This window comes from Odontesthes bonariensis, chromosome 8, assembly GCF_027942865.1.
Source record: "Odontesthes bonariensis isolate fOdoBon6 chromosome 8, fOdoBon6.hap1, whole genome shotgun sequence".
Lineage (NCBI taxonomy): Eukaryota > Metazoa > Chordata > Actinopteri > Atheriniformes > Atherinopsidae > Odontesthes > Odontesthes bonariensis.
This window is the reverse complement of record NC_134513.1, coordinates 15,689,680-15,748,165: the sequence shown is the minus strand read 5'-3', so window position 1 is coordinate 15,748,165 and position 58,486 is coordinate 15,689,680. Positions and strand designations below refer to the sequence as shown.

At 43.3% G+C, this 58,486-nt stretch overlaps 3 protein-coding genes across 5 annotated transcripts; 1 reads left to right on the top strand and 2 right to left on the bottom strand.

Moving 5' to 3' along the window:
• The first annotated feature begins 11,714 nt into the window (after window positions 1-11,714).
• On the top strand, window positions 11,715-27,694 carry LOC142385388 (protein NLRC3-like). 3 transcript variants are annotated; one of them, XM_075471903.1, is made up of 13 exons: window positions 11,715-11,802; window positions 13,156-13,266; window positions 13,351-13,569; window positions 15,876-16,007; window positions 16,822-16,900; window positions 17,120-17,327; window positions 17,475-19,263; window positions 19,357-19,530; window positions 20,168-20,341; window positions 20,714-20,875; window positions 24,817-24,863; window positions 24,990-25,060; window positions 26,852-27,694. In XM_075471903.1, the coding sequence occupies exons 2-13, from the start codon at window positions 13,199-13,201 to the stop codon at window positions 26,987-26,989; spliced, it is 3,261 nt and encodes a 1,086-aa protein (XP_075328018.1). In that variant the 5' UTR covers window positions 11,715-11,802; window positions 13,156-13,198; the 3' UTR covers window positions 26,990-27,694. The 3 variants fall into 3 exon arrangements, with proteins under 3 accessions (XP_075328018.1, XP_075328016.1, XP_075328017.1); XM_075471901.1 differs by lacking the exon at window positions 26,852-27,694 and having other exon boundaries at window positions 24,990-26,537; XM_075471902.1 differs by lacking the exons at window positions 20,168-20,341; window positions 26,852-27,694 and having other exon boundaries at window positions 24,990-26,537.
• A 991-nt stretch (window positions 27,695-28,685) lies between these two features.
• On the bottom strand, window positions 28,686-32,309 carry LOC142385930 (C-type lectin domain family 9 member A-like). Its single transcript, XM_075472608.1, has 7 exons — window positions 32,290-32,309; window positions 32,108-32,217; window positions 29,971-30,102; window positions 29,764-29,892; window positions 29,480-29,619; window positions 29,304-29,410; window positions 28,686-28,991 (listed from the first exon to the last, which is right to left on the bottom strand). Exons 1-7 carry the CDS (start codon window positions 32,307-32,309, stop codon window positions 28,811-28,813), a joined length of 819 nt encoding a protein of 272 aa, XP_075328723.1. The 3' UTR covers window positions 28,686-28,810.
• A 16,666-nt stretch (window positions 32,310-48,975) lies between these two features.
• e2f7 (E2F transcription factor 7) lies at window positions 48,976-56,147 on the bottom strand. The gene is made up of 13 exons (XM_075472535.1): window positions 55,964-56,147; window positions 55,286-55,400; window positions 54,655-54,954; window positions 54,384-54,543; window positions 53,836-54,075; window positions 53,106-53,261; window positions 52,877-53,020; window positions 52,552-52,707; window positions 52,335-52,419; window positions 51,898-52,213; window positions 51,495-51,657; window positions 49,551-49,948; window positions 48,976-49,338 (listed from the first exon to the last, which is right to left on the bottom strand). The coding sequence occupies exons 2-13, from the start codon at window positions 55,379-55,381 to the stop codon at window positions 49,183-49,185; spliced, it is 2,370 nt and encodes a 789-aa protein (XP_075328650.1). The 5' UTR covers window positions 55,382-55,400; window positions 55,964-56,147; the 3' UTR covers window positions 48,976-49,182.
• Between the last annotated feature and the right edge of the window lie 2,339 nt (window positions 56,148-58,486).

The window sequence follows — 58,486 nt, the reverse complement described above, 5'->3', positions numbered from 1 at the left end:
TTGGTTAATTTTCTTCTAAAAAACATATTGTAAAAATATACTTGAAATTAATTTCAAAACAGATTTAATTGGAGGTGCCTCTCCTGCCATTTTCCCCTGTGTTTTTTTTATCCACAAACCACAATCCACAACTAGTTCTAGCCAAGTATGCCGCGCCAACTGACTGACTGAAGTGCCTAGTGATGAGGCGCGTGAATTGACGTTCATCATCACTGCGAACGTTGAGTCAATTGTCATGGCAACAACAAATATTTGATAACAGCCAGCCTGTCAGATGCGACTGCAAGGGGTGTGTGTGTGTGTGCGCGCGTGTGTGGATCTGTTGTAGCTCTACAGTCTGCGGCGACTGTGCTGTTCTGAAATGTCAAGTAACGCTCGTTTGGCTATCTGGGTGGCGCGGGGAAAGTGACAACCCCAGCAAGAATCAATTATGCGGGACAAGCTCTGAATTTGCGGGACGGACTATTTTGGCCTCGAACGCTGTACGCGCACGCGCTACGCGGGACGGTTGGTCACCCTACCTCAGCTCCAGATGCCTCATTATTCCATAGGCTACACTGTTATGTGTGTAACGGACCCACAATCATTAGCATTATTTGTAATCATCTTACATTATACAGGCTTCATTCTTGTTTTTAACCTTAAAGGGATAGCAAACTCATAAATATGGTTTAATTAACTGCTATATAAAGAGTGATGTCTAAGTATGGCTCATTAATTTAACTATTTGAAAGTAACATCAGCAGGCTGGAGACTGCATTTATAGTAAACACGTTAAATAGTTAAATTTCTTTCAGATGTGCAATGGTGTGCAAAATGTTCAAAATCCAAATACATAATAGAATCAAATGACATTCACATTATCTTACAGAAAAATAAAGTTGTAATCAAAATTAAATACTTAAATAATAAATACAATACTTAAATAATTTTGCCCAACGGTGGCAGCAGCCAACAGGAGGCATAAATTAACCTAGTATTAGTATTTTGTCAAAATTAATTTTTATTTTTTTCTGGTGTAATACAATTTCGTTTAAATTATTCAATGTTATTTTAATTTCATGTTTATATTTACTTTTTCATCACAACGTCTCGGTGCTCTCTGGGGCCCCCTGGTAGCGTGTGGGCCCTAAGCGACCGCGTAGTTGGCATATGCCTTGGGCCGGCTCTGGGGCCGTGTATACTCTCGCAGCAGTGTGTCGCAGTGAGCTTGTCGCAGGTATGACGCAGTTATTTTTGATTTATACCCAATTTTGAAGCGCGGTCTGCGCTATGTTAATCCCACGCCACAACACAAGAGGGACAATCGCGAACAAGCTAGGATTGTGGGTGTGGTGGGTGGCGTTTTTCTCTTCCGGTCACGGAGGTCATTTAACAACAATGGCGACTGGACGAATGCGCACTTTGATTGAGATGCAGCTGATCGATCTAGAAATAGAAGAAATATTGCTACTTCTGGAGCTGGCAGAGAGGCGAAAGAATCGTCACGGTTAGCACGGTTAGCGTCACCATTAGCCGGTTAGCAAACCGGAAATACGCATAGTGTAGAGCGGATGTAGAGTTGACCAATCAGAGGCCTCCTTTCTCTCCTCCCTGCGACGATATCTGCAGCACTGTCTGCGGTCAGTTACAATTTTGGGGAGGTGCACCAGAGTGTCTGCGGAAGGGGGGGGGCATGTCTGCGTTAACTGCGACACACACGCAGACGACCTGGTTTCCGACCATAAACTCTGCTTAAGTGGTGGGCTACTGGAGCTGGAGCCCATTGAAAACACTGTGTTTTGTCTGCCACTTTTTTGCCCAAATTGCCTCAGTTTTGTGCCGTTTTTGGATGTTGCAATCGGTCTAACCGAGAGAAGGGAAAGGGTTACTATCGAGTACCTAAGGTAATCGCCCATAGAGGTGAGAAATGGAAAAAACTCGCAGAACAACGCCGCAAAAAGTGGATAGCTAACCTATGTTTACAGACTGGAGGAGATGAATCTGCAAATGCTCGTGTCTGCGGTGACCACTTCGTCAAAGGTATGTGCGAAATCTAACTGTTTTGTAGTAGTGCAGTAAAGTATTATGTTGTTAAATGCCAATCAACAGTAGTGTAATACGGGCTACGTTTGGGCTTTGTTTTGAAGGCTGCCCCAGCGCGTTGTTGGCTACTGAGTCAGTGGACTGGGCTCCGACGGTCAAGCTGGGTTACCAAAACACAAAGCTAAAGTCACCGTCATCTGTGAGACGAGACGAGAGAATGAAGCAAAAAGAAAGACCTACAAAACCGGTTGGAATGTGCAGAAGGTATTTTGGATCTCCAACGGATACTCGAGGCACAAACTTCAGACTGGGACCACACAGCCGAATCGGACGAGCAAGATGGCTATCCCGAGTCAGAGGGGACAACAAAGGATGGAGGTAGACTAAACCTTTGTACTTCCATGATGGCGTAAAATAGTGTTATTGTGATGCAAATGTGGTCGTCAAAATGTTCACGTTACGAAGTCCATGTACTGGTATTATGTGTTACACTGTCAGGCTAACTTTGTAGTTTAATGTGCCTTACGTGCTTGCAGTGCTCGTTTTAAGTTGTAAACACTGTGTGGGAACCCTGTAGGCCTATATCAGAGAAGATGACTTGCATGTTGTGTCAAAAACATAACTTGTGACATTCACAGTTATTGAGTATGATATTTATTGTCACATTCTGCTATATTGTAGGCTATGCAGATGCTGGATGCCAGACGGATCTGACCATGGATGACCTAGAGAAGATGGAGGAGGTGCTCAGAGAAAACATAGTGGAGTTGGGGGATCTTCGTAGCAAGGCACTGGACAGCAAATTCACCCAGCACTCGTTTGAAAACAATGAAGAGAAGACTAGGTTCGACACAGGGCTCCCCAATTTCTTGGTGTTGATGCAGATTTTTCTGGCTGTGTGAACCTGACATCACCTGCGGCCCCTTGTCTGTCTTGTCCAAATTTGAACAGTTTATACTCGCTTTGCTCAGGCTGAGACTTAACCTCTCATTGAAGGATTTAGCTTTCAGGTTCAACATCTCCTTTTCCACAGCTTCAAGAGTTTGGCACAAACTAATAGACATTCTTCATGACAATCTAGAATTTCAACTTGAATGGCCTGAGCGACACGTACTCCGTGACACAATGCCAATGGCTTTGCCAAACTTAACAAGAAGTGTTCAAAATTGGGGGCACCACATTGGCTTAAGACCTACTTGGCTTAAGGTCCTGCTGGTGACTTTGTCAGTTTCTGTCCCAGAATTTCTGGAAGTATTCCTGCTCTGAAGAAATGCTCCACTTTAGGAACCACAGCATCCCAAAATGCAATGTCTGGAACAATTCTCTCCACAAACATGTCGTACAGAGTCCACACAACGAAATAGCAGTAATCTGCTTCAGATATGTGGAGCTGTGCCTGGACCTGGTAGAAGTATTCATGATTTCAGTCTAGCATGACTTTTCCCCCCATCTGTGGTCAGGCAGAAGCCCTTCTGTCCAGCATTTAGTCGCAGGTTGGCCTCATCCCGCTGAGAGTATGAGCACTAAAAAAAAAAAAAATGACGGAACACATTATAAACTACAACATGTTCTGCCTTTTGGCACAGTGAAGTCAAGTTAGTTTTGTATTACTGAATTATTTAGTCCTGACTTCATCAGACAAGACAATATTACCTTAATCTCACAGATACCATTTCCATGGCAGTCACAGACGACAATCACCCGTCAGGTGAGGACCCCATGTACGGCCACTTGGGTTCATCCACAGACCAGTGTGATGCGAAGAAGCCTTCATGCTCCTGGCCCATCATCTTCTCATATGCTCTCCTGGCTCGCCTTTCGTGCTTGTTTCCATAACTGTGAATAGTACATATAGAAAACATTTAAAGGAAATTCTTTCTTAGAAACTTATTAAATGTACTGTATATAACAGTCAAGTGATTTATTCTTCAATTTTTCGCCTCTATGGTCACTCATACGCTTATCTGTACTACTGCATAGCCCTTGCCATTACCATTCTGAAACTGCTGATGACCCTGTAAATACCTTGTAGCAGCCGCAGTGAACCTATGTACCTCAGGGTAGCATATGGCCTTGATTAAGGTCTTTGCTGGTTTCTCAGGGTTGGTCTGGAGCGCACGTTTCAGGTTGGAGGCAGTTATGCGTCCAGCTCGTTGCCTAAACCAAGTCTTGCTTTTACTCTGACCTCGAGTTGCTCTCTCTACAGCCTCGACCTGGGAGGCGGTGAGTTCGTCGAGGTTGAAGACCTGGCAAAGCTGCTCAAGTTCTTTGGGTTGAAGCTGTAGGGTCAACGGTGTTCTGTACTCCAGAACGCTTTTAGGAAGCTCAGTGGATCTGGGAATAAATGCCTTGTGAAAAGGGTCCCTGGCCATCAAAGCTGTACTCTTTGGGAAGTTTTTGCTCAGCTCCTGAAAATAGCAATACTTCTCTGACCCTGTCACCATTCGTGAACGCCGTATTCTCTAGAGGTGTGTGCAAAATGACAATGCATCGCGATTTTCACAATATACTGCATCAATTCATGACAATGTATTGCATTGTAATGCATCATGATAGAACCTCGTCGTGACATGTGTATCCTGATGCGCATTGAATCGTGAACCCTTTGCCAATACCCACCCCTAGTTTTCTCTGTACCTGTGTGACAGATGCTCCAGCTTCATTAAAACCGTCCCGCTTCTGTTTTTTGGACCGTGAAGAGGAAAAGTCTATGCGAGCAACCGGGGCAGGGTGAATCTGAGTAAAAGGACACTAAACAATAAAATTAAACCTCCATTTCTGTCGTCCACAATACACTTGGAGCTTGTAATGCATACATGTAGAATGTAACATACAATGCATATGATACAGCACATCTGTTATAGACATAACTGTTGCAAACATGAACAAAAGTGATATATGCTATATGGTCATGAGCGTATCACATCCTTATTTACTCTACTCCACATTATATTCATTTTATATTCTAAAATGTATTCTCTGCCTGACATAATTATGATTACTGTGGTCGTCATTTTACCTTTTTTACATTTGATGGCATCAGCCACTCGCAAGGTTTTGATGTGCAGGAAACTTGCTCTTGGTCCTTTGCCATATCTTCAACAGCAAAAAGAACTGTACTTCATGGGAGCATGATTCTGACAGTCTGTGAATGGAATACAATATTGTTTTAATAAGCAAGCTAAACCAATACAAATGAGCGATAAAATAAATCTAACTTAATCTAATCTAAATCTAAAATCTAACAATCTATCTTCTGACTGGACTCCCCCAAAAGAGTCTCAAACAGCTACAGCTCATTCAGAACGCTGCCTGAGTTTTAACCAGAACAAAGAGATCAGATCACATCACCCCAGTTCTCAAGTCTTTACATCGGCTCCCGGTCAGATACAGAATAGATTTTAAAGTTCTGCTACTCGTCTACAAATCACAGAATGGTTTAGGTCCAGAATACATGAATAACATGCTAGCAGAGTATAAACCCGGCAGAGCTCTGAGATCTACTGACTCAGGTCAGATAGTGGAGCCCAGAGTTCAAACAAGACACGGTGAAGCAGCTTTTAGCTGTTATGCTGCACACAACTGGAACAAACTACCAGCAGAACTGAAATCAGCCACAACTGTAAGCACTTTTAAATCCAGGTTAAAAACATTTCTCTTTCGGTGTGCTTATGGTTGAGTTTATATCTTTCTTTTTCCCCTCTTCTTTGATTGCTTTTAACTGTGTTTTAATTTTTATTCTACTTTTTTTTCTCTTTAAATTGCTGCTTTATGTTTTCTTGTGGCAGGCTACCAAAAGTGGATCACTTGCGCTAGCTTAGCAACAGCGACCAGTGGTTTCACAAGGGCTGCATGGAATAAAAAAACAAACAAACAAAAAAAAACATCTGTACACATTTCTTACACTCTGGTTGACTCGGAAATGAGGTCCAATGTAGAAAATTCCGGAGTATCGCTTTAAATGCCTTGTCTTTATGTAAAGCACATTGAGTTGCCTGTGGTATGAAATGCGCTATATAAATAAAGATGCCTTGCCTAAACAAAACACGTTTGTCACGTCGTGAAAATGCTAAAAATGTGCTGACAGGGCACATTAGCTCCCAAGTACTTGACAACAGAATCTCTCTCTCTCTCTCTCTCTCTCTCTCTCTCTCTCTCTCTCTCTCTGGCTAACAAAGACACAATGTCAGCATTTGGATCTCGGCATTTTATCAAAACATAAACATTTTTGATTGTTATTTGAGTGCCAACATTCACAGCTCGGCATTCAACATGTTAAGTTCTGCTTTACTGCCCAGCCCTGTACTACACACTGCATTTTCCATTGGGTTGATACTCATGGTCAAATCTTACTCAACTACAAGTAAAAGTCGCTCAAAATTTTACTCAAGTTAAAGTACTGAAGAACTTACTTTTAAAAGTACAAACTACATTTTCTAATATCAGTACATTGCTGTATTGTTTTCTGAATGCTTTTACAGAACCATGTAACTCTGAAACCACTTAAAGCTGCGGTCGGCAACTTTTTTATAGTCATATTAGCTTGAACTGTCATGGGATTCTGGAAGTAGAATATTAAATAGGCTGTTTAGGAAAAATAAGGAAATCTGTAGCTCCCTCTGAAGCCTGTAATCATGCTTGCAAAAACCGAGCGCTCCCGGCTGTTTTTAACCAATCAAGTTAGGGTGGAGGAATCCTACCTGTCAATCACAGCTTGTGCACACGCTGCTGAGCATGAGTCTGCCCCAGCTTGTGTGCGCTCACACTGGTGTGAACTCACGTGCACAACCTCGTCCACAGCAGGGGAGGGGTTTGGGGGGCGATTCGGAGCTTGTTAGAGGTTGGGGGAGGGACCTGAAAGTTGTATCAGTTCGAATTTTCCGACTTTAGACTCGGAATTTTGAAAACCTGCCGACTGCAGCTTTAATGATGAACTGCACCACTCTGCTACAAAATAACAACAACACAGCAACTATGAGCTAACAGTGCAATAGTACTTTTACTCAAAAAACATTTTTTCATTCATTCGTCTTAAAGTATTGGTGAAATAAAGACACAGGTCCAGGTTAAAAAAAAAACACGAACTTCTCCTTTAAGAAACATACTTATTTTATTCTGTTAATTTTGTTGTTTTATATTGAAGTGAATTGCTGGATAATAATTCGTTTTCCAGGTGTTCATGTCACTCAAAAATATCCATCCATCCATCCATCCATCCATTATCTTCCGCTGGTCCGGGGATCGGGTCGCGGGGGCAGCAGCTTAAGCAAAGAGACCCAGACGTCCCTGTTCCTCCAGCTCTTCTGGGGGGACCCCGAGGCGTTCCCAGGCCAGCCGAGAAACATAGTCTCTCCAACGTGTCCTGGGTCTTCCCCGGGGCCTCTTCCCAGTGGGACGGGCCCGGAACACCTCACCGGGGAGGCGTCCAGGAGGCATCCTACCCAGATGCCCGAGCCACCTCATCTGACTCCTCTCGATGCGGAGGAGCAGCGGTTCTACTCCGAGCCCCTCCCGGATGACCGAGCTTCTCACCCTATCTCTAAGGGAGAGCCCAGACACCCTGCGGAGGAAACTCATTTCGGCCGCTTGTATTCGCGATCTCGTTCTTTCGGTCACTACCCACAGCTCGTGACCATAGGTGAGGGTAGGAACATAGATTGACCGGTAAATCGAGAGCTTCGCCTTCTGGCTCAGCTCCTTCTTCACCACGACGGGCCGGTGCAGAGCCCGCATCACTGCAGACGCCGCACCGATCCGTCTGTCAATCTCCTGTTCCATTCGTCCCTCACTCGTGAACAAGACCCCGAGATACTTGAACTCCTCCACTTGGGGAAGGATCTCATTCCCGAGCCGGAGAGAGCATTCCACCCTTTTCCGGCCGAAGACCATGGTCTCAGACTTGGAGGCGCTGATGGTCATCCCCGCCGCTTAAAACTCGGATGCGAACCGCTCCAGTGAGAGCTGGAGGTCACGGCCCGACGACGCCAACAGAACCGCATCGTCCGCAAAAAGCAGAGACCTGATTCTGAGGTCGCCAAACCAGACCCCCTCAACGCCCTGGCTGCGCCTAGAAATTCTGTCCATAAAAATTATGAACAGAATCGGTGACAAAGGGCAGCCCTGACGGAGTCCAACCCTCACAGGAAACATGTCCGACTTACTGCCGGCAATGCGGACCAAACTCTGACACCGGTCATACAGAGACCGGACAGCCCATATCAAGGAGTCCGGCACTCCATACTCCCGGAGCACCCCCCACAAGAGTCCCCGAGGGACACGGTCGAACGCCTTCTCCAAGTCCACAAAACACATGTAGACCGGTTGGGCGAACTCCCATGCTCCCTCCAGGATCCTGCGGAGGGTATAGAGCTGGTCCACTGTTCCACGGCCAGGACGAAAACCACACTGCACCTCCTGAATCCGAGATTCGACTATCCGGCGGATCCTCCTCTCCAGTACCCCCGAAAAGACCTTCCCAGGGAGGCTGAGGAGTGTGATCCCCCTATAGTTGGAACACACCCTCCGGTCCCCCTTTTTAAAGAGGGGGACCACCACCCCGATCTGCCAGTCCAGAGGCACTGCCCCCGATGTCCACGCGATGCTGCAGAGGCGTGTCAACCAAGACAGCCCCACAACATCCAGAGCTTTGAGGAACTCAGGACGGACCTCATCCACCTCCGGGGCCTTGCCACCGAGGAGTTTTTTGACCACCTCGGCAACCTCAGCCCCAGAAATGGGAGGCCCCACGTCCGAGCTCCCCAACTCTGCTTTCTCATCGGAAGGCGTGTCGGTAGGATTGAGGAGGCCCTCGAAGTATTCCCCCCACCGACTCACGACGTCCCTAGTTGAAGTCAGCAGAGCCCCGCCCTCACCATACACGGTGTTGACGGTGCATCGCTTCCCCCCTCTGAGCCGCCGGATGGTGGACCAGAATCTCCTCGAGGCCGTCCGGAAGTCGTTCTCCATGGCCTCCCCGAATTCCTCCCAAGCCCGAGTTTTTGCCTCAGCAACCGCCGAGGCTGCGTTCCGCTTGGCCTGTAGATGGATATCAAAAATATCCATCTAATTCAAATTAGGTTCGAGTCAAATAGTTAAAAAATAGTTTCACTCACAAAAAAAGGGGCTAAAAAATTCAAAAGGCTAGGAAGGGTGAAGGCAATCGGTTTCGGCCGGCCCTTCTAATGAGGTGTCCCTTATTTATTTTTCAGGGAGTTGGCAACCCTAATTGGGATAATGCACCATAAACAACACAGAAAACAAACTTACCCTGGCAAACACCAAAACACAATCATTCTGTAGACGTTTTACTCTGAGTTTGCTGATCCATCCGCTGTGGTAATAGTTGTATGCTTCCAAACTTTTGTGGGCCTTCATCTGTTGCTTGGTGTAGTAAGACGTCTGGAGAACCACGTAGCTTGTTATGTCCACAGCTTCTATATTCAGCAAATCGTTCCGGTCTTGCGAAAATTCAGACATTTTCATTAAGTATGGGTCATGTCCAATATATTTCCCTACTAACCCCAAATACCTTTCCCTATATGCTGGCTCCAAACCACTACAATATTCACTCATCTCCATATTCTCTATGTTGTTGCTATGCTGTAGTCAAGTGTCCAGCCCACCAACTTAAATTTGCGCGCTCCCGTGATGACGTAACTGAAACCCAGCTATTACTTCACATTTATATAATAGCAATAATAAACCTTTATTATGTAAAAGAAAACTGAGAAAACAAGAAAACTGTTGGTCCAACTGAAAATTCAATTAAGTTGCTTTATTTTGGGGCTTTGGTAGGGCGGGTCATTTTGACCCATAGGACAAGGGGAATAAACTGTCAAAATGTTTGAGTCAATGAGCTGGAAATTCATTCTCTTTCAGCTCATAAACACTGTGGAGTATTAAGTATCTATATTTTAAAAGAGAAGAAACAAACCACAAAACCTTGGAAGAGGTCATTCTGACAGTTGGGACAGCTGATGATGGACAGATGCAGCAGGGTGAACAGAGGAGACTGTTCTCCACAGTTTGACTTTATTCTCAGATGTTCTACTTTATTCTTGACATTTTAGTGTAATTATTGAAGTTAAAAGCAATTTTAAAGTAAATTTAGGGTTGATATGGACTGTATAACCTAATCAATACCTGCTGAAGTGTCATTAATAGATTTGGTGAATACTTTTGATCGACAAGAATCAAATCAGAAACTATAAAACTTGCCCCATGTATGGATAATTAATGTCTTCAAGACAGAAGTAGGGGCTTGATCGACAAGGCTCCTTTTTTTAGTGGCATGTATATTTGACTGTCGTCAGCATAACAATGAAAGGAGATCCCATGCTTTCTGTGTATTGAACCCAAAGGAAGCAAATAAAGAGAAAAAAGCAGGGGACCGAGGATTGAGCCCTGTGGAACCCCATAAAGTAGAGGAGCAGTGGAAGATTCAGAACAGGCTAAGTTTACAGACATGGTTCTATCTGACAAATAAGACCTAAACCATTTTAATGCGGTACCACTAAAACCAAGTTGGGTCTGTAAACGAGATAGTAAAAATGGCAGCTCTTCAGTCAGAACTGTGGCTTTAGTGACACCAGGCACCATAGTCAAATGTATTCCAGGGGCCAGAGTGGGCACCGTAGAATCCTATTTAAAACTGAGAAATGTAGGTACAGTAAGATTGTTATTCATGTGGGGTTAATGACACCCGGTTATGCCAATCAGAGGTGAGTAAAATGAAGATTGCATCAGTGGGTAACTTTCCCAAAGAAAAAAAAAAACATCTATTAAATGTGGTTTGCTGAATATCACATCTCTCCTTTCCAAGTCTCTGTTAGTGAATGAGTTGATCTGTGATCATCATATTGATATATTTCGTCTTACAGAAACCTGGCTGCAGCAGGAGGATCATGTTAGCATTAATGAATGAACTCCCTCTGACTGTTTAAATGTTCACGTTCCTCGAACCACAGGCAGAGGAAGAGGAGTGGCAGCTATCTTCAGATCCGGGTCACTAATCAGTCATGGACCCAAGATTAGTTTGAGCTCTTTTGAATCTCTGATTCTCAGTTTTTCCCAAAGTGCAAATCATTAAAACCTCTTGTGTTTGTTGTTGTGTATCGTCCACCTGGCCTAGAGTGAACAGTTAACAGTGTTCCCTCATAACTCTCTAAGTCTTATCTGACCATTTTTTGATAAGCTTTGAGTTCACTATCCAGCTTCTGAGAAGAAATGTACATAGAGAAGGTGACTGATTGACTCTTTGAACACACAAAGAAGAAGACAAACTGAAAGAATGAACATTCATGAACATTCATGACTCAAAGACAAAAATCTGATCTAATTATATATATATAATATTTCACAGCCTGTTCTTTTCTATTGAAGTTGAATCTGAAGGTTTTCTTCTTTTAACCAAAATATATGTGCCTCTACGTAAAAAGAGGTTCTGTGTACTTTAGCAGCCTCTGAAGGAGAGTCAGAAATCATCAGTCATACCTGAACACACCTGTTTTAACACACAGACAGCAGAGAAATGTCCCGGGGCAGAGTGGAATTTAGAAGCTGGATCCAATAATACATTCAGATAGAAGAAATGTTTTCAGATCAGTTTGTTGTTAAGGAACATGGAGGTGTGTTTTAACATGAACTCAACCGGGTGGACTGGTCCTTCCTGTCCTGCCTCCGTCACAGTTGGAGCTCTGACTGGTTCCAGAAAGCAGCTCACCTGTGTCTCGGTCTGTGGAGCGGAGAGTCTTATTCTTCTTCAACTCTGAACAAAGTGTAAGTTCAAACTTTCCTGTTTGTTTCTGCTCTGTAATGTTGGAGAACATGTTCACTTCTTATTTCAGAACAAACTTTGATCAGTTTGTGTTTGAAGACAAATCTACATGATGATCAGCTTATTGATTAAATGTGATAGAGAAAGGTTGAATGGGGCATTAATCCTTGTTCTGTGATGTGATATGTAGCCCAAAAAAAATTGGTTTGGTCTGTGATGGCTCAGAACCTCCCTAAAAGGCTCTCTGAAACAGCTATGTTACTATGCTGGGTGTAGAATGCGTCGTTTGCCCTTATTGGCATCGTTTCAGAGCTTATCTGGCAACCTCATTATGAAATGCAGGTAGGTGTTGGCGCTATTCGGTTGCCATTGCTTGATTGGCTGCCCTTGCTCTCACTGAAAACAGAGCTATAGAGTAATACACTGACTGAAAAGAAAGCTCATCAGAATCAGAATTTGTTTTATTGCCATTGTTAGTGAACAGTGTTCACTAACTAGGAATTTGCTGCGGCGTAAGGTGCAAACATGTATCATAGGATACAATAATAAAAAATAAAGAATAAAAATATATGAATATAAAATGTACAAGGTGTGTACAACAATACACAGTATCCAATATACAGAGAAACAACAGTGCAGCTTCATTAGTGCAATTTTAATGATGGTAAAGTGACTGGGGCAGGTTATGAGGTGATTATGAAGTGTTCATAAGTCCAACTGCAAGGGGGAAAAAACTGTTTTTGTGACGGGAGGTTCTGGTGACATCACTTTTTCACAAAAACGGATTGGCACTTTTTCTGGGGGATATTCAAAAAAGGGGAGTACTTGAAACAGAGGTTCTGACACTTGCTGGCACTTCGTGTGTACTCCCCACAGCGGGGAGACTCAGAACTAACACCAAAAACGTGAAAAAGACGATTTTGATTCTCTATCCCCTTTAACTAGTGTGGTGGAAATTTTAGTAAGGCACAGAGTCAGTTATTTTCTACTGAGGAGATAATAGGCTTTTGATAATATCTTCAAAGACAGAACAGTACAAGGTACAGAGATGCTCTGACCACTGAGACAAAAACCATTCGGTTATAATGCACATTGTTGCGTCATCGCTCCTTGGTTATCGTTGAGCGTTCTTATCTATTATCTTATCTTACCAACCTTTCCTCCCTAACCAGAGTTGAGGTTACCCAGACAGCTGTAAATACCAGCTTCAGCCCCCTAAAGTTCAGCTTCATCATTTTAACGAGGGGCAGAGAATCAGAGCCAATCAGAGGAGGAGCAGCTGATCTTTTTACAGCCCAAATGATGGAGAGGAGCATTTGAGTTGTGCAGATGAATGATCTGTGTTTCCTCTGCAGATGAAGGTAGAAAATGTGTGTGAGCTGATGTGAGTTCAGCAGCATGGATCAGTGTGAGGACACTAAAACCACTCTGTGTGGGGAACATGAGAGCCAGAGCAAAGCTCAGAGGTGAGGTGACCATCTCTAACTGTCCACGACTCTTCTCCATGTCCGAGCTCAGCACTCACATCACCAAACCACCTTTATTCACAGGAACCAGCCTGAACCAGAACCAGAACCAGAACCTGAACCAGAACCAGAACCTGAACCTGAACCTGAACCAGAACTTGAACATGAACCAGAACCTGAACCAGAACCTGAACCAGAACCTGAACCAGAACCTGAACCAGAACCCAGCTGTGTGTCCTTTAAGAGCGACCTGTCAAAAGAATTCTTCATTAATTTCCAGCCTGATGTTCCATCAGCCCAACAGTGAGTGAACATTTAACCCTTCACGTCTCACCGTCTCCGTTTGCTTCAGCAGATTTATAAATATATCAACTGAATAAATGTCCACAGCTCATGGAAATAACAGATGTTCTGTAAGGTTCTGAACAACAGCTGGGCTCTGTAAGCAGGATCACAAAGCCAGAAATAAGAAATACAACATGTGCTGCAACAAAACAGGTTAGATGATGGAGCGTTGGGTTTAATGACGTCAGTTTAAAACCAGCTTCTGAACAAAATGACCAAATCAGCCCAATCATGCAGCTCATTGATCTGTTATTAATTATCTCCTAATAAATCTGCTCAAGTCATCTGGTGAAAAGATCTCATTTAAAGCAATACAATGTAACTTCTCAAAAAGCCCACTCTGGAGCTCCCCCTACAGGCTTGGAGGTAATGTACGGTTACACTGTCGTAAATACAACACCCTTTCACTTTCACGTTTCACGTTTGTTGACGAACCGGCGAGGAGTCAGAAGGTGCAAGCTATGTCGACCGAGAAGGTAAGAGTAATCAAATGTACCTGGGAGCGTGAGAGGGGTCTATTTGTTTTTGCGGTAGGTGTGCCAGAAAGCAAGTGGAAGTACTTCCGCTCAGCTCCCGGGCCGGTCCAGCAAAGTTACATAGCGCAGTTTTTCCAACTTAGACCCCCGAAGGGCATAGGAGACAGGCCAATCGTAATATTAAAACTCATTCTAGCCGCACAATTTTTTTTCAAGCTGTTATTTTAAGGTAGAAATGTTACATAGTATTGCTTTAATAATCTGACTCTTTATATTCCAGAAAAATCAAATCTTCCAGAGTCAGTGTTTTCCAGTGCGGTGCAGCTGTGGTTTGTCTCTTTAAGAGCAGAATGAATTTGATCACACAAACATTAAAGACTGAGTCAGAGAACGACACTGAAAGCTCAGAGCTGAAGTCTTCCTGTTTTCTCTCAGGTGAAATTACATCCAGCTTCCAGTTTCACACACCTGCTGACGTCTGCCTGCAGTGTGGCAGAGCTGCCACAAGGGGAGCTCTAACATTATTGTTCATGCTATATGTTACAGAGCAGTTAGTCTCCCCCCGAAGTCCATAAGTACAGAGTCTTTCAGCTGGGCTTTAGTTGGTCTGGCTGGTACCCTAGATGGAGAATCACATCTGCATTTCATTCCACACAACAGACTGGAGACAGGGAGGTGGAGGAGGATGAGGCTTCAGGTTCATGTGGCACTTTGGGTACTAGGGGCTCTCTAAAGGCTCATTTAGACCAACAGCACCCAGAACTTAGAGCCAGTTAACATTTGGCATCAATGGAGTATGAAGAATCTCAGTTTTCCAACAGGACGTCACATGTGCAGCCACTTCTATACAGCAGGAAGCTGTGCAGGAAGCAGCTGAGGGTCGGTGGTGATTGGGCTGAATCCGAGGGTTAAACGCCTCAGAGTGTGTGTGTTTATCAGCATTGAGCTCTGTAAGATCACAGAGCTGCCACAAGGGGGAGCTGTAACATTGTTCCACAGCAGCCACACTGACTCTCTGACAGGCCGTCTCACTGCAGACTCAGGCTATGTACACACGTAGCCGGGTATTTTTAAAACCGAATGTTTCCCCCCCTCCGTTTATAAAATAATTTGTATCTACATTACCTCGTTTTCGAAAAAAACACCTTCCACACATAACCGAACATCTGCGTTTTCACCTGTCTTGACAACCCAAATGCATTTGCTGTTTTGCGCAATCTGCCCTAGTCAGCTAAATAATAAAGTGTGCATGCAACTTTTTTGAGCACACTGACAGGTGATCGCATGACAGTGGACTGCCCCTCGATATGAGGACGTAATAATTCCGACAGCGAGAGGACTGAGGACCGGGACATGAGAAATTGTCACGTCATTCCTCTGGGAGTACGACTTGGGCGTGTAAAATCAAGGCAGTAAACAGCGCCTGCACAATAATAACCACCACAGTTCTCAAGGCATCCATGCTTCTTCAGTAAACAAAGGTCGCCCTTTAGACTTTAAAGCAGATTTGTTGTTGTTTTGGCGCATATTGTGACGTTCGAAAACGCAAAACTCCGGTTATCTCTGTCTACACGCAGCTGCATAAACGGAGTTTTCAAAAATCTTCACTTTGCCCGGAGTTTTTAAAAACATTCGTTTACGATGCGTTTTTATGCGTTTTCATGTGGATGACAGGTCCAAACGTAGAAAAATATATTCGTTTTAGCAGATACCCGGCTACGTGTGGATGGGGCCTCAAACACTATCACTGATACTTTAGTTTGAAGAAAACAAGTGTTTTTCTGTCAGGATCCATCAGAGACCCGGACCTGGACCTGGACCTGGACCTGGACCTGGACCCAGCTGTGTGTCCATGACGAGCGACCGGTCGATGTATCGTCCTATTGAATTCAAATCAGACCAACATCCATCCCCTCAGAGGTGAGCTGAGTGTAAATGTTGTAACAGAGTAAAATGCAGCAGAGTCAGTTTGAACAGTTTTTACTTCAACATGTGTTTAATGTGAGCTCAGCTCTGTTTCACATCCACTTCTATGTTCATATGTGAAGCGATGTTTTCCACCAGCACAGCAGTCAGAGAGGAAAGAATGATGTTGGAGGTGTTTCTGAGTGTCTGCAGGACAGCAGCTGGTCCAGCAGGGGGCGCCTTTGTGCTTTGGCTCAAACACAGTGTAGGCAGGAGCTTCCACTCAGGGGGCCGGTGCTGCTGGATGGAGGACAGACGGATTTATTTAGAATTAAAAACCTGAACGTCTGAACCACATGGAGCTGATGGAGGTGTGATGTGTTCCAGGTTCAGCAGAGGAACAGTCAGCAGGGTGCTGGTTAGCTGCTTAAAGCTTTGAGAAGTTCAGATTAGTGAGCAACAGAACAAAAGTTTGTCCTGAGAGGCTGAAATGAAACTTGGTCAACAGACAGGAACTCTGCTTCTTCCAGTTAACTGAACACAGCTTTGGAAGCTACAATGAAAGTTTGTCTCCCGTCTTTGGGAAATAATCATCAGATGATGTTGAACAGTCATCGTCTGAGGCCTTCACACTGGGAGCTGCCCAGTACAACCAGTCTGATCCCAGCACACACTGGCTCTGGCTGCCTTGCTCAGTAATGCTTTCCCACTACAGGGAGTCCTCTGATCCACTGCTCACATCCACACATCCCTTCATGGACCTTCAGCTTGTGTTGGTCTCTGTGTGGACAGACACAATGTGAGCTCATTCTTCATGATTCCTCCACAGAGTGGACCAGCAGAGCTCAGAGGGTCCCAGTGGTCCGTCTGCCCAGCAGCATCAAACACAGCTGGACTCCATATTTATGGTCTGTACATTACACTACATTACATTTCGGTCATTTTGCAGACGCTTTTATCCAAAGCGATAAAAGCGTACATGTACATGTACTGTACATGTACAACAACTACTTTTCCATCTATTCTGTTCACAGTCACCTCCATGCTGCACTTTGTAAACTAGTGGATTGTCAGTGTGTCCAACATGGATCTGATGTTTGGCTCATTCATACAGTATTCTGTTCCAGCTGCTGGAGGACAACATGCTCACTTTTGTGAAGGAGGAGCTGAAGAAGATACAGAAGGTTCTGAGTCCAGATTACCCAGAATGCTTAGAGAGTCAGAGGGAGGGTGAGGATGAAGAGCAGAGGAGCAGCAGAGAGGCGTTAGTGAAGATCACAGTTCACTTCCTGAGGAGAATGAAGCAGGAGGAGCTGGCTGACCGTCTGCAGAGCAGTAAGAGGATTCCTCTAAAGATTTAACCTGCTGGATAAATGACACATTTACTGATGTCTCAGCACACAGAGCAGCAGATCTTCAGATACTCATTCTTTACGGGGTTGAAATGTCTATTTACTCATATTATTTCTTGTCTTCATTCAGAACTTTGTGGACGTAAACTTAAATCTGCTCTGAAGAAGAAGTTCCAGTGTGTGTTTGAGGGGATTCCTAAAGTAGGAAAGCCAACCCTTCTGAATCAGATCTACACAGAGCTCTACATCACAGAGGGAGGGACCGGAGAGGTCAATGATGAACATGAGGTCAGACAGATTGAAACAGCATCCAGGAAAGCAGGCAGAGCAGAAACATCCATCAGACAAGAAGACATCTTTAAAGTCCCACCTGGAAGAGATGAACCAGTCAGAACAGTGATGACAAAGGGAGTGGCTGGCATTGGGAAAACAGTCTTAACACAGAAGTTCACTCTGGACTGGGCTGAAGGCAAAGCCAACCAGGACATCCAGTTCATGTTTCCGTTCACTTTCAGAGAGCTGAATGTGCTGAGAGAGAGAAAGTTCAGCTTGGTGGAACTTGTTCATCACTTCTTTACTGAAACCAGAGAAGCAGGAATCTGCAGCTTTGAACAGTTCCAGGTTGTGTTCATCTTTGACGGTCTGGATGAGTGTCGACTTCCTCTGGACTTCCACAGCAAGGAGCCCCTGACTGATGCTACAGAGCCCACCTCAGTGGATGTGCTGCTGACAAACCTCATCAGGGGGAACCTGCTTCCCTCTGCTCGCCTCTGGATAACCACACGACCTGCAGCAGCCAATCAGATCCCTTCTGGCTGTGTTGGCATGGTGACAGAGGTCAGAGGGTTCACTGACCCACAGAAGGAGGAGTACTTCAGGAAGAGATGCAGAGATGAGGATCAGGCCAGCAGGATCATCTCCCACATCCAGACATCACGAAGCCTCCACATCATGTGCCACATCCCGGTCTTCTGCTGGATCACTGCTACAGTTCTGGAGGATGTGTTGGAAACCAGAGAGAGAAGAAAACTTCCCAAGACCCTGACTGAGATGTACATCCACCTCCTGGTGGTTCAGGCCAAAGTGAAGAAGCTCAAGTATGATGGAGGAGCTGAGACAGATCCACACTGGAGTCCAGAGAGCAGGAAGATGATTGAGTCTCTGGGAAAACTGGCTTTTGAGCAGCTGCAGAAAGGAAACCTGATCTTTTATGAATCAGACCTGACAGAGTGTGGCATCGATATCTCAGCAGCCTCAGTGTACTCAGGAGTGTTCACACAGATCTTTAAAGAGGAGAGAGGGCTGTACCAGGAGAAGGTGTTCTGCTTCATCCATCTGAGTGTTCAGGAGTTTCTGGCTGCTCTTCATGTCCATCTGACCTTCATCAACTCTGGAGTCAACCTGATGGTGGAACAACAAACAACCTCTGTGTGGTCAAACATATTTAACAAACCTAATCTAAAACATCTCCATCAGATTTCTGTGGACAGGGCCTTACAGAGTCCAAATGGACACCTGGACCTGTTCCTCCGCTTCCTCCTGGGTCTTTCCCTGCAGACCAATCAGAGGCTCCTACGAGGCCTGCAGACACAGACAGGAAGTAGCTCACAGACCAATCAGGAAACAGTCGATTACATCAAGAAGAAGATCAGTGAGAATCTGTCTGCAGAGAGAAGCATCAATCTGTTCCACTGTCTGAATGAACTGAATGATCGTTCTCTAGTGGAGGAGATCCAACAGGCCCTGAGTTCAGGACGTCTCTCCACAGATAATCTGTCTCCTGCTCAGTGGTCAGCTCTGGTCTTCATCTTACTGTCATCAGGAAAACCTCTGGATGAGTTTGACCTGAAGAAATACTCTGCTTCAGAGGAGGCTCTTCTGAGGCTGCTGCCAGTGGTCAAAGTCTCCAACAAAGCTCTGTGAGTACAGATATAGAGGGATGTGTATGAATATATTGCTGCTGTTTTTATAGGAGAGAAAGTCACAGATTAATCTCATTATTCCCTCCTCAGACTGAGTGGCTGTAACCTCTCAGAGAGAAGCTGTGCAGCTCTGTCCTCAGCTCTCAGCTCCCAGTCCTCCAGCCTGACAGAACTGGACCTGAGTAACAACAACCTGCAGGATTCAGGAGTGAAGCAGCTGTCTGATGGACTGAAGAGTCCAAACTGTAACCTGGAAGCTCTCAGGTGAGGACTCATTAACCTTTTAAACTGAGAGTTGATATAATTCTGTCTTAAATTAATGATAAAACAGCTGCCAGGTGCCTTGATCAATGAAGTAGATTAATCTGTTCTGGTTTTCTGGCTTAACTAACCTGAACAATCGATATCATGCAGTAAAACAACGTTGGATGTGTAATGTAATGTGGATTATATGATGGTGTATATCTCCACTCAGTGTTTCTTCTCACCTTCATCACACACAGTGGAGCCATATAATCTGGGAGTGCAGCAGATGAGACTCAATTAAAAACAAGATCAGCAAAACAGTCGTAGAGACTCTGGGTTGAAATTAAACAAGTGCACACCAGTGGTGTGAGATAATTACATTATCACAAAGATGATGAAGTGCTGATAGACAACAGATTTTGAGACTTTGTCACTGAGAATCTGCAGTTCCAAGGTTCAAATGCTTCGCCATATGTTGACTCCTTGTTTCAGTCACCGTGTTTTTGAGCATTTAAGAACCACTACATGGATAACAAGGTTATAAACCTGATATCAGGAGGTGATATAAGTGGTCTTTCAGTCTTTATGCAGCATTAGAGCCGTTTCATTTGGATCACAGCTGTTCTTTGTCCTTTTTCTGTTATTCCCTCCTCAGACTGAGTGTCTGTAACCTCTCAGAGGGAAGCTGTGCAGCTCTGTCCTCAGCTCTCAGCTCCCAGTCCTCCAGGCTGACAGAACTGGACCTGAGTAACAACGACCTGCAGGATTCAGGAGTGAAGCAGCTTTCTGATGGACTGAAGAGTCTAAACTGTAACCTGGAAGCTCTCAGGTGAGGATTCTCTGCTGCTTCAGCTTAATACAGTCTCTGTGATGCAATAACATCTGTTACATTTAAATGTAAATAATCACATCAACTGAATAAAATGGTTTGTTGTTGAAACTCATTAAATTTAATGAAGCTACATTATCAACAGTTCCTCATTTAAATTGATTTAACATGTAAGAAACTTGGTGCATGGTTGTTTGTCTCTGATGGACTGGCGACCTGCTGGCCTCTCGACCAATGACAGCTGGGATAGGCTCCAGCCCCCCACGATCCTTAGTTGGATTAAGCGGGGTTAGAAAATGGATGGATGGATGTGAGAAACTCAGATTAATAAAATGAAACAGACACCAGTTGTGTTGCTCTGTGTGTCTGCAGCCTGTCAGGCTGTCTGATCACAGAGGAAGGCTGTGCTTCTCTGGCTGAAGCTGTGACCTCCAACCCCTCCCATCTGAGAGAGCTGGACCTGAGCTACAACCACCCAGGAGACTCAGGAGGGAAGCTGCTGAGGGCTGCACTGAAGGATCCACACAAACTCAGGTATGGAGAGGCCGACTGCAGCTTCACAATGTCTGACAGAGGAGGAAGAGCAGGGGACATGTTCTCTGTCCTGCACTCAGCCCTGTGCTTCTGCTTCCTGCTGAGTGTTACATGAACAATCACACATGTAGGAGCCCTTTTCCTTTGCTCAGCAGAAACACTGGTTGGACAGAAACACCAGATATTTGAGGTCTCCAAGGAGAACATCTGCAGGAACAACAGTGAGAAGTGTCTGTTGGTCAGAGTTGATTCAGTTTGGACAAGTGTCTGCATGTGAAAGAAACAGTCTGTCATTTAAACATCCTTTTGGTCTCTGACTCTGATTCATTTGCAGAGATGGGTCCAGGACATGTTAGCCTAGCTTAGCACAAAGGTTTATAAAACTGTGTGCACATGTTCAGGTGAAGTTCCCTTTATAAATCACAGTCCACGTGGAAATGTGCACATGTGGATTAGAGTTGTGTCCCTCCCTCCATACGCCCAGGTTTAACCATAAATGGTGGATGCAGAGCACATCATGCTCAACATCATGTTGATGCTCAGCTCCTGCTGATTGGAGGCTCCTGATCACAGCAACAGACCCAGAAAGTGAATTTAGATGAGACAGACATCAAGGTCCATAGGCAGAAGGAAACAATTTGAACACTTGTTCCATCCGAATTCTTTCATCCATGTTGTTATTCATTGGTGCCAAATGCTCTGAGCAACATCACACACAAGTGTCAATGCAGCATTTATCGTTTTCGTTCAATCACCTGCAAACACCTGATCAAAATGAAGGTGAGAGTCAGTGGAACCCCTCACCCTGATATGATTTGAAATGAGGGATTTGACAGGAAAGCACAAGTTGTTTCCTTCTTCAGGCTCCTGAGGTTTTGCTCGCTGCGTTCTGATATGGACTCATCATGAGTCAGGATGACTGTGAGAGCTGTCACTGGGTTTCTGTCCAGACTTTGTCCGTTTACAGTCGGTATGACACACCAGGGACTGGACAATGCAGAGTGTGTGTGTTGTGATGATGATGGTGTCATCAGTTAGCCCGGTTAACGTGGTTGATGTGAAAAGGACTCGGTATATTCACAGCTAATATTGAGGAAAGATCCTGCATTTCAGCAGCTGCAGCTCCACGTCTGACCACCAGTGTCAGTCCAACGTCTCCTCTGCAGTCAGGGCTTTCAAAGTTGGATGATGAGATGGCGCTGACTCAGTAATGAGATGAATGCAATCCATGATTTAAGTTTGCTTCTGCCTTTTACAGCTGAAAGTTTACTATGGAACAGTTCTGGTCCTTTAAATAACAGCTGCTCTGAATATTTGTTCTATGAGAGACTCTCAGGTCTATTTTCCACCACCTCACCATCTGTCTCCTAAACGCTCATACACATGGCTCAGAGTTTGTGTACAGGTGTGCACATTTTCCCGTGTTTTTACAGATTAATAAATGAGTCACTTTGTGCCTCCTGTGAGTTGATAATCACGGGGATCTTCCCCTGGACCGGCTCTCTGACAGCTCCAACACATTCAGAGAACAGTGTGTGGAACTGGATGTGTTTCAGCTCAGAGATAAAGCCACCAGAGCAAACTTCAACAATCCTCTGAGCTCCACATGACATCAGACTGACTGACGGAGCACACAGATGCCCTGCCTCTGGAGTTTGTGGTGTTAGTGATCACTGCTCCATCACCTGGGTCAGAGACACTAACATCACTCAGTCTCTAATAATCAGCACAGGAAATGAGAAGCATTTGACGTATCTTGTTGCTTTTCGGGTCCTGTGTAGTGTAGCAGTCCAAGTGTTGGATTAAGAGGCCTTCAACCTCTGAAGATACCAGCATTCCTGTGGGGGATGTATCTGGATAAAAACCAGATCTTCATTTTTTCCACAAAGGAGAGAGAGACAGAAAACTGCCTAATTTACAACAACCTTCGGCCCTTTGAAAGCTTTTGGGAGTGGAATTAGCAACAGACACTTGCCATAAATTGGAATAAGCTCAAATGAACAAAGAACCCTTCTTTTGGAAAAGTGGGAGACTTACCTATCTTATCTGGACCAATAAATCGAAGTTGACACTCTAACCCCATTTCCCCAGATAAGGGACCAGATGGCTGAAAAGACTTTACTAAGACTCACTCTTAGTCGAATCTTAAAACTGTATTAAATGTGTTTGATAACCTTATTCAAGTTCTTTCAGGTTTCCAGCTTGATCACAAGACGCCTATAGAGACAATTTGTACGATCCTGGCTTAAATATTGACAAAGAAATACTCTTGGTCATACTAGACATTAAAAAGCCTGATAGCTTCTCTGCAGCTAAAGCTATGTCGACGTCACTCCAAGGCGCCGGGAGCTTCAAAGTAAGATGAGGGTTGATCTACTACTGTAGACAACAAAGCAAGGCTGCTCAATTTCTCCATTGATAAAATAATTTCACAACTCCACAACATAAAAATTCATAAAAAAACATGTAGAATATAGCATATACTTTGTTGTCTACAGTAGTAGATCAACCCTCATCTTACTTTGAAGCTCCCGGCGCCTTGGAGTGACGTCGACATAGCTTTAGCTGCAGAGAAGCTATCAGGCTTGTGTTGATAATAATAAACTCCTGGACTATTTTCAAACTTCCAAATGCATCGCTTTGTGAGTACAGACCATATTTGTACTACTGTAGAAGTTTGGTGTCATGGCATGTGATTTTAGTGTGGTAATTTTGGAGATACGGACCTGGATCCATTAACCCTTGTACGAAGCTATTCGGGATAACTCAGTAACTCAGCTGATGTTCAGCCAATATCGAAAAAACTGCGGGTGGGCTACTTGGCTGGATATCACCGTTCAAATGACCCCAGGTTGAATTTACTCCGGAGTATCGCTTTAAAGTGGGTTAGATGGATGTCTTGAGGCTCTCACTACTAGAATGACAAATGAATCCAAGATGTCAGTCTTTAGCTTCAAATAGTAAGCCAACCTAAACTATTTGAATAAATCCAGTATCTCTCCATTCCCCATATTTTATTTTCCATTCACTAAGTGTTTATATAATCACCCATATTCAATGCATCTCCTGTTTGTTTAAGGTTTATGTCTTTGGTCATATCATTTTAATAAATAGTTCATATATCTATATATATGTTATAATCACAGATTGTGTCGTATGCTTTCTTTACGTAATGTTTTTCCAACCAAACGAGGACTTTCACGAAAGTAGCGAGATATGAGACTGATTATTAATTGATTATTAATTGAAACATTAATTTAACATACCAGGATCGTAAGATTTTGTGTTTTTCCTTCATTCGAAGGTGGTGCCCTACATTCGAGGTTTAAGGTTTATTGAGACTGTGAGAACGTCTGATAAATCCTTATATTTGATACATAAATGCCCAATATCGCTACAGTAGGTAACCTGCTGCTGTGGCTCATCATAGTCAGTCTGCCGTGCTTCCACATGTCAGCTTTCCAACAGGAAAATATGAAAGGATTAGCCATCTTTGCAGTTTTACTCTGAACATTTGTGCTGCTGATCAGTCTCTGATGAAGGATGTGGAACTCTGACTGAATGAAGCAGAGAACAACCTGGAGGACACAAGCTAACCATGTTTTCTAGCTGAGATAGCTCTGTAGCATGAATTAAAAGCAGCTATATTGATACACTCACCACTGTTGTGCTGTTAGCTTTAACAACAGCTCTAATAATCCAAGAAGAGAGGTTGCAGCTCTGGCTCAGATCAGGAGGATATGCCTGAAAGAAGCAGTTTGTTCGTGTCAGTGTTGATCAGACAGCTTTCATCCTAGTTTCCAGATGCTCCATTCCAGTGGATGTGTCCAGATGTTGGACTGTTCCTTTCTCAGTGTAGAACAGTGTGTGTGAGAGCCATGTAATGTCCATGTTTGATGCTGAAAGAGACGGTGCTGCTCTGACCCCCCTCCTCCTTTCAGGGTGGAGCCTGCTGGAGAACGATGGCTGACACCAGGTCTGAGGAAGTGTGAGTGTGTTCTTCATCTGATTCACAACATCCAACCATCTTCACACTGTCACATCACTCATTGATCAAAGTGAACAGATGATAGATCAATAACTGCAGTTGAACTGTGTTTGTTCTCTCCATCAGATTCCTGCCAACTCACAATCGACACAAACACAGTGAACAGAAAACTGAAACTGTCTTACTACAACACGAAGGTGAGACTTGTGGAGGAGGTTCAGTCATATCCTGATCATCCAGACAGATTTGATGCCCTGTGTCAGCTGCTGTGTAGAAACGTTCTGACTGGTCGCTGTTACTGGGAGGTCGAGTGGGGAGGAGATGTTGATATATCATTGAGTTACAGAGGAATCAGGAAAGGACGCAGAGAACGTGTGTTTGGATTGAATGATCAGTCCTGGAGTCTGATCTGCACTGATGAAGGTTACTCTGTCTGTCACAATAAGAGAGAAACATCCATCTCCTCCCACTTCTTCTTCTATAACAGAGCAGCAGTGTATGTGGACCGTCCTGCTGGCACTCTGTCCTTCTACAGAGTCTCCTCTGACACTCTGATCCACCTCCACACCTTCAGCACCACATTCACTGAAGAACCTCTGCATCCTGGATTTGGGTTCTGGTCATGTGGTTCCTCAGTGTCTCTGTGCTGAGTATAAAGAGTGTCCTCCTGTCAGAGAATCCCTGTTGAACAGATAGTTCAGTCTGTTCATGTCAGTCTCTTTCACTCAGAAACACCTTTTCAGATTCATGGATTCAGTCAGTTTCTGTTTGAAACTCTTCTAAATGATTCCTTGGAAACTTCTTCCTCTTCCGGTCCTTTAAAGATGGAAGCTGCCATTCTTCCAGGATGTTGTTTTTCCTGTATGTTTCCAGTCAAAGCTTCACACTGAGTATCAGCATGTTGTTTTTCTCTGCAGCTCACTTCAACTGACCATTCAGTTGATGTCAGCTGCAGTTAGTTTGCTGCACATGTGACAAACTGTGACATCAGAGAGGAATCACTGAGCTGCCATCAGCCCAGATGGATTTCAACCTGCTGACAGATCTTCACTGATTCTGCTCCAATAAGCAGAAGTCTGGTGAGCAGCCGGGGTTCATCCTGATGTTTCTTCACTTTCACTTCCTGTTAGATGATGAACGGACACCTGGACTGGAGCTAGTTTCTGACAGAATGTTGCTGAATGTTGCTGTTGAACGCTCACAGAGAGGACTGAAATTATCCTTTAAAAACAACATTTGCATGAGCATGAGGGACTGCCCACAGAGTTTAAAGGAGGCGCTGCCACATTCCTCACTATGGATCACCTCTTCCTCCCGGCTGGAGGGGGAGAGGAGAAGAGCCCAGCGGCATCCTTTCTTTAACTCATAGCAGCTTTTTGTGCCCCAGCAGCCACCGTCCTGTTTCTACAGACTTTAACAGTCCACAACATCTGCTTTGGAGTGAAAGTTCCTGATGTTCAACATCAGAATCCTGCCAGTGTTTCACTGTTAGTCGGTTTGGCTCATTCTGTCTTTATTTGGACTTTCTGACATTTTCACATGGTGAATTATTGAATGAATTATTGATTTTTCATCTCAGAAATGGGATTTTTTTGCCTCATTATTCACCACAATGTTAATTTTTTTATGTTTTCATCTGATTATTTTATTCATTAAAGTTCAAAGTTTGTGAAATTTTGTCTCTGATCTTTTCTCTCATTTTTACTCTTTATCTCAGTCGTGTATTTGACTTTTTATTGAAAAATATTGAGTATTTATCTCAATATATTTAGGTATTACATTTTTATTTTAGAATATTTGAAATTTTTTACTTTTATTATAAAAATCTGAGTTTTTAAGGCAACAGTAAGAATGAATATCTAATGTTGGACAAACAGGACATCAGCAGGTCGACTGATGTTTCTGTAAAATCACTGATACGTTCACTAACTCAACTATATCATCATTCACACATGAATTCAGGCTTTTACACAATGCATTTTTCCCAGAAAACATCCTGGTGGAACCTGGACTGCTTGTGTGGAGTCCCGCCAGGTCCACGAGTCCAGCCTGGAAGGAACCAAAGGATGGACTCGTTTTTCAGCATCACGCTGAGACAGGATGCTCCTGATGTTCTCTATTTCTAGATAAAATTGAACAGCTGTGCAGGTAACTGGTCAGGAACCACTCTGTCTTCACCCTGCAGTGCCTGTGTCAGCCTGCAGGGGCAGTAAACTCAGCTGTTTACACACTTCACCCTCAGAAATTAATTGAGGCCATGTGACTCAGCATGGACAGAAGCCACATGTGGAAGTTCAAGAGGATAAATCAGCTGCGTGTCCTTCAGGTTGTTGTCCACCATCATCTTCAGGACCTGGAAGAGCTCTCCGTTGGTGTAGGAGCCATTTGAATAGTTTATGTTTATCATTTATTGTCTTTAAATATTATCATTTACAAATTCCATTTTTTTACATTCAGAACTTCATTTGTTTCTCTACATCTAATATAATTCCTGTTTTGAGTATGTATGAGTGTGAATGAATGAGTACGACCTCTACAGGCAAAGGGGGAAATATGCCGACAGGTATATAGGTGTGCCATCCGGATGCCAATAGGAGGGTTCGGTGATGCGCACACCATCAAAGACCGTGGCAAAGAGAGGAAGAATGAATGGACATTGGAATCCAGAACATTAGAAACTTGCAAAGCCACTTGAACCCTTGAAGTGTGTAATTTATATTATTTCTGTTAATAAACCACAATCAACTTTATTTTCGACTCCTCGACTGTTTAACACGAGTCAGTGATCATCACACCGAACCCCAGGAATTGTCAAACAAACAAAGGTCAATGGGACACCAAAATGACACCAAGGTTTGGACATTACAGTTAGATATGTAGCCATCTTTGTCCATGTCGTAGATCCTGAAGGCGACTGAGCTCAAAGACAAACGCACAGGTGAGATAAAAGTAGTGATTCTGCAACAGCATCCAACGATATGTATCAGTGTTATTATCTTGATTAATATTTTAAATCATATAGATCTGTGAACAGATGCTTCCATTAGGTAACATTATTGGACAGCGTGGCATAAATGTCCATTATTATGCTGATGATACTCAGCTGTACTTATCTATGAAACCAGGTGAAACCAATGAGCTCGTCAGACTACAAGCATGTGTTAAAGACATAAAGAACTGGATGACTCAAAACTTTTTGCTTATGAATTCAGATGAAGTTGTTGCCTTTGGAACTATATATATAAATAACTTCTCTTTTATGTTTGTGCTTCGATGAGATTTTTCTTGAATGTCAAAGTTCATAACCTGATTAACTTTTTTTCTAATCAGCATTTTATGAATTGGACCAACATGGATTTAAATTCATTTGACTTTGTTGGATTGTAACTCAGTTCTAAGTTTATATTTTGACTTCTTTAAAGATGATATTTGTTCTCATTTGGTGCTTTTCATAAAAGAAATGTAACTAAACTGAGATCCAGATGATCATATCTTCCAAATGCTGAAACTTTTTAGTCTCCTTCCACAGTTCATGACAAACAGCTCCTGGTGAGCTGCTTTGTTTCAGTTAATAAATCTAATAAAACATGTTTTTATCCTACCTTTTCCCACCTTTTAGAGCTCTCCAAACATTTTGATTTCATTGGCCAACCTCCAAATTCCAACCAACACCAAATGCAGCATGTGGGCTGAGGTGAATCAGCAGAGAGGTGTATGAGCAGAGGGTCACACAACACAGAAACTGACCCGGAGGCTAGAAAATGTCTTTATTTAAGATGCTTTTGACAAACACGGTGAGCACAGCAAAATCATCATATACTGCTTCACAAAGTATTCCATTTAATGCTCATCGTGATAAATATGCATCATTGTCCTGACGGTCAAAATCCCACATAATAGAGTGAGTAAAACCTACTTTTGTCTCAAATAAAGTTTATTAAAAATGACTAGTTTACCAGCGCAGGAGGAGCAGCTTTTTTGTCACAGACCCACTGCAGATGCTGAGCACAGAACTCACTACTCCATGACCGAACATTTAGCTGAAGGATCCCAGCTTGAAAGCTGTTAAAAGCTGCACATCTCTGAGTCCTGAAGGGGTTCCTCAGTGGGTGCCCACGCTGCCAGAAGCTGCACGAAAAGTCAGGCCAGTTCCAGGAAGGGAGGCAAGAGAGAAAGTTTAAGTTTAAAGACGCCACGTTAAGACACTTGTTAGATCAAAGTTTAAATCATGATCTGAATCTGTTTCACTGCTTTTATTGGCTGACGTGTCACAAATGACCTAATAAACCAGTTTTAGTTCCACATTCACCAACTGAAGAGTGAAATCACATGAAAAAGTCTTGAAGAGGCCCTTTTAAGCTGTAATCATGCTGAACTGGTGTGTGTTTTGTGGATAAATGACCTTTAAATTGTCATGTGACTTGGTCCTTAAACACCTACGTGGTCTGTGGTGATCTTCCGTCCGTCCACATCCACTTATCTGTGCCAGATGTTCGACTTAATCCAATCCAAAACTTTGAATTAGCTCCAAGCTTGTTGAGAAACCCCTGAGAAGAAGAAATAACTTCATGACTTTACATTCAAACTCACACAGTGCTACTGTAAAACTCACAGACCATTTCCTCCCAGCTGTCGATGATCACCAGGTCTGCTCCCTCTCTGGAGCACCGCCCTCTGCTGGTGCTCCAGATATTTGCTGTAGAGGAGAGGAGGTAACAGCTGCAGCCAAACTTCATCCATCCTTCAGGGCAGGTTGCTGAGGAAACACACGACTTCCATCACTGCATCTCGGAAGCTTTCATAACCAAATTATTTAAAGATAAAGTCCCTTGCTTTTCTCAAACAGTTCAGTTTAATAAATATGTGATCAGCAGTTCATCTATCTGAGGCAGATCCTCACCGGTCCTCTTTAACCTGCTCTCTAACCGGTCCCTCTCATCAGTCAGGTTCTGGTTTCTGATGAGGAGCTGGTTCCTCTCTGCCGTGTGATTGGCCAGATCTCTGGACAGCTGATTGAAGTCTCTGTCATCTGAGCGACAGGAAACAAGATCAGGAACGTTGCTGCAGAGGTCGCTCTTCTTCTTCTTCTCCTCTGAGTGATACTCACACAGCACAGCCACTGGTATGACTGAGGTCAGCAGGAGGAAACACAGCAGCCCCAAACAAACTGTGGCCACTTTAAAATGTGACCAGGTTTCAGTTTCCTCCTCAGCCACACAGTCTGTTCCCACGGCTTTGTCTCCAGCTGCTGTCAAGGAGGTTTCATGAGTTTATAGAAGAGATTATCACAAGAAGTACGATCGGGAAGAAGTAAACGACATTTATTACCCAAGAAAATGTTTTTTCACTGGTTTAATTCAAAGCTCTGACTTCACACATATTGAATATTTATGAGATTGTAGAAAGAAAACGTCAAAATGTACAGAAACATAAAGTGGTGTGAAAAAGAAAGTTCAACTCTTTAATTAAAGATAATCTGGTCCTCAGATGACACTGTGTCATTATCTACTGAACGAAAACTAAGTGAACCCCTGATCCAGCAGCAGTAGCAGCAGCTTCAGCAGCAGTAAGTTGAAGTAATGGTTTCCTGTGGGACGTTATCAGTCTCTCTCGGTTGTGGAGAAATCTTGGCCCACTCTTCTTTCCAGCGTTGCTTCAGCTCATTTAGGTTTACAGCATTGGTTTCTGCACAGCTCTCTGAAGGTCCCACCACAGCATCTCAGTCAGGCTGAGGTCTGGACTTTGACTGGACCATTGCAACACCTTGATTCTTTTCTTCTTCACACATTCTGTTGTAGATCTGCTGCTGTGTTTGGGATCTTTGTCCTGTTGATGAGCCAGTTTCAGCCCAGCTTTAGCTGTCGGACAGATATCCTCACATCTGACTCTAGAACACTTTGGTATCCAGAGGAGTTCATGGTGGACTCAATGACTGCAAGGTGCCCAGGTCCTGTGGCTGCAGAACAAGCCCAGATCATCAACCCTCCACCACCGTGCTTGACAGCTGGTATGAGGTGTTTGTGCTGATATGCTGTGTTTGGTTTCCTCCAAACGTGCTGCTGTGCATTTGAGCAAACATCTCCACTTTGGTCTGGTCTGTCCAAAGGACATTGTTCCAGAAGTCTTGTGGTTTGTTCAGATGCAGCTTTGCAAACCTAAGCTGTGCTGCCATGTTCTTTTTACAGAGAAGAGGCTTTCTCCAGCAGCCCTTCCAAACAAGCCATACTTATTCAGTCTTTTTCTAACTGCGCTGTCATGAACTTTAACCTTTAACATGCTAACTGAGGCCTGTAGAGTCTGAGATCTAGCTTTTGGGTTTCTGACCTTGGGGTGACCTTGCTGAGACGTCCACTCCTGGAAAGATTGACAGCTGTCCTGAATGTTTTCCACTTGTGAATAATCTTTCTCTCTGTAGAATGATGGACTCCAGATAGTTTGGAAATGGCCTTATAACCCTTCCCAGGTTGATGGGCAGCAACAACTGCTTCTCTGAGATCATTGCTGATGTCTTTCCTCCTTGGCATCGTGTTAACACACACCTGAATGCTGCAGAGCAGCAAACTGACAGAACTTCTGCTTTTATAGAGGTGCTCACACTGACTGATGATCAGTTAATCAGAGCATTGATCAGCAGCTCCTGGCTGCTACTTACCCTCTTAGTTCCTGTGGAAGCAGGAAGGGTTCACTTAGTTTTTCACACACTGCTTCTGTGTTTTGTTTCTGTTCAGTAAATAATGACACAGTTTGATATGTAATGTGTTTTATGACACATCACTACTGATATTAAATGTCTACAGTACAGTCTCTATAATTTATGACTTCCTTCTTGTGATGTTTGGATTAATTATTCATGATAACCACTCTGTAGTTGATGTTAAAAACAAAGAAATCAGCTGCCCTGATACATTCAGCCACAGATTGTTAGGAGGTAAAGACTTCTCATGGTTCAGGTTGAAAACGGCCTCATGTGGTTTAACTTCCACATGATATGTTCATTGTTATTTTTCTACTTTCAGTTCCGCAGATCTTTTTTTTTCTCTGTTAAATTTGATCATTTCTGACAACTACAGCTGATTGTTTATCAGGCTGAGCAGTTCAAACAGTCACATGCAGAGACTAATGTTGAGACTAATGTTACATGTCCTCAGGTTAGAGGAATTTCTTCTAAACACTTTTCTGTGTCTTCTTTTGCTTGTTTTAACCTCCACCTTAATTTTATAGTAAAGAGTTAAGCATAGTTCTACCAGTCTTCTGGGGCTCCTGGTGTTTACATCTGCCTCCAGTGGGACTCAGCTGCTCCACGTTGACATAAATCTCTTCTTCTGGCTCCATCACAGCAGCTCCTTCCTTCAGTCTGCTTACAGAGATGTGTCGTCTGTGCTAATATATGTCAGTCAGAGAGTAAAGGGGCCAAAGAGTCACGCACAGGTTTCTGTTCCCTAACATCTATTCTTATCAAATTTGAAGCCACATAGTCAAGTCAAGTCAAATAAGATGTATTTGTAGCACATTTTATGCACAGAACAATTCAAAGTGCTTCACATAAAATAAAAGTGGAAGAAGCATTAAGAATACATAAAATAATATAAAGAGAAACAAATAAAATAATTAAAATGATTAAAAAAAACATCTGGATAAGTTCAAAGATAGCGTGCAGATTTCATGCATAGACACGAGAAAATAAATGTTTTTAACCTGGATTTAAAAATGTCTACATTTGGTGAAAGTTTAATCTCCACTGGCAGTTTGTTCCACTTGTTTGCAGCATAACAGCTAAATGCTGCTTCTCCATGTTTAGTCTGGACTCTGGACTGGACCAGCTGACCTGACATACAAGAGAAAAGGTTTCTTGTGCGTTGTTGTATTCTTCAGTGAGGTCAAAGTGTTGTAATTGTATTTTATTCAACATCTGCTCAGGTTGTCTCCCAGCTTGTTTTCTGTCAAGATAAACAGGATGAGGGAAGATATTTCGGGTGTTTTTAGGTTTTAGCTCACACACGTGGCCTACACTGAATTCAGAAAGCTCATCGGACGTCTGTGTCAACACTTAAATTAATAATGTTTCATGTGATGGACGACGGTGCAAAAACAGTTAATGCTATTTATTAGACTTTAACCCCCAGGCAGGAAGAATACAGATTATTTTTCTGTGTAATAACATGTAAAAACATGCTCACCTCGTGTTGTGTGATGTACTTTATTAAGTACAGTTTACAGATTTCATGTGCAGAACTTTAAAAAGACAAAGATTTTTGCAGGATGTGAGAGATGATTAGAATATACAACATGATCTACAATAAGTTTTTAACTTTTCTCTGATGAACATAAAAAAAACAAAGGTTTTAGTTCATCATCTGCTGTTCTGGCTTCATGTTTAAAGGCTTCTTATCTGACAGTTGTTTCCTCTCAGCTCCAATCTGTCTGTTTATACCTAAAAATAGATTTTTAACAACTCCACTGAAGCCTCTGACTGTGTTGAACACGGGAAGATACCTGTTGAGTCAACGAGGAGCCCGGATATAATAAAACAGTTCTGGCTAAGGGGGGATGGTGATTCAGGCCCATTTGATTCAACAGTTATGAGATAAGATTGGACTCCGGTTCTTTGTAACCTTCACACAGATGCAGAGGATCTTATCATCTTTAGCCTTTCTCTGCATGTGAAAGAGAAAACAATATGAAATATAATGTTGGCAGGAGTGATGTCACGATCCGTTGAATAAAGGACCGTCTGATAATAATCTGAATGTTTAAAACAAATGAGATATTTAAAGTTAATGTTGTAGAATCTGCACAAACATCCTCCTGAGCAAGTTTCAGTGAATGTACAGATGGAGGAAAGATGTTCAGTGCATATTAATCCTGAACAGCACTACACTGTTATAGGAAAGAAGATCTTCAGCTCCTCTGCTAACACAGAGACTCACGAGTTAATTTCCCATCAGAATATTTCACATTTAAGCTTTTTTTCTGCTTTTAAATGCAAGTTTTTCAGTTTTTAAACTGAGAATCATTGAACAACTTTTACACTAAAAATATAAAAGTAGATTAAAGTCTTTTTAAGATCATTAAAATGATTCAATCTTTTTTCATTATGAAAAGGATCAGCTGGTTTCTCAGGTGATGACTCTAAAGGTCTAGAACACATAATCCAGCATGATGTCCGTACGAGGATAAGTCCTCTGTGGCAACATCTGGACGATGTTTCCATCCCAGTCCTCATTCCAGCAGTTCCTGAACCACCAGCTCAGACATTTGGCCGCCAGGTAGATCACTCCAGCACCGAGGAGGATCTTCAAGAAGCCGCCGCCGCCGCTGCCTCCACCTCCGCTTCCATTCCTTCTGTCTTCATAAAGATCTGGAAGCAGTAAGTAAATCAAAGTTCAAGCAGAGTTAAAAACTGACCTGTTGGTGTTTCCAGCTTCACATAAAACCCACTCAGACTGTAAAAGAGGAGCAAGCTAAATGATCTCTGATGGTCCCTCTTAGCTTTAATTTACAAATGTTTAGTTTCTTAAATCTTTAGCACCTAAATATCCTTGTGCAGCACAGCAGGATGGAAGTGACCGCTCTCTTTAGACATCCTGTTCAACTACATCACAAAATCCTCAAAAACTGTACTTGAGTCTCTTCGACCTGAATCCTCAGCATGTTGCTGCGTGTGGAGATGGACGTCCACTTTCAGCAGCTTCTTCGTGTCTTTCAGGAGGGAGGAGTGGTGGTCAGTTCCATCCTGGATGTTTCCACAGTCCTTTCACTTTCTACACTCCTCTCTAATGGCTTAGAATTAACGCCCACGGTGGGCTGTATGGGTCACCGAAACCTACATGCTCTCCACCGTCTCGTGATCTACAACCGTAGATTGTGACACATTTTCCTGTGAGACTGAGCTGTGATGAACACTCCACAGAGGTTTGGTTTCATTTCAGATTAAACATGTGCAGTGAAAGATGTTCAAAGACATCTTCTCACCAACCAACAGGAGATGACCGGATCCGTTGTGTTACACCAAAACAAATCTAAATGCTTCAGATGGAAGACAAACTCCTGCAGTGGCTTTAAATCGCAGCCATGAGCTCACAGCTGCAGCTGAATAAGAACTTCCTTTTCTGTCACCATGTTTATTGTATGCAATCTGCTAATCACACAGCGCCCCCGACTGGACTCCCTCTGTAACAGGCGTAGCTCACAGTAAAATGCCCACCTGCAGCACCTGAGCCCACCTTAAAAGGCCAATTCTCAACCTCACTGTGATCTGATTGTTTTCATTAGTTAAGCTGTTTAACCTGCTTCCAGAACTTCTTTAATCTGCATATTTGAACTTTTTTGCCATTTATTCGAGTTGTAAATCCATTCTTTATTGTGTTTCTTTGTTGGGTTTTTGTACCATGAAACATTTCCAGATTTTTCATTAGTTCGTGTTGCTTTCTGCCCACACAGTTTTGGGTCTCACCTGGAAGTAAACTTTGTATTTTAAACTTTGTTTAACCTGCATCTTTCTGCATTTTGAATTTCCCCCATTGGGGGATAAATAAAGTATTTTTCTATTTCTATTCTATCTGTGTCCTATCAGCGGTTTCTTGAAGCTTCGTGCAGTTCTTGAGGCTTCATAAAACTCTCTTTATTAACCAGGGTAAATATGTAAAACAAAAATTGCCATTAAAAATGCTTTTCAGTGACTGAGGAGCTGGTTACATCTTTCCATACATGAACAGACCATGTTGGGAACTTCCCCCTTACTGGACCCTTACCTTTGCAAGGCGGCTGCCAGACCCGCTCCCACCTGGAGTCCCAGAAACTCGGCCTCACAGCTCTTGGTTTCTTGGTTTTTTTAGACCTCTTCTTTCTCTGTTCGCCGTATTGAATCACGGGTCCACTGCCGTTTGCGTTGATGTTGAAACCGTTTGGCACGTGCTGGTCACTGATGAAGGGGTCGAAGTTAAGATTCAGGTGTCGGCTGAAGGCCTCTGGGAAGAATCCAAACTGATCGTTTTGCATCATGCTGAGCATGAGCTGAACGGAGGGGTCACCAAAGTGGTACATCTCCTCTGTATCCTGAAGCGTCTGTACGTCTCCGTAGTAACCCATCTGGGTGAGAAAGGTGCTGATGTCCAGCTATGGGTTCTGCAGAGCTTGGATCAGGTCAGAGCTGATTCCATGAGTTCCGTTGCGTCTGAACATCCCTGCGGTGGCTTCATCGTGCTCTGTGACGTACACCGTCTCCACCACCCGGGTCCTCACCTGGTAGCTGATGATGATGCGGTCTTTGTTGCAGTTATCGTAGGTACCTTCAAACCCATAATTTTCCCTCACATATGAAGGCAGGTTGGCAGATTCTGGATAGGTTTCTGTGCTCAGGTTGCCAACTTCAAAGTACGCAAACTGGAGAGGGAGACAGATGAATGACTTCATGTGAGTGAGGAGGCTGGTGGGGCAGAAAAACAGGCTCACAGACGATCAAATATCAATATTAGGTAGCTGTTAAAAATGTGCATCTTCACTGTTCTTACAACTATGTTGCATTTGCAAAAGACTGGGTGAATCATATGATATCTATCTTTATGTATAATGAAATAATATATACTTTTTTGTGCTTGAGAGCATATATTTTGGTGTCTGAAGTGAGCATCAACTCAAAGACCCTGATAAAACTCAACCCGGGGTCTAAAGGGAAGTCATTAACTGAGTGGTCATGAAACTGAGAAGTCCTTTTTCAGAAAAGAGTTGATGCGCATTCGAAGGGTCCCAAACCACCTTTCTGTGTAAGTTTGAGGTGTTACTCACATGACTGATCACATGATGCTGCTTCTACGTGTTCTACACTGAAAAAGCATAAAAACATCCGGCCGATATTTGCTGACGTGAAAAAATGAATCGTACAAGCTGAGATTTTCCACGTGGTGCTTTTGTCACACTCCTCCAGAGAAACAGAACGCATCTGTAAGCTGATCTTCATGTGTGGAAGTGGCGACCTGCTGTCTCTTGCTGACCTGTCTCTTGCTTTTGTGCTTCTTCGGTCTGTACAGTATGGGCAGAAGCTCCTCGACGTTTCCAAACCAGTGGAAGCCATAGACACCCGTCTCTGGTTGACACTCTGACACCAGCTGTGTGGACACCAGTTGTCTCATGTTAGCTGTGCTGCATTTATCTGCCTGACTCATACTGTAAGTCATTAAAAATCACAACCTTACCTTCATGACATCCACAAAGGTGTCGAGTTCACATGCCACACAGTGGTTGGCAAACCAAAACAGCAGCTGGAGGCCGTGACGTGGAAAAGGATGTCCGAACCCTGAACTCATCAGCTGCTCTAGAGTGCAGAGCTGCCACTGAACCATGGTGGGCCCGACACTCACACACACTCTGGTGTTTGGCCACAAGGTGCTTAGTTAGTAACAGTCTAGTTTAATCACTGGAGACGCAAATCAAGACAAAAAAAGACTTCACACACAGAGATGAGTCAGAGAGGACGGCAGTTATGTAGCAGAGTGGAATATGAAAACACTAAAATGTAGACATGCATTACATTCCCATCATTATCACTTATTGATCAGACAACTAAAAACTCACTTTGGAATGACTTTTAACAGATCTATCTGTAAAGAACGAGTCAGTCATCCTGCAAGACAATAAAAAAGATAAAAAGCTGGATAAATGTGTTGCTCTGAAGACTTTTTATGAGAGTGCATCACCTTTTATCGGTGTCAAAGTACTGAATAATTCAGCAGGTGATCACTGTGATCTCTTCTGATTGAAAACTGATTGACTCACTGTAACAAAAATATATTCATGTATTTCTTTTTTTATCATTACATTACATTACATTACATTACATTCCGGTCATTTTGCAGACGCTTTTATCCAAAGCGACTTACAATAAGTGCGTTCAACATCGGTAGGGAAAAGAACTTCAGGTCACAAGAAATCATAAGTGCATTTCCTTCCAAAACCAAACAGCTAAGAGCAAAACTAGTGCTAGAGTAAGTGCAATAAGTCAGGTACCTAGACAGATGGGAAGACAATTTAGGAAACAATAAGTGCGTAAGGAACTAGGACGAAGCAGGTGATGTCCTAAGAGGGCGGATCAGGGTAGTGTTTCCTGAAGAGATGGGTTTTCAGCCTGCGGCGAAAGATGGGCAGCAACTCAGCTGTCCTGATATCAGTCGGGAGATCGTTCCACCATCGGGGTGCCAGAACAGAGAAAAGCCGTGACCGTGTTGATTGTGCGCAGGGACCCCTGAGTGACGGGGCAGCCAGGCGCCTGGTGGCCGCTGAGCGAAGTGGTCGGGCGGGGGTGTAGGGCTTAACCATAGCCTGGAGGTATGAAGGAGCTGTTCCTTCCACTGCCCTGTAGGCCAGCACCAGAGTCTTAAACTGGGAGCCAGTGTAGAGAGTGGAGAAGGGGAGTGGTGTGGGAGAACTTGGGGAGGTTGAACACCAGACGAGCAGCTGCTTTCTGCACCAGCTCCAAAGGTCTGATGGCAGAAGCCGGGGCGCCAGTAAGGAGGGAGTTGCAGTAGTCCAGGCGGGAGATGACAAGAGCCTGGATGAGCACCTGTGCTGCCTTGTCGGTGAGGAAGGGGCGAATCCTCTGGATGTTGTAGAGGAGGAATCGGCAGGAACGGGTCACTGATGCGATGTTTGGCGAGAACGACAGTTGGTCGTCCAGGGTCACACCCAGATTCCACGCGGTCCGGGTTGATGTCACTACGGAGTCATCCATGGTGATGGCCAGATCTCGGAACGGGCAGCCCTTCCCCGGGAGAAACACCAGCTCAGTCTTGTCCAGGTTGAGCTTAAGGTGGTGCATCGACATCCACCCCGAGATGTCTGCCAGGCACGCAGCAATGCGTGCTTCCACTTGGGTGTCAGAAGGGGGAAAAGACAGAATCAGCTGGGTGTCATCTGCATAGCTGTGGTAGGAAAAGTTATGGGAGTGGATGACAGAACCAAGAGATGATGTGTAGAGGGAGAAAAGAAGAGGACCCAAGACCGAACCTTGGGGAACCCCAGTTCAGCAGTAAGTAAGACGGTTAGGTGCCATGGTTTGGCCCATTTAAATTAACAAATTAGTCGAGTTGCATCATATTCTTGCAACAACAGTTTTTGGTCAATAATTACGAATAAGAAGTTTGAGATTATTACGTTCATAGTTCATACGCACGAAAACGTACTTCCGTTATGTGCAAGAAATGAATAGGAAAAAAACGTAAACACTAAAACACCTACGTTAAAAATGAGACTGGACTGTTATGATAAAGGCTGCTGCTGCTTTTAGTGTTTGTTTACCGTCTCTGCTGCTGGTATGTCGCAGGAATCCGCTCCTCTTCCTCATTTTCTACAACGGAACTCGATAACAACAAGAACGTCAGCGCCACCCCCGAACCTGTGCAACCGGAGGCGGCAGCAAAACCAGAGAGGCAGCCGGTGAGCAGTAGGACGTGAAGTCATGGACTGTTTGTTGCCCTATGTCGGTGTTGGCAGTCGTTAGCTTAGTGGGGGGTCGGTCGCTCGGCAACATGTGGCTCGGCCATTATCCCTTAAATAACATGTGGCTAGTTTACTTATCTTCTAAATGTTTATTTATTTACAAGTATAAGTGTTAAATTACAATAACTGTTGAAATACATGAAGTGGTTAATATATATATATATTAATTAAAGCAATACAATGTAACTTCTCAAAAAGCCCACTATGGAGCTCCCCCTACAGGCTTGGAGGTAATGTACGGTTACACTGTCGTAAATACAACACCCTTTCGCTTTCACGTTTCACGTTTGTTGACGAACCGGCGAGGAGTCAGAAGGTGCAAGCTATGTCGACCGAGAAGGTAAGAGTATTCAAATCTACCTGGGAGCGTGAGAGGGGTCTATTTGTTTTTGCGGTAGGTGTGCCAGAAAGCAAGTCGAAGTACTTCCGCTCAGCTCCCGGGCCGGTCCAGCAAAGTTACATAGCGCAGTTTTTCCAACTCAGACCCCCGAAGGGCATAGGAGACAGGCCAATCGTAATATTAAAACTCATTCTAGCCGCACAATTTTTTTCAAGCTGTTATTTTGAGGTAGAAATGTTACATAGTATTGCTTTAAGAGAATAAGGCACTTTAATTGGTTGAATATGTATAAAAATGTTTATTCATTTGTTTATTTATTGGTTGCACTTATTCATTGTTACATGGTTTGCAATAATTCATTATGTATGATATTTAACATTTTTCCCTTTGTTTTTTTTTCTATGAAAGGTTTTCACCTAAATGGCTAAATAACAATTTCATCATTTGAGTGGAATCCAGTCATCTCTGAGTTGAGGTCCAATCCTTTCAAGTCGGGGATACTGCACAGGGACTTTTAAACCAGGACTTGGCAGTGAAAACCGTGAGACCGGGAACTAGAAATCCAGGAAAGAAGTCCAGGAGCTGGGGCAGCAACAACCTGAAGCCTGGAAAAGAAACAGTCAAGTGAAGGGAAACGCCATCATTTAGAACCTGTACCTGTGACCAGCCGACAGACTGAAATTAAACATGGCTGACCAAGCTGCTGGAAAGTCAGCGGAGCAACTCAAGGGGGACAGGACGACAGCTAAAAGATGTTTCTCACGTCTGGTCAGCAGTATAAACGGACGTATAAAGACCTGTCCAAAGGAGTCAATTTGGCTTTGGATTCCACCAGCCTGATGAACGTGCCCTGGCCTGAGTCCCATCTCAAGTGCATCACCGCTCCGTAGGCATGTTCGCTTGCATCGGAGAAGGTGATTGCTGAGGGCCTGTTGGTGAAGCACGGGGGTGTCGGTGCTTTAGGATTGGAGAAATTCAAAACAACGCACAAATACAGGACTGGTGGAGAATACCCGGCTCTCGAAGCATACCTGATGCCATTACATGAGGAGCCAGTCCCCGAGACCTAGATGTGGATTCAGACAGAGCAAAATTGATTGATTTGATTTGGAGAGCAGCAAAAATGTTCATCAGACAAAATCAAGCCATGAACAGACCAAAGTGGAAGGTGGTCTCTTTAGCTGGAGTAACCCCTGTAAGAGAAAAGGTGGATGCCCTGAGAGACATTTTCCATGCGGCACAAGTGGGCACAGCATTCCCGGGCACCACTATTTGATTTACAAAGCTCAAGACTCTGGGCTGTTGCTTTGTGGACACAGAGTGCAAGCCTTCAGATTAAACCAAGTCAGCGCCCCTATTCTACGTTACGACGCCTGGGTGTCCATGCTGTTAGCCCAGGAGTCTCGTGATGGAGTGGCTGGAACCTTGCTCAGGATGAGGAGGAAGGCATGGGTCGTAAAGGGGAGGAGAATCGGCCAAAAGGTTGCCAATGGATGCATAGAAATGTCAACAAGTAACGGGGGACTTGCCGCCAAAAAGAACTGAGCCTGCTGCACCGTTCGAGTTCACACCTGTTGACCTTTTCGGACCTACCAAGTAGTAGACGACAAAAAGAAAAGAGTGACGCTGAAGGTCTGGGGAGTTGTCTTCTGCTGCATGGCCAGCAGAGCCATCCACACCAAACTAGTTAACGGAAGGTTTCCTGATTGCCTATCAAAGAATCGCAGCACTCAGAGGGAACCCAAGAAAGATCTGGTCAGATCAAGGCACCAACTTCATTGGAGCAAAGCCAGTCTTGGAGGAGCTGTACAGATTCTCAGACAGCCTCTCAGACCTGGAGGAGACCGCTGCAAGAAAATGGAACGGAGTGGATGTGGAACATTCATCCCGCTGATTCTCCACACAGGAATGCTGTAAGCATTGTAAAGACACCACTCCAGAGCCTTGGGAGGGAGTCTTCACTCAGTTACAGTGAGTTCCAAACAGCTCTTCTCCTAGCAGCCAACCTTGCAAATGAGCGCCTAATTGACGCCAGGGTACAGAGTGGGGAGGAATGCACCCAGTATGTCACACCCCATACTCTCCTACTTGGTCGAGCATCTCAGAGTGGGGATGTCGGAACTTTTGACTTTTCCAACTACCGCTTCGAGAGACTCCAAGCAATGCAGGCAGCGGTGACAAAGTTCTGGAGCCAACTCACTGGTCCGAATCTTTGTCAGAAGTAAGTGGCACACGGCACAAAGAAATGTCGCTGTAGTGTCGGGCTGCCAGGATTAGTCGACAAGTCACGATTATGTCGACTATTAAAATCGTCGACGACTAATTTAATAGTTGACCCGTCGTTCTTTTTTTTTTAAACTTTGTTTTTTCTCTCAAAACTGCTGGGGCACCTTCCACTGCCTCGTCTGCCTTTCTGTCCTTGTGGTAGCCCTACTGTAGGGGATGCCATTAACCCTTGAATAACATGTGGCTAGTTTACTTACCTTCTAAATGTTTATTTATTTACAAGTATAAGTGTTCAAATACAATAACTGTTAAAACTGTTAAAAAAATATATATATTAAGTGAGTAAGGCACTTTAATGAGTTGATTATGTATAAAGATGTTTGTTTATTTATTTATTCAGTGTTACGTGGTTTGCAATAATTCATTTTGTGCGATATTTAAAATTTTTTCCTTTGTTTGTTTTTGTCTATGAAAGGTTTTCACCTAAATGGCTAAATATACTGTTTCATCATTTGAGTGGAATTGCACAGGGCCCTTTAAACCAGGACTTGACAGCCATCGTGTAGCATCCCCTCCTCTTTTTCGACAGCAGTCTGTAAACATCTGGTTACATCTGGAGACGAGCTGCTTGGCCTTCGGAAGAGGAATGTCTGACGGGTCTTCTTTGTGTTTAGGGATGTATCAAATCTCTACCGGGAAGCCATGCCGTTGCGATGGATACAATCCATGCTTACAATACATAGTGATTTAAGTTATCTATGTTACAATCTATGTACCAACTCCAAGAATTCAACCCACATTTGGATTTAAAACATTTTCAATGTTACTATATCCCATTTGGACCACACTCATTCGTAGTAGGGCCAATAGAAATAAAAACATCGTGAAAATACAAGAAATTCACAACTACAGGCAATATTTGGAGCATCAGTACATACAGATATAAATAGATACTTAACAATTGCATATGCATAAGTAATAAAGATAAATGTTTCTATTTAGAGAGTAGAGGTACTCTCAGACCGAATTACTTTTAAATGGTTGGGAATGATGAGGAGCACGTTGTAAAGTTAGCATGCTGCTCAAATGTCCCAAACACCTCCCTGGAGGTCCTTGGATAGGTTCAGCAGGCTCCCTGTTGTTACTTGGAGTCCACTGGACACATGGGAGAGTCGGGTCTGGTTTCATCATTTCACGGTGCTGCTGCAGCCCATTGTTAGAGTCCTTGTTGTCTTTTGTCTCTTTCCTTTCTTCGCTTCATTCAGCCTCGACTTTCTCCTCTTCGACGCTTCGATTCCTCTCGCAAAGCTTTGCCGCACGAGCCGATTTTTCTTGCAGCGCCGCATGACCCCCTGCGCCTGTTGCTCTGTGGTTGTCCTCCATGCTTTTAAAATTCAAGAGTGCTTTGTGGAGTCTCTGAATTTTCTGGGAGAGACCAAGATTTTTGGTGTGAACGATCATGGCAGCAGATTGGATTTCGTGACTCTGGCTGTTGAAGGTTTTAATTTGGTTGACCTCGTTGTCAAGCTTCTCGTATTCGGCCAGCAACTCGGCCCTTTTATCACAAGCGGCAGCAATCTGACGTTTGCACGTATTAAATTCTTCAATCCAGGGTTTTTCACATTCATACTGTCCCCTGAGTTCCTGGATTTTAAATTGGAGTTTGTAGTTGTAATCCAGTATAGCCTTTCTTTCATCTTTCACGGCTGAATAATGGAGCCTCATCCTGTCTTCAAACTTAAGTTTGTCTTGCAAGTTCTGAAGCGTTTGCCCCAGATCTGTGTTGCTCAGGCGTAAAGACTGGTTCTCGCTCTCCTTTTTCTCACACTTCTCCTTCAGGTGATCTCCTTGCCTTCTGCAGTTCCTGAACCTGCCTTTGCAGTTGATTATTTTGCTGGGTCAGGGCTTTGTTCTCCATTTTTAGTTTCCTGTGTTCTTGGTCCAAAGCGGCGCGATCCTTTAGTTTTAAGTCAAGAGCCGCAATTTCTCTCTGGAGAGCAGTGTTGTTTTGGACTAAGTTGTCTTTTCCGTCCCTTTCCATCCGATATTTATCTTCCAAAGCTGTTTGAGCCTGATATTGCTGAGTTAAGTGCTTGACTCGCTTTTTTTCAAGTGCTTGTTTACGTCACTTGCAGCCTTTCTCTCGGCTTTGAGTTCTTTGTATTGCTCCTGTAGATTCTCGGTATTTTCCAGCTTAGTGTTGACTTGATCCTTTTGCTGAGCCAGGGTGCCATTCTTTTGATTGGAATCCCACCAACAATGGAGACAGGCGGATCTGTCCCACCCAAAAATGATTTTATATCTGTCAGGTTTCCGATATCTGTCCTCCTCCAATGTTAAATTCATTCCTATGCCCTTGGGTGTCTCTTTGGGGTTTGGTAAGAAATTATTGGGTCTAATATTATTATTATTGTTTGACAATATACGTCATATGTGAGCAGGGGGAAGGATGCTTTGTTCCACTCTTTGCATCACTCTATATGATAAGGAACCAATGAAAAGCTTTAACAAAAGGTTGGTCCTCCGCCTACGATCCAAACCCTTTTTGTTTAAAAAAAAAATAAATAAATGAACGTGTTCAGTTTGTATAATTATGATCTGGCCTTTGAATGATCATTCATTTCACGATGAGAGCTGTGTTATACAAATTTACCACATTACATTTGCTCAAATCTGAAGTTAGTGTGAGACTCCACTCTTTTGTATGGCGCAAGATTCAGTGGCAATGTTAAAATGTCCCTTCATTAATACATATAGACTCTTAAGTGGAATGGGTAAAGCATCCTTAACATCACCTATTGAAATAAGAAAATAGAGGAATGGCAGTAAATGCAGAGTTTACTTATGAGATAGAAAAATAAAAATGTGGTTTTCACTCAAATCAACTGTCGGTTGGCTTCAACATTACTGTGATTATACTCATTTTTAAAAAATGGTTTGTTGCATAATAAAAGTTACAATCTTTCCTTTTGTAAAATTACTTGAAACTGGGGTACCTCAAGTATTTGAGGTCGAAGTAATTTAATGTGGCCTATAGAAAGTGCATTGAGATAAGTATCTTCGAAATTACTATTGGTTCTGAGAAAACATTTGCAAATATTCACTACTTACCAAACATACTGCAAAGTGTACTGGAAGAAACCACACTGAAAACAGCAGTCGCAGGTCTTCTAAAGGCGTACTATGTGCAGTTTCCAGAAGTCCGAGACACTTTTTGCTTGTATTCTGCAATTGACAGTGCTTCTTACATGCAGTTAGTACAATCCCAATCTGGAACATGAGAGTGTGCAAATGTGTTTAAAGAATACATACATAGGCAAGTCAAAGTAAATCAAAGACTAAACAATTTAATACTTTAAAAAATTGCTCATCTGACACCTTCGAAGATAATAATGTTGCCTATCAATGAATGAATGGATCAATGACTGGCATGGTAACATACGAAAGTGCGCCATTTTACTAGCCTGGGCGAAAGCCGACTGTTGACTCCGTCCAACAGTCTGGAAAAACCCAAGAGGAATCCGTTTCCATGGAGGGTGGGACCTTACCCAGCAACTTAAATTCATTGGAGTTCCCTTAACCAATCAGTAATGTTTAGAAATGACGTTGGTTATGCGCCGAGGTTCATGCTTACTCTCGCGAGGCTCTAGCTCGCGAATCACGCTTCCCACATCCGCTTTCATTATACCGGTTCCATTTGATAAATCAAACTTTTCCCAAAGGCAGTTGGAAGGAGAGCTACGACATCCTTGCCACTAACAAAATTGACAAGGCATTCCTCTTGCTCTTGTTTTAATTGTGTAACGCTCTCCAGAGTTGAGACAACTTCATGGATAGCTTCTAGCGTTCTTCCGTCGCTATGTTTATTTCCGCTGTGGTTGAACTACAATTATATGGACTACAATGGAGATCGCAACTGTTTGCTGATTGGCAAAACACTGAGCGAACCGAGGTAGGGGGATTTGGCCAGACTATGTGCGGAGCCAAAATCTTTGGGCGGAAGTACGTAGGATGACGTCGCCAGGCTACCATTTTACTGCTGTAGTTGGTGTTTTAACTATAGCAAATTCTATTTGAGCAGTTTTGTTATAAACCAACTATTTCTAAGCCTGCATGATTTGAATGGAAATTTCCAAGTTAAAAAGTGAATAATGACAATAGATTTTACTCGATACATGTCGTAAAAAAACTTATTAATTTGCCTCGTAAAGAAACGTGGAATGAAGTTAAAATCCTCAAATGAAGCAAAAGTATTTTAGAAATTACTTTTGAAATATACTTGTGAAAAATACTAATCAAATGATATTGAGATATGTTGAGAAAGACTAGACTAAATGTGTATTCAGTATCACAAAGCTGTATATTGAAATAATGTTAAAGGACTACGTTTTATGTGAACTAGACGCGCTCTTATTTTTCAAACGAACCCACCCATCTGAAAAACTGTCAACTGCATTTTTCTTTTGAAGTAAAAAATTGAGAGATAACTGTCAACAGGCCTTTTTTCACAGGAGACATTTGACAGTAAGAACACACGGTTGTGAATAACTGAACTACATTTCGTGTCTTGGTCAAAACTGGAAGTCAGCAAGCACAATACCTGGGTCAACTGAATAGAGCCAAACTATCTCTTTTTTTCCTTTTCTGATATTTTCAATCTTTATGCTAAGCTAGGCTGAATGTCTATGCTATGCTAAATTTAGCTGTGCCCAGGCTTTTGCTTCATATCCAGAACATATGTCACAGCAGTATCTGTCTAGATTAGAAAAACTTGTTTTTTTTATCCTGAAACAAATTCAGAAATATAGTAACTAAAGTAGAGTAGAAACAAAATTATTCATAAGCTCAATAGCTGCACTTATGAATAAGTGTAGCTAACTAAAACCTACATGTTTTAGCTAAATAAATTTCAACATAGGGTATCTTTTGACCAAAATACAGAAATACAGGACTTCCTCTGAGTGGCATGGAGCCCTCGTAAATGCACCTATTTGTCTTAGTCAAATCAAAATGTCTGCCGTGAAAAGGGTTTTTAGCCAGTATTGCTAAATGCCAGTACCGTAGTAGTGGAGAATTTGGCACTCTATGGTAGCGCCAATTCTGGGTTATGAGAATATCTGTGATAATTTTAAGCTAGCTGTTGATTTTTTTTTTTATTTTTTTTTTTTCTCAAGTAGTTATATTTCGGAGTGTTTCATGGTCAAATTTTACTTGGCAAAACTATATCTATAAAAAGGTAATTGTTCAATCTGCTTGCTTTAGAGCAATAAATGCTTTTCACATGAGCCACATGTCCATTGGCTGCTCCCTCGGCTCACATTTAGAGGTCGGATAAAGCTTTGCTAGCTTCATGTTTTTGCCATCTGACAGATGGTTTGTTAAATGTGCCATCTAAAAGAGCTGATCTTTTTTCTACTTTAGAGGAAAAACAGAGCAGCTTAATTACAGTTTAAATGTAATAATAAATACCTCCACCACCACAATTTCACCTAAAAGAAAAAAAGATTAGCATTTTTATTTCCGGGGGGACAAAAGAAGGAAAAAAAACAGGACTATTTCATCCCCCCATTTTCTATACCCGCTGAATCCGTTGGTCGGGTCGCAGGGGGGCTTGAGCCTATCCCAGCGGTCATTGGGAGAGAGGCGGGGTAAGAACCATTTCAATATAACATAAATGAATAAAGTGAAAGTACACACATGGTCAAATATCTTACAAAATAATGTACATTTTATTTAAAGTTTGTGAAAGCCATAGAAAACCAGAATGCTCCAGAACTACAGAAAGAGCAGAGCTACAGAGAAGGAACAAAAACAGAGTTTTTAGAGAGAAACAGCTACTGGAACCGAGTGCAACGGTCATTCTTTTCAAAAACGGGGGCAGCAGCATTTAACCTGGTTTTGTTAAAGTCTTGAATGACGCTAAAACCGACAATGTAAAAAAAATAAATGGCCAATATAAAACTGTACACGAACGACAACGAGTCCACTGCACAGAACGAATTACCGTATGTGTACACATATTTTGGTGTGAAACAGCGATCATGTCCTAAATGATTGATGTACAAAGCGCCAATATTTGTGTTTGCGTGTCTGGAAACAAGGAAATGAACTTGAGAAAATGCCAGCTAGGTGCCTTAAACCAAGGCATTTGACCTTAACAGCACATTCTGGGTATCTCTATGTGGAGCCACAAAAAAAAAAAAATATATATATAAGCTCTGTCTATTTTCCCTTAATAATTAAAGGATTATCTTTTTTTTTTTTTTCCTTTTCATTTTACAGTACTTTTGATATAAATTACATTTAGTACTACAATTCAAGTACCTGAGAGCATTGTCTAATAGTCATCAGTAATAGTGCCGGGGGGCTTGGTGGTCAATCTTAAAGACAAAATCAAAAAAGGATTATTTGTCGTCCTGATGATTGATTTCAACAGTTCAGATACTTAAAAGGCTGTAAACATTTAAGGCTCTAGTGATTTTCAGTTCCACCTCCTCTCAAAAATGTCTAAAATGAGTGGAGGGAAGATTGTCCTACCACTGTCATTGTAAATTAGTGATCAGCAGCAAGTAAAATTCCTTTTTACATCTTCATAATGTAACAAAATTGGAAGGGTCCCACAAAACTAAATCACTTCAAAACTTAGGTGTACATTTGATAAATCCTTAGTGCTAAGAAGAAAAAAAAGGTACATGTTCCTTTACAATCCAAGTAATCAACATATATTAGCTTAAGTATAAATAGCAATTGGGCCATAATATATAAAAGATGTGGAGTTAGGTAGCTTGATCATGTTTGGGAGAGCAAATTAAGGCTGAAATGTAAAAGAAATGTTGTGGTTTTTTTTTTTTTTTAAATAAAATATAGCGATGATAGACTCCCACCACTGGAGGGCCCTGTTACATTGGCAATACAGCATCACTTGTTTCCTTTTGAGTTCGAATGTCCCATAATCTAACCATGAGGCACATTTTAACTGTTAACATTTACAATAAATAACAGCGTTTCATTTCAAAATGTAACACAATTTACTAAAAAACTGAAAGTTATCAGGAAAAAAATGAAGACACTTCTCCTGAAATGTTTCATTTTTTTTTTTAGAAAATAGTTCATTTCAAGTCACTTAGGTCTTTTGCCTCACATTTTTTTCTAAGACACTCTTGAAGAAAAATAAGCACCAGAAGGCTATTTGAACCATATTCTACCATTTCAAGATCAACACCTGTGTAAAGACACGTTTCACATAAGCTCTCAGCCCTTCATTCAGACCGCCGGTGGGTGGCCAATGTCCAGTCTCCTCTGTGCTGAGCCTCTTTTTCGGGCGGCTGGCACAGGACTGAATACACTTCCCAGAGTTCCCGGAGTCTGGAAGAAAGCTTTCGAAGAGGAAACCATGGCCTCCTTTGGAGTATGTGGAGTCTGTAAACAGAAAGAAGAGTTTGGACAAGAGCATCAGTCCTAGTTTAATGAGTTGGATATTAATCAGATAGAAGAAAAACCTTCCACTGAACGGATGCTACATGTTGTGTTGTGGCATTTTGAAAACACCCAATACCAGACGGCCCATGCATCAATACGAAGACCCGTTATGATTAGAGCAGAGAAGGGTTTGTGGTACAATCAGCTCTTACCAGTGGTTCCAGTGGGTTAAGGCTGCTCGTCTGTCGGGGTCCCGCGGGAGAATGCGGCGCGCCCGCCGCTGACACGTAAAGTCTGCTCTGTTCTGGAGTGGCCGGCGACGAGGCTGGCGAGCTGCTGATCTCAGGCGCCGCTGCTATGGTGTAAGGTGTCGCCCCCACCATAAAGTGGGTGGGTGACATCATGGCAGGCACACTGAAACTCAGTTTCGTGGGTTTATCAGAGACTTGCTGCTGTACACCGCCGGCCACCAGGTTGTAGTGGGAGAGGGCGGCCGAGGGCACCAGGACGTACGGCAGTGCCATGGCGGGCACACTGCCGGAAGAAAGTGCTACACTGGCTGATGGCTGTCCGGCTGGTATGAAGTTGAGGAAGTTGAGGTTGTTTAACCCTGGATTAATTAAAAAACAAAACAAAAACAGAGTACCTGGTAAGATGTGCTTAAGATTTCAGTTTGATTGTCTGCTATGTTTTGGAAGTAATTTTTTTTTTTTAAACATACAATAATGTAGAATGTGTGGTTTTTTTTGTTTTTCAAATCCTAAGGTTTCAGGCTTTATTGAACAAAAAAAAAATATATAAAAAAAATAAATAAATAAAAAAATCATCTAGTCCTTTCCAGGTCTTAAAACTAGGTAAATACAACCTCGGATAAACAACATTACATACTGCATTGTGTCATCATTTAACTAGAAGTGAGCCAAAATACTGAAGTTGTAGATTCTGTTATTGCACAGCTTGCAGAAGCACCTTTTTCACAACAGTGCTGCAGTTAATTAAGGTCTGCAAAGAGAGACACGGCTCCCAAGGTCCCACCGCAGCCTTTCAATCAGGCTGAAGTGTGAACTTTGACCGGACCATCGCAACACTTTGATTCTTCTTCAGTCGTACATTCGCGAATTCACCTGCAGCAAGTTTGCTCTTCACCAACTCCATCTTCTTCTCTGCTAAAGGCGTGCACGCAGCGGTGTCATGTCTGTCCCCGCTCCATGCAGACTTTCGTTACGGTAGATAGATACTTTATTGATCCCCAAGGGGAAATTCACCATGATTCACGGTAAACAGCAGCGATGATTAATAAATTTTTTTTTTTTTTCCCACTGGGCGGAAAAGATTAAGCCAGAGGACCGACCCGAACCGAGTCCCACCACCATCTGACCTTGGGGTGAGTATGAGTGTTCGAAACCACATACTACTCATACTGACTTTTTTCCCAGATGCATACTAGATTCGCCAAAATGTTGGGCATGTATCATGAGGTTACTACTCATACTGAAACTACCCAAGATGCAACGTAACGTGACGTCGCCGATCGTCATTTCCTGTCAAAACGGCAGTTACAAGCTAGCTACAACGAGGGTAGATTCACTTCCTGTTTTCAAAACAAAAGCACCGATTGTATCGTAATGGCTTTCCCTATGATAAAAAGGCAACGGGTATTTTATTTTGTGAAAATAACCGGAAGTGCGTTGCTCACTACGGCTAGTAGCGCCGAATTCCTCAGAACAAAATGGTAAATAGCCGGTATTTTGTCAGATTTTCAACACCTTGGTGATCTAAACGACTACTTTCTCGCCCGAAAATGTTTCAAATGTTGCTAAAGTTTACAGAGTTAAGAGCTTAAGTGAAATCAGCTTCAAGTCCGTGCATTGTGGGTAAACGCTCTGCATACTGTCTGATCGATCAGACTGCCGTATATAGTATGCGGCTTCGAACACAGCCTATGGATGATCCATTAATCAAGGAGTTTTGATTAGCAGAACCCGGCTGCAGCGTACCCTCTTAATTCTAAGGGAAGCTGGTAGTGGTTTAGGTTGTTTTTAAATCACTAAATAATGACACTGTGTGATACGCCATGTGGCATTTTTCATCCGAGATTGAATTTGACAAATGTTAAGACCTGGAAACGAGCCGATTCAAAGTCAGACATACGCTACCTGCGTTGTTGGGTACGTAGAGGTAGTGTGATGGCGCAGCGTGCTCGCTGCTGCCGCCAAGTTGACTCTCTGCGAGCACCTGCTCGTTGGGGAAGGCCGATGAAGTCCTGGTGTTAGCCATCTGTGAACACTCCGCTGCTTCTCTCTGAGGTTCAGCTCTCAACTACAAAGACAAACCAACAATGAGAATGAGTGAACCTGGAGTAGCTGAGGGGAAACGGACGAGACACGGAACTGAACCATTTCAATGCAGCCTTTATGCAAGCGTCTTATTCAGCAGTATGATTTATTGCTCAAAAACTTGAATGGCGTTGTTCCCAATTAGTTGAAACGAACGATATTACTAATCGACATTTTTCGCTTGTGAAATATTCAAACAAATCATCACCCAGCTCCAGCTTACCATGCCACATTCCTCTAACCCAGAATTCCTTTTCTTTTTCACTACCATCCCCTCCTCCCCGCTTTCCTCCTTCCGTCTCTTCCTCTCCTCCCCAGACTCCACCGTGGGTGACACCGGCCCTTCGGGCATCTGCTCGGCCTTGTCCTGCGCCCTGTACAGCATGACCACGGAGGGCTGGGACAGGCTGGGCAGGTAGGCCAGGCAATGGGGAGACGAGAGGAGGAGATGCTCGAGGTGGGGCTGAGTGGAGGACAGGGGCAGGGAGCCGCTGCTGCTTTGTGTGATGCGATTGTGAAGTGGCGTGCCGGGGCGGCTGCTGGAGAAAAACAAAAAAACAAATAAGAAGCGCAGAAATTAGCACAAGCTAGTTGAAGAAGACGGTAGAAGCAAATAAGATTCAGTCAGGGAAAGGCCTCAGATTTATAGCCTCAACTCACTCGGCATTATTTCCAGACTGCAGATGACACGCTGCGCTGTTGCTCATCGTCTTTCCGGAAAAATCCACGGGCTGGTTTGGCAGGCCTGAAGTGTGAAGAACAAAAGTTTGACATTCTGCGAGAATCGTCTCGAGCTTTACGCCACAAAACGAAAACGACGAACAAACAAAACAAACCCCAAAACACGTCAATTTTCCACAGTTGTTGGTTCTCGTACCTGTGAGGTGGCAGCGTGGGCTGCTGGGCGCAGAGCTGACCTGCCGCTGCACGGCGAAAGGAGCAGGCGCCATGTTGAAGGAGGCGTGACGGGCCATTTTAGCTTTCCTGAGGTCCTGGCTGCTCGAAGGCTCAGAGGCTAGATTTAAAGGGTTTCCTGAAGGCAATGTGGGAAAACAGTTACAAATGCTATTATTCAACAATACATTTTTACAGTTTTATCAAAAACGCCTTTTGGGATGAATGATGCACAGCAAGCTTTCTCACTCTCACGAGTTTCAGAGCTACTGTGGTTCAAGTTCAGCGAGTTCGCCCTCAGCTCTCACCGGCATTTGCAGAGTTGCCGAACTCCACCGGGCCGAGCCACTTGAAGGCCGGCTTCCTTCCCCTCTCCTCGCTGACGTGAACCTTCTTGATGAGGCCCAAGCTCGTCAGCACGTTGGCGATGTCGTACAGACGCCGCACCTTAGCTGGAGACACACGAAAGATTAAACATTTTCGATGCGATTTCACCGACTTTGCTGAATATGCCGCAGCTCCGCTGGCGTTTCTTACTTTTGTACTTGCTGTGACTCGAGGAGTCCTGACTCTCCTCGATGAGGATCTTCGCCGCCGCGTCCAGAGTGACGGTCTGAGTTTTGGACACCAGGAAAAGCATGACAAACTTCTGGCTCATGATGCGCAGAGATTTATCCTTCCTGTTGCCAGCAACTGCAAAACAGGGATGTAATGTACTCAAGTTTATGCAACGTCAGCCAGGAAGAAGCATTAATGGCAACAGTTTGCAGAACAACATGTTCCGTATATAAAATACTGAAACTAATTTGCAGAAAGCAGCCTTTGAGCCAGTTTATAAGACGTGTCGCTACAACAAAACTCTGAAATGTGTCAGTCTACGCCGCAGCCGTCCTTTGGCTGCTTAAAGTATCTGTTTTGTCCTCTGTGGTCATCAGACTCTGTACGTGTAGAAACTAACCACTTTGAATATCAAAGCCCGACACAAGGCTTTACTTTGGTAAACTCCATCTTTGTAATGAGTGCTGTTGCCATCAGTCAGATCACCAACAAACACAAGCCCTGTCACTATAGAAACCAGCCTATGGGTTTCAGACTTTATTCAGCTTGTCAAGATAAGCTGGCGGCTCTTGATCTTGAGATCAAGCTTATTCCTAAGCTCCTACACTTGTTGGCGTTGAACCGATACTCTTTTCCAGTCACTGTTCAATAAACTTGTGCAGCGATGGATGGGATGTTATTTTGCCTACATTCGATCTCCGTTTATTACCGTTGCCAGCATCCGTCTCCCCGCCATCGTCTTCGCGGCCCTGTCCGGCCTTCTGGCTGTCAGCAGCCAGATCCATCTGGAGGTGGTAGCCTTGCTCTCGGCCCTTCCGCTGCAGGTCATCCAGTGTGGCCTGCAGCTGCTGACGGCCGTGCCAGGTGTAGCTGTTCTTGGCTATCCGGCCCACAATCATGAGGGATTCCAACACGTTGACGATGTCGTAGATACGCCGCCGCTCCACTCCTGGCGTAAGCGAAAGTAAGAGAAATGACACGCCGAAATGAGGGGGCTTTATTGAAAGGGATCAAGATTATGAAACCAAAGGCATTCTCATGACCTTTACTTTAAAATGCAGCAGCATTGTTCCAATAACTAAAAAAAAAAAAAAAATATGTACATCTCCACCCTAAACCAGTAACAAAAAGCTTTACAATGCTCATGAAACGCACATTAGCCGCTTCCACCATCTTCCCACTCTTCTGAGGCGTCTACAATAATGACATAGGTGCCAACCAAGCTGGATTACAGAAGCATCTTTCACCAGTTCTTACCTAGATTGGTTGCCACCTCATCCAGTGAGATCCAGATGGGTCTGTGCGGTGGTGGGTAATCAGGGTAAAGGGCCAGGAACTTTTGGCAAAGCAGGCCAAGACTCTTCTGCTTTCTGCTTGGCTTCTTCTCCGTGTCTTCCTCTTCATCCGCAGCTTCGAACTAGGCGGGCAGATAAATGCATGTTTACAAAAAAGCCTTTGGATTATCGAACATCTCAGATTAGAACCTGTAATCACCATGCAGCGCGTCTTAAAGGGCACATCTTTTTACCTGACAACAGTCTTCCACCTCCTCCACCAAAGTCTCTGGGCTTGTCGGCTTGCTTTTGTCGTTCTCTATCGGTCTGAACAGCACCTTTTTCATCTCTCTGTCACGGATGTCTGGGCTCGCCGCACTGATCAGCATCTTCAGATTGGCAGTGGGCGTCCAAGGCTCGGCCGTTGCCGTGTGCTTGATGGGGGTGATTTGGGCCAGGTCAGGGGTCGAACCCTTCCTGGTCAGTAAAACGGGGACGGCCGACTCCGCCGCCTTCAGTGGGGTCGATCTTCTCCTCTCGGTGTGCATGTTTTCCTGTTGATGGAGAGTTTCAAACTTTCAAATGATGCGGAAACAAAAAAAAAAAAAAACGTGACATCACACAAGCAACACTGCACCCTGTTGAATACACCACCTTACACCAGGAGCTGTAAGTGGCTAAAATAAACAAATGAATTAAATGGTCATGGTCAGGAAGTCAAATGTTCATTTTAGGAGAAAGAAAGCTAAGAGTACTGATGAACTTTTATGGGGGGGCGGTTAAATAACAAGTGCAACTTTTCTCCTAAGATGCCATGAAATCTCTAACATGCAAAATCTGCTAAAACCAAAAGTTTAAAAAAAAAAAAAGTCCTCTTTCGCCTACCTTTTGCTCACTTTGGCCCCCATCCTCCTTTGGATCTACCGCGAAACTTTTCCTCGAACTTGTGAGGTCTTTCAGTGCCAGGCATTCAACTTCCATCTGGGAAAACTGGGGTTTTCTGGAGTAAAGACGAAAAACATGCAGTCAGAACAAGATCATCTAGCATGTATCTGATCCGGTAGGATAGTGTAGCTGAAGATGCCTCGGTCGCTAATGGAAAAGTCAGTGCAGTGGTCAGACGAATTTGGCGCAAAGAACATCAGCTAACTAGCACCTAGCAAGCTAATTACGCTCCTATCCTCAACTTTACAACCTTTGCTATGAGCTTAACATAACCTGCCAAACAGCAGCAAATACAGTAAGTTGGGAACTGTGAGTATTATTGCACAGCGACGAATACATTTGTTTAAATCTAAGCTGTAAACTGTGTTGTACCGTTACCGTTATCAGCCTACTAAAGCGCCAGTTCGCTCACATTAGTCCAAATTACCGCATCCATTTAGCTGCAGATGAGCTTCTGTACAGCACTAAATACATCTCTGCAACTTACTGACAGCCAATAAGGCTAATTTGACTTTAATTAGCTGCTTTGCTCTGGATAGTAGCTCATTTGAATACGGACAGCATGACCCGGTGATACAGACAGCAGGAAACTACTGGAGGGAAAGCATGATTATTCACCTTTTGCGGATGTTGATGAAAATATTCCGCTCCGTTTGGTTTTTGCGTCTTGTCACCGTGTAGATTCTTCAGACCAACATAGCAGGCTATTTCCCTCTTCAAAACTAGCGGGCAGTTCTCCTCAGCATGTACCTTTACTCCTGTAACATTCTTATCCTATCAGATATCACCCTGACTCTGTACTGTCCCGAGGAGTGTTTTGCAGCACCCGCTCAAGCTTGTTTTCTGGCGCTCTACAGCAGCTGGAACACGCCAGCCAATCATAGCCCATTTGCCCGCTTGCGTCATAGATGTCCAGCCACTCAGCATCAGAGTGCTGAAATCGTTCCTCCGTTTTTACCAATAAGGCGGGCGGACGACCACGCCTCCCGAGTTGTGTTGGCGGGGCAACCGGCGCGTACAATCTAAGAAGTGTTTAAAACTGAGGTCTCACTCTGCGGCTGTTTTGTGTTTTTTTTTTAAATACATGTATTTTACGGATACAGTTGAAAGTGTTTTGTCTTATAAAAGCCGATGAAATTGTTTTCAACATAAACTAAAAGCAATTTTGCAAAAGAACAATATATATAAATACATATAACATCAATTTGGATATATATACAAAACTTTAATTTATAAAATAATCTGAAATAATAAGTGCGACTTGCATAAGAAAATGCATAAGAAATCAATCACATGCTGTGTAGCAACTGGTGCATTTAATGATTACTTTCTCAGCTCCACACATCTTCAACTTCAGAAAACAAAACCATTAGAGGACAATAGTGTGTCACGGGGTTTGAATCGAGTAAGTCATCGCCTGCGCAGACTATCTTTGATTTTCAGCTGATAGGTTTCTCCCTTGAAACCCGCTTTTTCTACCACGATGACAACTAAAGTCGTAAAAAAAAAAAAAAAAAAAAAAAAAGAAGAAGCTATCGATAATATCTTTGACCTGATGGCTCGTGCCTTTGTCTCTGTGGTTGGCTGTAATTAGCCCTGCTGCCTAAAGACAGACAGATGGGAGGCAGGCGGGGGTTAACACGAACGGCGCTTTCTATACCTGGTCCATAGCGCGAAAAGTTGCCGTGGGAAAGAGGGATCAGGTTTTGGAAGTTTGGTCCCGCCCTGCATGCAAACAGTTCCTCTGGTGGGGGTCGCCCCAAGTGTGTGCGTAACAGCCTTCAATCCACAAATCTGCCGCCAAACACTACACAAATCAGTGCAGAAGGGTGCAAACTGATTTTAGATATTGAAAGCATTGAATGTTTGCATACTTTTATTTGACAGTATATTTTTTACTTAATCCCCAACTAATTTTCAACAAAAAGTAAGGTATAAGCATGCACAATTAAAACCTAGAAGATCATACACATAATGAATAGAATAGCAGAAACATTATGATTAAAGGGATACTTAAATATTTTCTCCTTATGGAAAGTTTATGCTCCTACCTACTGAAATCCTTCAAATGAAACAACTTCTTTATTTGGTTGAGTAGAAAGTCATCCGCTTTTCATATTTGAGTCAAAGCTGTGACGGACAGGCTACTGTTTTTACACCAGTTCTGGTGTAAATAGTCTTTTAAATGCTGGTAAACCCACTAAAACATGCGGATTCAAGACTTTTCTGAGGGCCGGTTGTATCCAGAGTTTGCACGCAGCACAACTTGTTTCATCTTTTGTTTTTCTTAAATGCCTTGGAGCTCCTAAAGCTGGTCTTTACACTCCCCATTCCCACCTTGAATTACATTCACTGTTTAGGTTGGAATCCAACTGACAACTGGACCTGGAACTGAGAAGTCATTTTGGCAGAAATCTATGTTATTAAGTCTATGTTTGCACGCTGCTCTTGCCAACCAATTTTAAGTTGTGTCATCGCTAACATTATTCAAGTTAAGAAAAAAAAAAAAGAAATTAAACCCCAGAATTTTATTTCAAATTGGTAATTTGAGAAAATCTCACAAGCCTTCGCTCAACCTTGATAAGACAACAACCATTTACAGTGTAGCACTGTTCCCTTGGCTCGTTTTATTCAACATACAAAATACAAAACCCTTCATGGACAGACCTTTACTGGCATATTAAATTTTCCTCCTTTAAGACAAGATACATTCATTCACATGCCTTCACACTTAATATTTGTGTTCCAATCACTGCATTAATACAACAGCTATTTGCAGGTGTTTCACCAACAATAGCGTGCTGTGTCCTGTGGATTTTGGATTTTAGGCTTGTTGGAGCACCACCAGTGGATACTCAATTGGGCGGCGATCTATAGAGTTTGGAGGCCACATCAATGCCAGGGGCTCTTTGTTATGTTTTTGGAGCCGTTCTTAAGCAGTTTTTGCAGGGTAACTGGTCGCGTTGTCCTCTGGGAGGATGCATATGCTGTCTGGTTTGTCAGTTGCCATAGAGAGCTTGGGGGGATTTACCTGCCGTCTTTATATTTTACACTGTAAAAAAATGTTTTGGAAAAATTAAAAAACAAAATTAGTTTCTGGTGTGATTTGTAATGTTGAGCAAATGAAAATAAGTTGCTGTT

Coding starts and splice junctions, on each gene's coding strand:
- LOC142385388 (XM_075471901.1), top strand. CDS start 13,199: ATGGATCAGTGTGAGGACACTAAAACCACTCTGTGTGGGGAACATGAG. Junction 19,264..19,356: donor AAAGTCTCCAACAAAGCTCT/GTGAGTACAGAT, acceptor TTCCCTCCTCAG/ACTGAGTGGCTGTAACCTCT. Junction 20,876..24,816: donor AAGGATCCACACAAACTCAG/GTATGGAGAGGC, acceptor TCCTCCTTTCAG/GGTGGAGCCTGCTGGAGAAC.
- LOC142385930 (XM_075472608.1), bottom strand. CDS start 32,309: ATGTTAGGGAACAGAAACCT. Junction 30,103..32,107: donor CCAGGAGCCCCAGAAGACTG/GTAGAACTATGC, acceptor CAGCAGCTGGAG/ACAAAGCCGTGGGAACAGAC. Junction 29,893..29,970: donor CATACCAGTGGCTGTGCTGT/GTGAGTATCACT, acceptor CCTGTCGCTCAG/ATGACAGAGACTTCAATCAG.
- e2f7 (XM_075472535.1), bottom strand. CDS start 55,381: ATGGAAGTTGAATGCCTGGCACTGAAAGACCTCACAAGTTCGAGGAAA. Junction 54,544..54,654: donor AGGTGGAAGACTGTTGTCAG/GTAAAAAGATGT, acceptor CTGCCCGCCTAG/TTCGAAGCTGCGGATGAAGA. Junction 49,339..49,550: donor TTAACCCACTGGAACCACTG/GTAAGAGCTGAT, acceptor TTCTGTTTACAG/ACTCCACATACTCCAAAGGA.